The sequence below is a fragment of the Adiantum capillus-veneris genome, chromosome 27 (genome assembly GCF_014529385.1).
Source record: "Adiantum capillus-veneris isolate H3 chromosome 27, ASM1452938v2, whole genome shotgun sequence".
Lineage (NCBI taxonomy): Eukaryota > Viridiplantae > Streptophyta > Polypodiopsida > Polypodiales > Pteridaceae > Adiantum > Adiantum capillus-veneris.
The window spans coordinates 9,704,557-9,776,645 of NC_140957.1; the positions used below are offsets into that span (position 1 = coordinate 9,704,557).

The following is a 72,089-nucleotide window of genomic DNA, read 5'->3' on the forward strand; positions in this document are numbered from 1 at the left end:
GTGAAGTGGATACTTAGGTATCTAAAAGGGACAACAACAAATGCTTTGTATTTTGGAGGAACTGATATTTTTCTAGAAGGGTATGCTGATGCAGATATGGCAGGTGACAAAGATACTCGAAGGAGCACTACTGGCTATGTGTTCATGGTTGGAGGCACAACAGTAAGCTGGGCTTCAAAGCTGCAGAAAGTGGTTTCACTTTCTACCACGGAAGCAGAGTATGTAGCAATGACGGAGGCAAGCAAAGAAATTCTGTGGCTTCACAGATTCTTAGAAGAGCTTGGATTCAAACAAAACAATTGTGTCTTGTACAGTGATAGCCAAAGTGACAAATCATGGGCTACATCCACGGAAAAGCAGCCACTCAATGGACGTAGCCCATAAATCGTGGGTACTCTCTCTCTCTCTCTCTCTCTCTCTCTCTCTCTCTCTCTCTCTCTCTCTCTCTCTCTCTCTCTCTCTCTACTCTATGTGGGCTACGTCCACGGAAAAGTCATTGGACGTAGCCCACAAATCGTGTGTACTCTCTCTCTCTCTCTCTCTCTCTCTCTCTCTCTCTCTCTCTACTCTATAATCTCTTGTGTGTGAAATCTATCTCTCTCCATTAAGTAATCTACTCAAAAATCTATTTAGCTACGTCTTATTTCCTAACAGCTTGTTGAGCTCTAGTAGCAGACTAAATGACCTGTTTTCAACCCACCTACCGTTCATGGTCACGTCGGAACCTGCAGATTCTTGTTGTTGGCCATTTCTCCGTCAGTCCCGCTGAGAGAACCACAGAGAGCACTAAGTTTTTCAACTGCAAGTTACCTACTCTCTGGAAAAAAGGTAATCTCAACACATTGTTCTGAGATTACTTTTATGGCAGAGAGTTCTAAATTCCTAACTCTCTGAAAAAAAGTAATCTCAGCACAGTGTGTCAAGATTACTTTTTTTCCCGAGAGTTGCCTGAAAAAACTTTGGAGTTTTTTGACAAGTTGGATGCATTTTTATGCTCGATCTACTTTATTTCCATGGGAAATTCCACTCTTTCCAACTCTCTGAAAAATAGTAATCTCAGCACAGTGTGTCAAGATTACTTTTTTTCCTGAGAGTTGCCTGAAAAAACTCTGGAGTTTTTTGACAAGTTGGATGCATTTTTATGCTCGATCTACTTTATTTCCATGGGAAATTCCACTCTCTACATATACAAATTCATGGAGATGATGTCTAAACTTGACCGATTAAATTTGGAGATTACTTTTATGGCAGATAGTTCTAAATTTCTAACACTATGGAAAAAATGTAGGTTGTTTCCGAAGTTAAGCGACAAGTTGGATACATTTTTATGCTCGATATCTTTATACAAATTCATGGAGATGATGTCATTTAAAGACCAATTAATGAAACTTTCAAATGATTAATTTGTACATGATCTAGCCTTTGTCGATATCTTTTCAACCAACCAAAAGAAGCCCAAGCACAAAGAAACAAACTCTATTGTAATCGACCATAAATAAATCCTCTACTCAAGGGACGAGATCACTTTATGTACATAAAGAATATAGCCAATCAAACAAACTTTATTTCCATACCCGGTCTGCTTGTTACACATTCATTCAAAGGCTTCAAAATATAGAAGTATAGAAGATCTCTTGATAATAACATCAACATTGAGTGACAAACTAATCCAAAGCAAGGAGTTAGTAATGTACACACTCAACTTTACATTGTATGCAACAAGAAAGACTTCAAAATGTAGAGGTAGAAAGGTCTATGGATAGTAACATTGACATGGAGTGACAATTTCCTTCAAAGATAGCATTTGATACAAAAATGGTGATCACATTTTGATGAAGTCTCAAAATAATACAACACAAATAGGAGGTATGTATGTCATGTTGGGATTAAAGCCCAAGTGGCCTCTTATGCGGATATGGCCGGCCGCCCGCCTAACTCACTTACCTCTAACTCTTTGTATATACTAACTTATACTTTGTGAATACTAAGGAATTGGGAGATAACCCTTCTAACAGTTCTCTGCGTACTGTACTGTGTAAGCTCACTGTGTGTGTGTGTGTGTGTGTGTGTGAGAGAGTCGACCCACACTCCGCTCCGCGACTTCAATTGGTATCAGAGCCTTGGTTCAGTGCGGATTTGCACAATCGCGCGCGCGCGCACTTTTCCGGTAGATTCTGGATCCGGAGTTCGAAAATTCACACTCGGCGTTCCGGGAGCGTTTCCATCAGGCGACCTGGGGTCTTAACCCCCTTTCGAAGCCGTTTATGCCCTCAGAATTTCGTTCTGAGCACTACAACAGAAGATAGATTTCAGCCGCAAAGAAATCCGTCTTGTGTAGATTGGCAAGCAGGAGGTGGTCGACATCAATATCGGCATCGACATACATCACTTATTAGTCTTCAGAGCATCATCTATAGACCAGGTACACATATATATCATCAGATATATATATTGCAGTCTGCATTGCTACTTCTTGTGCTTGCCAGGTTCCAGGGGAGGTGTGGCCATACGACGGCTTGACACCACTGGCATGTATTGTAGATTGATGTACTGTGATTGTGGGTCTGCTAGTTGTGAGTCACGCTAGCAGACAGACCGCCGCAGCTGTCATAGGAAAGTGATTGGTCTATTATAGGATGTATGCTAGTTCTGGGTAGTTTGCTGAGCCATCTGAGAGGGTCGTGTGTGAGGTTTTTTGAAGCCAAGCACTGGGGGCTGGGTTACCCAGTGTGAGGTGGATTAGGTTGCTGGAGTTCCCCTCTACACGCATCCTCTTCGGCGACTTTTATCCCTTAGGATGTATGACTTTGTGTAGACACTGGATTGCATCTTATGCGTCAGGCCGTTGAGGCATTGTTCAGGGTTCAGTCTTGAGACAGATACAGGTTCTATCATCGCCCAGAGAGGAGACAGTGTATGCTTACAGGACAGCATATTACAGAGATTTTTTAGATTTGTCACTGGTCAGCTATTTATGATTGTTTTTTGAGCTATCTTTTGGTTCCCAGAGCTCAGTTTACAGGGGAGACTCTGTCAAAAATTTTCAAAATACTGACAGTTCCTGAGGAGAGGTGTTCAGCTTGTTGATTACAGCTTGTTTACTGTGTACAGAGGCCAGTTTACAGGGAAAACTCTGCCGGATTTTTCTCAGGAGTAAGCAGTTTGGCAGATATGGCATCTTCTCAAAGTGAGACTCTTTACAACATAAAGAAGCTGGATGGCACAAACTTTCCATTCTGGAAGAAGCAGATTTGGCAGGTTTTGGTGCAGAAAAAACAAGTGAAGCCACTGAAGCTCAAAGGGGAGAGACCAGAAGGTATGGCTGAAGATGAGTGGGAAGAGCTTGACGAGTTAACTTGTTCCACAATCATGCTGACACTGGCAGAAAATGTTTACTTCAACGTAGCAGAAGAGACTACAACGTATGGCGTATGGCAAAAGCTATGTGGTATGTACGAGAAACAAAGTGCTGCTTCTCAGATTTACTGGCTCAAGAAATTGGTGGATTTGAAGATGAAGGAAGGGACAGCCATGTCAAATCATCTGAATGAATTTCACACAATTTTCAGCCAGTTAACAGCACAGGAGATAGTCTTTCCAGATTCAGTGAAGGCTATGTTTCTCTTAATCACTTTGCCAGACAGTTGGGATACTTTTCGTACAGCGTTAAGTAATTCTGTCGCGCCAGAAGGTCTTACAAGTGCCAATGTAGAAGGCAGCTTGCTCACAGAGGAAGTGAACAGGAAGAACATTGACAAAGGCAAAGGCAATAGTGCTTTGGTCGTTCGAGGGAGACAACAGTTTAAAGAGAAGAAGGGTAAGAAGGCACAAAACCGAAGTAAGTCTCGTGATTCGAAGTCAAAGGATGACATAGAATGCTACCATTGTGGCAAGAAGGGTCACATGAAGCGAGACTGTACGAAGTGGAAACAAGAAAAAGGAAAAACAAAGAGTTCTGAGCAAGATGAAAAGAAGAGTTCAGTGAAGATTGAAGAGGTGAATGTCACAGGATCTGGTTCAGACAGTGATTCTGGTATAGCAGCTGGTGACATCTTCCTTACAAGCAATCTTGATTCTGTTTTCTTGACTGCAGAGGATGGACATGCTATGAGTGATTGGATTATCGACTCAGGGGCATCTTTACATGTTTCTCCGCACAAAGAGTGGTTTACATCATATGTGGCTACTAAAGATTATGTCAGACTTGGCAATGAGCAGGTTTGTGACATACTTGGAGTGGGAGATGTGCAATTGAAGTTTCAGAATGGCTCTTCTTTATGGCTCAAGAATGTCAGACATGTTCCAGCAATCCGAAAGAGCTTGATTAGTACAGGGAAGTTGGATGATGCGGGTTATGTGACAGTTTTTGGGAACAGCACTTGGAAGATCTCCAAAGGTTCGATGACTGTAGCACATGGCAGCAAGTTAGGAGCTCTGTACACTTTACATGTTTTAGAGGTTAAAAACCATGTAATTAATGTGATTGAGCAGCCAAGTGTGTCACTGTGGCATCGTAGGTTGGGACATATGTCAAAAAGAGGAATGGAAATACTTTCTCATTATGGTTATTTGCCTGGCTTTTCATTTCAAGATTTTGAGTTTTGTGAGCATTGTGTTTATGGTAAGCAAACACAGGAACCGCACAGATCAAAGAGGAATCGTAGGGACGAACGGTTAGCTCTTGTACACAGTGATCTATGCGGACCAATGCCTAGTTTGTCACTAGGGGGAGCAGCGTACTTTTGTACATTCATAGATGACTATTCTCGCAAAGTATGGGTTTACTTCTTGAAGCACAAGGATGAGGTGCTCAAGGTCTTTAAGACATTCTTGCAGCTGGTGGAGAATCAGAGTGGTCAGAAGCTGAAGTGCTTGAGAACTGACAATGGTGGAGAGTACGTTTCCAAAGCTTTTCAAGACTTTTGTGAAGCAAAAGGGATTAAGCGGGAACTTATTGCACCATATAATCCTTCACAGAATGGGGTTGCAGAACGTATGAATAGGACCATAAAAGAGAAGGTCAGAAGCATGTTGTCAAATGCTGAGTTGCCTGATGGATTTTGGGTGGAAGCAGTGGCTACAGCAGTCCATTTGATCAACAGGTCTCCTAGTAGGGTTCTGGATAAGAGTGCAGTGGCCGAGATGCTATGGACAGGCAAGGCACCTTTGTATAAGCATCTCAGAGTCTTTGGTTGTGAAGTTTATAGCCATATTCCTAAGGAGTTCAGAAATAAGTTAGAACCAAAGAGCAAGAAGTGTATATTTCTTGGCTATGGAGAATCGGGCGAGATGGGTTACCGGCTTTGGGATCTTGAGTCCAGAAAGCTTATTCGTAGCAATGATGTGCATTTCAATGAAGCCAAGTTTCACGCTAAGCCAGAGAAGACAGAGGAGATCAGAAGAGTTGTCTTCAGGGAAGATGGACCTATTGCTAGCACATCAAGACAGCATGGTCAGGCTCAGGAACAGCCTATAGTGGCTAGAGAGGCAGAATCAATTGTGGTGAGACGTTCTGAGCGTGTCTCCAAACCACCTGATCGTTATGTGCCATCTCTAAATTATGTCATGCTCACAGATTGCGGAGAACCATCTTGTTACAAGGAAGCATTACAAGTGGTTGACTCGAAAAAATGGCAGTTGGCCATGCAGTCAGAGATGACAGCTCTGCATAAAAACCAGACATGGAAGTTGGTTAAATTACCACAGGGCAAAAAGGCTCTACCTTGTAAATGGGTTTACAGGTATAAGATCACCGCTCATGATAGACAGCCAAAGTACAAAGCAAGGCTTGTTGCCAAGGGCTTTAAGCAAGAACAAGGCATTGACTTTGATGAAGTCTTCTCTCCAGTGGTCAAGATGACTACATTGAGATGCTTTCTTGCATTGGTTGCTATATTGGATTTGGTGTTGCACCAAATGGATGTCAAGACAGCGTTCTTGCATGGTGATTTAGATGTGGAAATTTACATGCAGCAGCCAGAAGGGTTTGTTGAGAACGGCATGGAACATTTGGTATGCCAGTTGTTAAAGAGTCTTTATGGCTTAAAACAATCACCGAGGGCATGGTACCATAAGTTCCACCAGTTTATGCTTTCTCAAGGCTACAAACGTAGTGAGTTCAATCACTGTCTATATACAAAGAAGGCTAAGGATGGCAGTTGGCTGATCCTTATTTTGTATGTGGATGACATGTTGATTGCTGGCAAACACTTGGAAGAAATTTCAGCTTTGAAGTCAAAGATGACAAAATCGTTTGACATGAAAGACATGGGTGAGGCAAGTCATATACTTGGTATGCGCATTGAGAGAGACAGATCAAAGAAGTTGATTTGGTTATCTCAAACAGAGTATATTGACAAGGTTTTGCAACGTTTCAATATGGAGAAGGGAAAGGCATTGAGTGTTCCATTGCCACCATATGTGAAACTTAGCAAACAAGATTGTCCCGTGTCTGAGGAAGAAAAGGCTGAAATGGATAAGATTCCATATGCGTCTGCAGTGGGTAGTTTGATGTATGCAATGATTGCTACACGTCCGGATATTGCATTTGCAGCGGGAGTGGTTAGCAGATATATGTCAAATCCCGGCAAGAAACATTGGGAGGCAGTGAAAGGTATCATGAGATACTTAAAACATACAAAGAGTATGCGCATATGCTATGGTAGTCAGGATTTGAGTGTCAGAGGATACACTGACTCAGATTATGCAGGAGACTTGGATAAGAGGAGATCTACATCAGGCTATGTCTTTACATTGGCTGGAGGTGCCATATCATGGCGATCTCGATTACAAGATTGTGTTACGCAATCTACTACAGAAGCTGAGTATGTTGCAGCAAATGAGGCATGCAAAGAAGCTATTTGGCTTGGTAGATTGGTAGCAGACTTGGGAATCAATGCAGATATGCCAGAGTTATATTGTGATAGTCAAAGTGCTATACAATTGGCAAAGAATCCAGTGTTCCATTCGAAGACTAAGCATATTGATGTCAAATATCACTTCATTAGGGAAGTACTTGAAGACAAGCAGATACAACTGCTGAAGATCCACACCAAGGACAATCCTGCTGATCTACTCACAAAGGGACTTCCAGGAGAGGGCTTTGTGCATTGTCGTGAGTTATTGGGCATTGGATAGATGGCAGCCATGTAAATCTTTGTACATTTATGTTCATAGATTTACAGTTACTTAAAGTGCCACATTGGACTTTAAGTGGGAGGTTGTTGGGATTAAAGCCCAAGTGGCCTCTTATGCAGATATGGCCGGCCGCCCGCCTAACTCACTTACCTCTAACTCTTTGTATATACTAACTTATACTTTGTGAATACTAAGGAATTGGGAGATAACCCTTCTAACAGTTCTCTGCGTACTGTATTGTGTAAGCTCACTGTGTGTGTGTGTGTGAGAGAGTCGACCCACGCTCCGCTCCGCGACTTCATGTCAAGTACGTCCAAAGCTAGCTCCCAATACAAAAAATGGTGGATCATATTTTCATGTAATCTCAAAATAGTTCAAGACTAAAATTGTGGCCTAGCCAATCGTGACTCACCCAACTACTTGTGCAACCACTCATTGAGCTTCTTTCTTGTAAAATCAACCTCTTCATGTTGGAACCAATTCTGTTTTAACTCCCAAAAAATATATGCATCAAAAAACGATATAGGTCTCAAGCACACTAGATAATAAATGCTTCATGCAAGACATGCAATTACCAGATTGAGTTGAGGTTTCTTGTCTTTAAACGTGGTCTTGATCAACAATCTCATTGTAGTCATGGCATAATATCCACAATCAATTGCATTTGGTTGTTAGGGACACTGCAAACAACAACATGTCAATAAATTATCAATGAAAATGTCAGTCTCAATCAAAGAAAACTACACTAAAGCTATCAACCTTTGCAGTAATGATTTTGCATGATTCTCGAGGATCTTCTAGCTCCTCTTTGACTTGTAGATTTGAACAATGTGTACTTAAATGACTTAGTACCCTTCAACTAAATGCATGCATTTAATTGAAATTTAACAAACAACTCAATCATTTTAAAGAAGTAAAAGCAATGCATACCTATACACACTCGGAAACAGTGTCTCCATGGTGACAATTGAGAGTGAGTCAAAGATCACTATCGATGAATGCCATCGAGAAAAAGTAGGTATCCGTACCACATGGGCATTGTAAAATGACACAAGAACCCAGTGAGATCTATACAAATAGGTCAAATTTAGACTTTGTATTTTTTTAATGTATTATGTAATACGTAACAATGAAATAATTATACCCATCGAAGATGGGGAAGAATGTAAAGATATGACTTCCTAAATCGAGTCCCAAAGAAATTTTCAAGAGTATGGTCTCCTATAGTATGCTCCGAGACAAAAGGACCACATGTTGTCGACCCACCACACCGCTAAGAGAACATCTAGTGGTAATATATTTTTCATCCATCTATCAAATAGATGTTTAGTAAATTATAAGAGCATAAAAATCTACGTTACTTAAACATAGTTTTATTTTCCTCACAATGCAAAGAGATTGATAACGTGTGTCGAAGCCTCAAGATCTAAAACATCGTCGATAAATTGGGCATCTAGACCTGACTCAAGCCCAACCCGACTTGATTGCAAGAGAAATGTAACTCCTTTATGGTACCTACACTAAAAGGAATACACTTACATTGTTTACCTTTGTTTAATACACTTGAAATATAACATAGTTATACAAATATATATTAGCAACAAACCTATCCAGAAGTTGCTTCATATTCAAGTCGTGGCTCTCACACACAAGGTGGTCATGGCTCACCATGAAATTAATCCTTTCGGCATGCGTATAGCTAGATGTGGATGACAAAACAGGCTATAATAACAAACAAAAAGTAAATCGATTAAATATCAAAAAGTACCATTCTAAAGAAAAAAAGAGTTGCACAAAAATTACAATGGAAGACCCATCCTCACAATCATTGATTTCTTCTTCACTGGCACTAGAATTTTCCTCATGAGAGGCATTAGCGGCATGTGGGACCCCATTCGTGCGAGCTTCGTACCCGATCCAAACGTGTTCCCATTCTATTTGTGATTTCCCTTTTGGGTCATAGACTCTTTCCCACTCTTTAGTTGCTCGATGCTCTAAATCTTTGTGAAACTTTCTTTGTGCCATTGTAACTCTATGTGCAACATTCCCAAATCTTGTCATGCATTGGTGCTTAGATCTAGGAGACACTGTTCGTTGTGGTCTCTCACCAGTTTTAGGTCGCCCTGATTTATGCTATGGAATATGGATATTAGTGATTTTGTGGAAATTTTTTAGATTTCTAATGAGAAAACATTGCCTTTCGTATGAGACCTTTCTATCAATACACATTTGTGACGCATGACACTCACGAACCACTTTTCCATTTTCCCCCACAACCTCAATAAATGGAGACACATACTGACCAAAATACAGAAAAAAGATTGAAATTTATTGATCATACAAATCATATGACCTCTACGCATACACAAGAACAACCCGTGACATGTCTCATTAACGACTTTCAAGTTTAAACAAGGTGCACCATCAAACATTGCACACCATAATTGAGATACTTTCATAAATTGAATTACCCTTTCATTTAGTTGAATATCAATGAAGCCAATACGGGGTCAACACATCAAGAGTATTCAATGGGGACATACCTCAGTCTCCCTCATGTTGATATCATTGTCCACATCACCTTCGCTTTCCATTCTCTCTCAAAAACACCCACAATGCCCTCACAAAAAGATGAGCACCCAATTCTCGACCTAACACAACAATTCGCTGGAGATTGTGTTAGATAATGTAATCTCGGCAATATGCACATTACAAAAATGCACCCCGTGTTACTCAGTCCATATGTGCAGTAAACTCAGCACATCAGAGACCACAAAGCTGCTCAAACACCTGCATGGGATGCATTATACCTGTTATAACACCCTTGCAATGCTAAAATTGGACCTGTCTGCGCAGTAAACTCAGCACATCAGAGAACGCAGAACTGCTTGAACACCTCCCCATGGTGCAATGAACCTGCTGGAGCATCCCTGCAATGCTGAAAACGGACCTGCCTGCACAGTAAACTCAACATATTTGTGATCATAGAACTGCTCGAACACCTCTTAGGATGCTCTATACCTGCTATAGAATCCCTGTCTTGCTGATCTACTGACCTATCTGCACAGTAATCTCGACATAGCTAACCAAAGAAAAGCTTAAACACCTGCATGACTGTGTGTACCTGGTAGTGCAGAGCAAGGGTCAGTTGGAGTCAAGGCAAGCTCTCTGCCTTGTTGAAAATTGACCTACCTGCGCAGTAATCTCGACACGGCTAACCATAGAAAATCTCAAACACATGTATGACAATTGTGTGTACCTGCTAGTGCAGAGCAAGGGAAAGTTGGAGTCGAGGCAAGCTCTAGCACACGCAGGTTTGGCATAGTGTTATTGCTCTGGCGCATGCATCTCTTTCTCTCGCTGCACAAGTTAGTCCCTGCTTGACATCACTTTCTCTGGTTAGCGCCACTTTCGGTGTCAGTAATTACCTACGTAGAGACGCCCCCTTTTTTCCTGCACCCAGAATTTGGTAGGCCTTAAAAAAATCAACAGTCGATTTCACTACAACGTTGATCCCTTCAATTGGACCCATGTTACATATAGAGGAGGACAACCCACCCCACTCAATGGCCCAAACTGTTGTGGCAAACATGTTTGTGTTGTGTTGTTTGATTGATTATTTCCATAGTGGGTCACTGTGTTGTGTATCATTTTTCAAATCTTTCAGCCATTTCTAGTGTTATTTCCCATGGGGTGGGTCTTATCCAATGTCTGGCACCAATTAGGAAACCATGCTACCTTGCTCCTTTGTGCATATGTGGTAGTTAGAGCACGAGCCATCAATAATTCACTATGTTATCTGATATTCATTCCTCTTGCTTGAGAAAACATCATTTATCTCACACCTTGTCTATCTCATTCTCAGATACAAAGTAGCCAACCACGGCTATCTTTAATGCATTCATTGTCTCCGATTTTACCATTTTGTCGTGCCCATCAACAAATCAGAGGGGGACTATGTTTTGATCCTCTAGGTATGCTTTGGAGATGTAGAAAAGAAAACCAAGGGGGAACAAAATTGGAGCGTTCACACAGTGAACCATCGACTCAACAAAGGGAGCACCAATCAGCATGTACTAGATGAAAGCTTAGGATCATGTTAGATGCAAGCAGAGAGAGAAAAGTAAAAAAGGATGAGAGAGAGAGAGAGAGACACAGCAATTTAATGGCATCAAGGTCCAATTTGCAAACTACTACTTATTCAAGGGAAGTATTCCATGAAACAAGTGAAAATCTCACAGACAAGGTGGTAGAAATCAATATGAAAGCAAGCTTAATCACAAGGTGACAGCTTTCATAAAAAACTTTCATTCATGGGATTATTACACAAAAACTAGCAAGTGTCCATTGAGCTTAACTACAACACCAAAGTTAATAAAGCCACCACTATAAAAAAATGTTTGTGAAATAGACATCAAACAGTTAGGGTAAGGTTTATGAGTACATGTAGTTGCCAAGATGAGTAGTCATCATGTGTTAGCAAGCTAAAGCAACTACTAGCACAAGTAAAATGACACAAGAGTGTGTGTTTCTTTAAAGAAATCATGCAATAGTTGTTGGAAGATTGTAGCTGGATGAAGCAATTATAGCCAATTATATGAGAGAGAGAGAGAGAGAGAGAGAGAGAGAGAGAGAGAGAGAGAGAGAGAGAGAGAGAGAGAGAGAGAGAATACATTTGGAGAAAGGCATACACATTGAATGACCTTTAGTGATAGAGTTAGAGGTATAGATTGAGATTACTTGAATCATTTGTTGTGCGTCACCATGGCCCACCCCACTCAATGGCCCAAACCATTGTGGCAAACCTATTTCTGTTGTGTTGTTTGATTGATTATTGCCATAGTGGGTGTCAATGTGTTGTGTAGCATTGTTCAAATCTTTCAGCCATTTCTAGTGCTATTTCTCCCCCTCACGTCTTACCCAATGTTTGGCACCAAATAGGAAACCATGCTACCTTTCTCCTTTGTGCATACGTGGTAGTCACAACATGAGTTAGGAATAGTTCACTATGTAATCTCATATTCACCCATCTTGCTTGAGAAAACATCACTTATCTGACACCTTGTCTGTCTCATTCTCAGGTACAAAGTATTTAACCACAACTATATTTAATGCATTTCATTGTCTCCAAATTTTCCATTGATTTTCAGACTAATGTTGGGGAACAATAACGCGTGAGAGTGTTTATCCAAGTTGAAACAAATTAACAAGTATATCGGGAATTGAAAAGGTTGGACCTTAAACATTTATTGCACCCCATCTATACTATATATAATGCAACTTAAAAATTTCAAGCTCAAAGAGACCTCCACGTGTCAATCTCTCTTTTCTTCTCCAAGCAGCACTGCACAATAGAAATCATGTTCTGCTCCCATTTAACGAGTCTCAAGACCTCGATGATTTGCATGGGAAGAGACTGCACCTATAGTCCATGTCCGTGTATGCGATATGGATATGTGTGCATGCTGCATGATTGGGCTGGAAGAGACTTGATGTCCATCATGTTTATGGAGTGTGCATGTGTGCAAAATTGGGGAGAGAGAGAGAGAGAGAGAGAGAGAGAGAGAGAGAGAGAGAGAGAGAGAGAGAGAGAGAGAGAGAGAGAGAGAGAGAGAGAGAGAGAGAGAGAGAGAGAGAGAGAGAGAGAGAGATGATACAATGAGTGTGTGTGTGTGTGTGTGTGTGTGTGTCGGTGAGTGCAAAGACCTGTTGTCCATCATTTTGTGCAGTCTGCGTGTGTGTGAAACTGTAGAGAGAGACAAGTTGAAGCTGGCCAGTCTACATCGCACAACAAATATAGTGTCACTGTGTGTGCGCGTTCATGCATGTAGTGTCCATGAGACGGTGGGAGCCTGTGGACGTCTACATTAGCTTGTGAGAGGCAGCAACTACCTTACAATGATTAGCTTGCAAGAGTACTTGTTTGTTCACAATTGCATGTGTGTGTGTGTGTGTGTGTGTGTGTGTGAGAGAGAGAGAGAGAGAGAGAGAGAGAGAGAGAGAGAGAGAGTAGAGAGATAATGTTGCACCCACAGTGACCCACCTAAGCTCGGTAAACTCGGCGCTCAACCCCTTCATACTCTACAAAAATTGATTTTCTACTCATGGAAACATGCATCGACTTGTTCTCCTTTGCATGCTACAGATGGGAGCCTGCATTTGCTACGTCTCGATTCACCTCGGCCACCTCCGCCATCACTCTTTCCTATGCAAGTGTGTGTGTGTGTGTGTAGATATTTTAATTATAATAAATACACACCAATGAACAAGATGTTGAAAAAGACGTCTGGCTAAAGATGTCTAGGCAAAGATAACAGAAACAACTGTTGGTGGATACGCCGCGACGGACGTCAGCACAGCGAGAACTCACCTAACAAGATTTGTCAGCTAAGGACGAAGCTCGACCTGTAGGCGCGTGGAATCAAGCATAGGGTGTCACCCTACACTCGACTGACTCTTGACTTCTTCCTACAGAGGTCTCTACCCAATGTCTAAGCTACAGCCTTCAGGAGTACATAAGAGGAGATTTCCTATAACGCTTTCAAGATCCAAATACCCATCAAACGTTCTCGAAATGCTACGGAACTTGAAGGAAACCCTATTAACACCAATAGGTCGCTCTCCCTAAGGTCCATGAACCAAAACCCCAACCCTAAACACCAGGTGCAAAATCATGTAGGATGTCTGGTCAAAATTTTCAAGTCGTCGTTTCCCAAAACTAAAGTGCCTAATGTGTAGCTCTACTCAATGCGAACGTGTGGATATGCTGAAATGCAGAAACAGACAATGTATGCTCATCGAATCACCAGATATAGCTCGTGGATTGAGCTCGCAAAGCCAGATCGTACACACACAATGTAGGTATTGGCACGTAGCTCTCTTCGGGGGCAACACACTGCACTTCTCCGCACTCGATTCCAACCACCGGTGCGCGCGTAGCGTCAAGATAAAACTCTCACTCTCTCTCGTACACAGAGTACGCTCACTCACACATACAAAACTTATAAAGTGACAAAGGGTTTTTTTCATTAAGGTCAAAAGTGGTATAAATACCTTACAATCTCAAACCCCAATGTTCCAATTTAACCATTCACTCAGTCTAAATGTCAAAAATGAGATACAATCTAGAAGCTTCTGCAAGCCCCACTATTTACAAAGGTGAAATGACGGTTTTTCTCAATTAAAGAATAATTACAAAAAATAATATCCTGCTAGGCAATTATCCTCTGTTGGGTGTGTCCAGCCGCTAACACTCCCCCCCTCCTAGTTCATGTCATCCCCGACATCGCAGTAGAGTTGCTTCTTTAGTGGAGGCTTTTGCGCATATTCATAAGAGACTCATACCGCGCATGTTGGGCCACTAAGGTCGGGCCGAATATTTCTGTACTGATGGTGAAGAAACAGGTGTAGAAGGCTTCTTCAAAGGCCTGGAGGTGATATGAGGGAAAAAACATGATTCTCTGATATAGGGCATGTATCACCTCATGAGAAGGCTGAGCAGACAGATCATATGCACATCTATATGTGTCTTGGAAGAAGAAGATGTTGTTTGTTGCCTGTCCAGGTTTAAAGGTTTCAAAGACTGCCAGAAGGGTTTTACAGATTTTTTTGAGCATGATGCAAGAGAGGTCACACGAGCCAGTGAACAATTTAATGGCGCCCGTTAGGGTTTTCACCATGTATTGCTCACTCATTCTCTCGCCTACCTTTAAGCCTAACAACTTTGGGTAGTTGAGCCATGTGAATTCGCTTTTCTGCAGCAGCTCTTGTGCTTTCCAGGTCCGCATCCTTGGTAGAGGGCAAAAGCTAAGGTTGTATCTGACTCTTTTAGGTGCCTCTACCAGATGAACTAAATACTGTGGGTATTTGGTTAGCCATGCCTTTCTCCACTTGGGCTGAGAGTCCACAATCAGCTTAACTCCTTCTGGTTTGGAGATATCTGCTTTGTATAGTGGCACTATTGGCTCCTCTTTAATCTGTTTGTTTATTGTAGCAGCTTCATACTTTAGAAGAGGATATGGGAGAGAAGGTTGTAGCCATTCATGCCGAATGATATTGGCATCTAACTTCTGAATGGTCATAGACTTAAATACTCTCTGCTCCCACTCCATTGCTTCTTTGGCCGTGTCTTTTATTGCCGCTTCTATTGCCTTCTATAGATTTTCTTCTTCTTCTTGTGTCAGATCCTGGGGTTCTTGTGATGGTCCTACAAGGATGTCCTCTTGCATAGTAGTGTCCACTGGATCTGACACATTTTCTATGTCAATGCCTTCCATTGTTGTTGTCCTTGTGCTCAAGTGTTGCTCTTCAGTCTGCTATTGGCCTTTCAGCTCATCTATCTACTTCTAATATGCCTTCTTTTCCTGTTCCGCTTGATCTCCCATGTTCACTAAGAGGTCGTTCAGATCTGCATTTTTCAGCCTCTTCTAGCTTCCTCTTGGTGTCTTCATTTTCTATTTGCAATCTCTTTAATTCCTCGTCCATCTTCTTTTTCAAGGCTTCTAGCTCATCTTTCATGGCCTTGTTCTCATCTTCCATATGGTTTTGCATTACTAGGGAGCCCTCGGCCAGCGTCAGTCTTTGTCTCTTCTCTAGTGTCAACTCCTTTTGGAGTTCCTTCATTTGTTCTTCATATAGATCATTCTCTGAAGCAGTGCCAGTCGAGGTAGCAGCTCTGACTCTGGCCGAAGATGCCCTTAGCCTTTGGATGGTCTGATCTTTCACTTTCATTTGATCTTTTAGCTCTATCACTTCATCCTGGCTTGCCTCATGTTCTAGCTCAGCCTTTTCCTTAGCATTCCTCAAGGTTTCAACCTCTTTGGACTCTTCAGCAAGCTGTAGTGTCAAATTGTCCCTCTCTTTCTCCACATTTGTCAGTGATTTGCTGATTTTCTTGTATTCCTCCTCTGCTCTTTGAAGCTTTTGTTCTGTTGCCTGACTCTGTCTTTCCATCTCTTGGCATCTTTGTAGTGCCGCGTCCAGATCGGCTTGCATCTTGGTTTATTTCTCTATGTTCTCTTGGTCCTTTTCTTGCAGTGAGTCCACTCCAGCTTTGATATGAACTTCATTTGTTTTGAGATTATCAATTTCTATCTCAGTGGCCATCAACTTTGCTCTGAGCCCGGTGAGTTTTTGCATCACTATATCCCAATCATCAGTTGGTGGCTGTAGATCCACTGTATCTGTGGCCATCTCTTTCAACTCCACTAACCGAACGCTTTGCATATATTCCTTGGGTCTTGTGCTCGACAACTCAAAAGCTGCATTAGCTGCCTCTTCTCGAGAGTACCCAGCAGCTAGGAGATCAAGAAATATTCTATAGTTTCTTTCTTCTAGATCTAGCTTCTCGTCTTCTAGCTCAACTTCTGCCTTCTGCTCTTCCTCTTTGTTCTTCTCTTGCTTGGAGTCCTGTTGCCCATCAGGTTTGTTCAACTCCTGTTTTTGTTGGGTTTGTGGAGGACTAAGAGGAGGTGGTGATGGTGGTGGGTTGGATTCTCGGCTTGATGGTGGAGTTGGTTGCTTCTTCTTGAAATCCCGATCCGCCTTTGTTTTCCTCTCTCTTTCTTGGCCTTCCTGCTCTTCTAGCAGCTGCCGTCTCACTTCGTCCATCTCTTTTTCTGTAAATGGTATATTTGGGATATTCTCCGCTGTAGCATCTAAGATCTCGAAGTTTTTGATATAATCTTCAAACCGATCCCTTTGAATACTTCGGGATGATCCAGACATAGCCTCAAGGGATGGCTTCCATAACTCGCTCAGATCCCCTTTTAGCGCTCTTTCGGCTCTGAAACTTTCCATTAGTCTTTCTAGCCTTGCCGCTTTTTGTGACTTTGTTTCCTTGATCGGTACCTGTAGAGTTTCTTTCTTTCCCTTCTTTGGCTTTGGTGGCTCTTCTAGCATTGTCTCTAAACGGCGCTTCAACCTTGTGGCTACCCTAGGCCCCTTAGGAGGTTCTTCTTCTTTGTCTTCCTTTAGCTTTAGCCAATCATTTTGTGAGGGAGTAGAGGCTAGTTTCCCTTGGCATGCAATGCTCCATAGACAACTTTTGTTATCAGCTCACCAGGTACAATATAGGTGGGATTTTTGGTCCCCATCTTCACAAGATTGTCGTGGATGTAAGCAGCATAGTTTATCTCCTTTGGTTTGCCCTTCTGCATTGCCCAGGTGAAAGTGGTGGCAATAGCTCCAGGTGGCATCCTGTATTTTTGTGGCTGCTTGGTACACATGTGGAAGTATTGATTGTATAGTTCGCTCATGATAGCCACCTTTGGGTTTGGAATATCTTCAAATGTGTAGTTATTCTTCTTTTTCGAGTAGACCTTAATGTAATCTCGCCTCTTTGTCACACTGTCTCCTTTGTTAGAGATGTCAAGTGCTGCTGCCACCACCTTCTCTGTGATGACAATCATTGTATTAGGCTTGCCTTGCAAATCTGTAACTCGGGCTATGCCGTCCTCTTTGATTGTGGTGACAAATTCCCACACTCTTTTAACATCAATCCCTGCTGGTAAGGCTTCAAAGTAATTATGGAGATCCAGTTTCTCCAAGTAATCCCCCATCTTGCTCTTGACAAATTCATTGAGATCTCGAGGTATCATGGGTAGCTCCACTGCATTTCCCTCCGGATCTTTAAATACTCCTTGGTAGATTCTCAAATCATTGGTCTCTAGCAGGTCATCTTGAATCCACGTGCTTGTGGGCTTCAGGGTTCCCTCTGGGATAACAAAAGGCTCCACTTCTTCTAAGTAGTCCTTGATAGTCATCCTCTTCTTCTTTGCAGGTGATTTTGTGGCTGCCATGGATCCTGTTGCACTCAGTAGTCCAAATTAGCGTTTTTTACATATTAGCTGATAAACTGAGTTCTGACTATCCAAATGACTTGAAAATTGAAATAAGAACTCAAAAGGAACTAGGGAAACCCTGCATGTATCCACATTAGATTTTTGGCTAAAAAATAATCATGTAGACATCCTACGCGTAGGATGTCTACCTTCTCTATTTTTTGTGAAACTTGACAGGCTTGTGGCCCTTGACCTTTGCAACATGGCTATGTACTTGGAATTTGGTTTGGACATCAAAAAGTGAAATTTTGAGCAAATTTAGGCTTTTGGCTCACAAACTGGGTAGGTTGTCCTAAACAAGTGGCAAATGGTATTCAATTGGGTTGAAATTTGATATATAGGCTTCTTATACCATGTAAGAGGCTCCCATGAAGTCAATTCCTGCACAGAAGGTCAATATGACACTAGAGACATCCTACGCGTAGGATGTCTATTTTCTCAGAATGACTTGGAGTTGCTTCTGTGGGTAGCCCTTAGCATGCAAAACATGGCCCTGCTCTTAGATTTTGATTTGGATAAGCATTGGTGTTGTTAAGAGAATGTGTAGTGTTTTTAGGCTCACAGAGTGCATCTTGGAGGTTTTGGGGGCCAAATGTGATGGGAATGGCTTGAAATTTGATACATGAGCTTGTGAAGGTGCTATAAAGACATCTGGAACTCAAAAACACCAGCTGGAGGTCAAATAAGTCATTTAGACATCCTAGGCGTAAGATGTCTATTTCATTAATTTTCATATCTGACCCCACAGTTAGCTTGGCAATGTGCTAATGAGTATATTGTGCAAGTTTCATGTGATTTGGACTAGTTTTGGTAGGTCTATGACCCATTAATGCCTCTATGCTCTGACTTTCCATTTTTTGATGCATATGAGGTCAACTCTTGTCCAAATGTGATAAAACTTGATGGCTAGCATGTATAAGCTATGTAGAAGCTGTGTATAAGATGAGATGTTGATTTTGGTTCCCAAACATGGCCTTGAAACATCCTACGTGTAGGATGTCTCCTGGTGAAATTTATATGAGAAATGCTATTGGTACATGCCCTGAGCCCCCCTGAGTCCCCTTTAAGCCCTATTTCAATAAAAAAGTCAAATAGATAGATAGAAACTCCCTGTTTGGCTTTCAGAGCCTCTGAGCCATTTTCTGACTCTTGGAGTGCTTTTCGGCGATGAAATTTCTTGATGTTAGTCTCCATAGCTTCATGGTTCCTTGGGGATCTTTGCCATATGGTTTTTGTTGTCTTTGGCTTCATCGGAGCTTCGTTTGGCAATTTGTCGCTCTGGAAGCGCCCATGGTTGCATTTGCATGATGTTGATGATTTGTGGTGGTCTACCACCATAGGACTTGGTTGTTGATGGTCTAGGAATGTCGCTCGTGAAGTTTGGTGGAAAACGGACATTCGGTTTGACCGTGAGAGCTAGTTGACGCTTTGTGTGTCTGATGTCGTTTCTGAAGCTTAGTCCCGCTTCGGGTCGCCTTATGGCCATGTGGGCTATATAGCCTTGTAGAGCATGTCGAGATGCTCCTACCCATGAGTTTTGGTAGCATTTGGGCGACTTTCCACCGATTACCCTTTGGTGGCCTCTAGGGCTCTAGAAGTTAGGGTTTTTCCCAATGGTTTTTTGCCGCCTTTTTGCATTCAATAGTGGTCTCCTATGCTAGGGTAAACTTCCGATGAAGCCTTATCGCTTTTGGGCTAGCCGTTAGGTGGCCACTTCTACCTGTATGTCTCTACTGCTCGTTTCCCGTGTGAACCCTACACTAGTTTTCGCGACAAAAAATCAAACATACGCGAAAAGCTCAAGGTGGTGAGACTACCTCTCATAACTGGAGCCTGTCGGGTGGTCGTGCGCGTCGTAGAAGCAGCTGGAAGTCCGGTTCGCTCTAGGTGGCAAGATCTCTTTCTCAAGAAGGTAATAGTAGAAATGAGCTCTAAGTGAAGTGAAAAAATCTTATAATGGGGTCCCCGAACCACTTTCTATGAATTTGACATGTGTTCCCAACTTCTTGCGAGATGCGGTTTAGGCGCGAAAAATTCTTGATTTGGACTCCATTTGCCCAGTTTCCGAGAAATTTGACGTTTCGGTCAAAATCTGGCCAAGACACGCCTTCCGCTCCATTCACATAATTGCACCCCCATTGTACCATAGGTTGTCCTATAGTCACTGATTATCCCCATATTTTTTGTTTTTCATTACGATCGTATTTCACATGCTTTTTGTATTTTTGAAGTTTTTCTGCCAATAGTTAGTAAAATTAAAAAGAAAATAGCAAATTAAACCCAAAAAATCCCCAAAAATCATAATAACTCAAAAACATCACGGCAAAACACTATATACACTCACATGCAATTTTTATGGCCGAATTTCTCCGTCTTACCAATATTTTGCCCGAAAAATGGCTATTTTTACATATATACACACACCTAGGGGCCTGATTTGGCGTTTAGTCCCATATACTTGTAGATGCTGTATAAGGGCATATGTACTTAGTTTAGTCCAAAAAATTTCGCAATCAAACAAAAACCCTTCAAAATAGTAAAAAAACATGCCCTTTTTTGCTCTTTTTACCTTCATTGGGTCCGCATTGAGAATGCCTCCCCCCTCCTAGTCGGAGTCTTCCCGGACGACAAGGTATCGCCTCAGTGTATGTGCACTACATGGGTTAAAAATTGTGCTAATGATCGGCTGTGTAATGTGGCCCTATTTGATGCATACTTAGTCAATGCATGGAAAAATCAATGCTGTGCGAGAGGAGGGAATAAGCAAGATGCTTATTGGCATTTGACGTCGAGGTTTCCTGTTTGTTGTTGATTTGGTTGGCGGATTTTCTTTGTAAATAAAAGTTTTAACTTTACAGCTCTCTGTTTGATCGTCTTTCTTGCAAATGTCGCTTGGTTTGCCGCTATTGTCGATATGGCCATGGTTGTCTCCGTGGAGAGAATTGTCGTGGCAGAATTGGCCGTAGTCTTTTTCTCTTTTGCTTTCCATTTGTAGCTTTGTTTTGGAGGTTTTTGTAGGTTTATTTCCACGTCCGTGGTTGTCATTGTTGTGCTGTTGATCGGCACCCACATAGATTGGTTTGCCTATTTCATATGTAGTATGTTTCTACATGCTGGTGTTGCTTGTACTGAAGGGAGTTCTTGTTGCTTTGGTTTCGGGATCCAAATGCGAGTCGCATTTAAGTTGTTACTGAGGATTCTCTTTGGGTTCCATATCTTTGTTATTCTCGTGGTTGTTGGTTGGACTGTGTTCTTCTGTTGACTTCTTCTGTTGTATTGTGGTTTGTATGCCATGGCACCTATATCCTTCTGCACCCATACTTGTTTTTTGCATGTCGTTAACCTTGATCTTTTCACTGCGGTTTGTGTTGTTTTATGATTGTAGTGAACATGGTTGGAAGTTCCCTGGTTGTTCTCCATGGGTATTGTGTTGTTCTTTAATGGCACCCATCCTTTTGGTTCTTTATCCAGTGATTGTGGTGCTTCCATCTGGTTCTTCTGGGTTTGCTGAGCAAAGGCTACCACCTATTGTTCTTGTGCATGCTGAATTTTGACTGTATCCAAATTCCAATCTATCTACACATTATACTCTTTCTGCCACGGTTGTCCCAACAACATGGGGTGTAGTGTGCTCGCATCCTCAACCACGTAAAACTTGTGTGGGTAAATATATTGATGTATTTGTACATGCAATATAGTCCAGCCCACTGTTCTTAGCAAATGTGATGTACTACTTTCCAGCACTTGTGAAGTAGGATGTAGGTGATCTTTGGGCTTGAGCTGTTTATATAATTTGTAAGAGATCAGATTTGCTTGAGCTCCAGAATCAAGCAATGCCATCGATTCAACTTGATTGCTACCCACTTTGATTTCAATTATTGGTTCCATTGTGTCTTCACCAAAATTCGTTGGTCAAATATCATTTATTCGCAATGGTGATTCACTTTGTTGTTGTTGTCATAGAAGTCTTCTTTTTGCAATGTGTTCTTTTGCTTCTGTTGGGCTTCTTCTTGTACCCTCTGTTTCTCCTTCATCCGTTGTTTTTCTTGATGGATTTATTGAAGCATATCCTGTGTTAGTGGTAAATGATACTTTTTTAACTGACACCCACTAATCCAATTTGGCATTTCTTCTCCTGCCAATGTAGCAAGTTTGACAGCTCCACTTTGTGATAAGTCACTAATCACAAAGGGTCCCATCCCTCGCTTTTTAAGTTTCTTGGCATGTTGTTTCAAGGTATAAACAAGTACATAATCATTTATTTTGAACTCTTTCGTGTGCACATGCTTGTCAAAAAACTCTTTTTGTCTTCTACTTTTAGCATAGATCGAAGCTACAGCTCTCAGTCAAAGTTCATCTAGCTTTTCAAGATTATCTATTATTGAAGAGAGCTCATGCCGTGTCCATTCTAAGCATTTCGCTACTCGTAGAGTTGGAACTAAAAACTCTATGGGTAATATAGCGTTTAGACCAAACACCATGTTGTACGGTGTTGTTCCAATTGATGTTTTATAAGCTACCATGCATGCCCATAGTGTTGAGTGTAACTGCTGATCCCAGTCTGTCCTTGACTCTCAGAAAATTTTAGTCAGAACAGTGCATAGTGTTTTATTTGTGGCCTCAGCTTGTCCATTTGCCTATGGATGATATGGAGCAGATTTTCTATGTATGACCATGAATTCCTCTAGCAGATATTCAATGACTTCATTAAGAAAATGTGTTCCTCGATCACTGACAATTTCTATTGGTAATCCGTATCGTACAAATACATTCTCATACAAAAATTATGCAATGGTTCTTGCGTCTGCTTTTTGTGTTGCCTTGGCTTCCACCCATTTTGTGAGATAGTCCGTAGCCACAATGATATATTGGGTATGGATGCGATATGCAGGGGGTGAAATAGGCCCCACAAAATCAATGCCCCATTTTGCAAATTCCGGTGCTCCCATCATTGGCCGTAGTGGCATCTCATCTCTCTTTATCGGCACCTTAGTGCGCTGACATGTGTCACAATGCTTTACAAACTCCTCAGCATCCATATGCAATGTAGACCACCATATTCCTGCGGTTAAGATAATTTTTGCCATCTTATCGCCTGAAAAATGGCCTCCACTTATTCCTCCATGTGCGTGTTCTAGAATCAACAGGTATTCGCTTTCACTTGCACAGATTCTAAGTTGATTGTCCTTTCCTCGCTTGTAGAGTTGATTTCCAATTAAATTAAAGTCGCGAGCCTCCAGCTCTATAACCCTTTTTCGTGCTTTTGTTATGTTTTCAGGAAATGTCCTTGTTGTTAAGAAATCAATGATATATTGACTCCATACATGTGCAATGTTTACCTGAAACAATGTCGCGTGATCCACCGATCATTCGGCACTACATATAGTACAATTGTTAACATAAGCATGTGTGTCAGCATACATAGTTGGCCAATAAACCCCTAATTTTTTTAGTCTTTGGTGTGTTTTCATTGTTGAACAATGAAATGCACAATCCTGGATGTGTGCTTATTCAAGATAACACTCGAATTCCTCTGGATTTATACATAATCGTAGAATTTGGTCCAAGCCTAGATGGTACAGTCGTCCTGCAATCAACTGGAGATAGTTCAGACTAAGTAAGAGACTTCAAATCAGACTAAGCATACACTGGAAAGACAAGACTAGAATTGGAAATGATATAAGTACTGAAAGTGGAAATGACAATGAAGCTCGAAGTGAAGACTGGAACTGGAATTATATATTCACGGCAGTGAACTAGTACAATGAAGGAACTCAGTATGAGCTAGATTACATGAGCACCACAGCTTGAAGTTACAAGGTTTGGCTTGACATAATAAGCTACAGTTGCATTTTAAAGGTCATTCCCGCCATCTACATTCCTCCTCCCCTTTCTTGAATTTTGGTATGTACCAAATTTCTCTTAGTCTTTTGATTTCATCCATGTCCATCCATCCTGACTTTCTTTTTGTCTGGCACCTTCTTCTTAGGAGATTTGTGAAGTACCTAGACCAACATTGTCTTTCTGGATTATCCTGTATAGAGCTTCTTGCTCTAGCTGGTCTTTTCTAGCTATTTTTCATTTCCACTTGATATGGTGTCAGTGAGTTCCAGTTTTTTGTATGTCGAAATGTTTGTTGTTTGGATCTGTCTTCCTTGTTATCAAATCTACCTCCAAAGGAAAGAATGCTAACAATTTCCTGAGACCATTTGAGTATCATTTCAATATTGAAAAGATACATCAGGTATGCCATCGTCTACTCCTTCAGGAGCTTCCCCGTTTTTCAGCCTTGAAAGATGATCCACCCGTGGATGAGTTTACCCTTTTTTACTACCACTGTGAAGTCAAACTTTAGCAATATAATAAACCACCGTACAGTTCTTCCAGTATTGCATGGTTTATTTACTAGATACAAAAGAGCTTGACGATTTGTGAAGAACACAAATTTGTTTGCGAGCAAGTAATGCCGAAATTTCTTTATAGCATAAATCATTCCTAATCCCTCTCTTTCGGTGGTTGTGTAGTTCTTTTCTGCACTATTTAGCTGTCGGCTTGCATAACAAACTGGGAAATTAACTGTTCTGTCTCCAGGTTGAGCCAGAATACTCCCAATTGCGTATGCAGATGCATCAATGTGAACATGGAATATCTTTTCTCAATCTGGTGCTTTAAGTACAGGTGCTGATACAAGGTTTTCCTTAAGTTTTTGGAATGAAGTTTCACACTCCTCAGTCCAGTCGAAACTAACTAATAAATGATACAGAGGTTGTGCAATGACTGCATACATATATATGAATCTTCGATAATATCTGCAGTGTCCCATGAAGGATTGTACTTGTTTGGCATTAGTAGGCCTGGCAAGTCTACTATGACTCTTATTTTGTCTAGGTCAGTGGTTATGCCATTTCTTGACACAATATGTCCTAAGCTGCGGCCTTGCCTAACCATAAAAATGCACTTTTCCGGGTTGAGACAGATTCGATATATTCTGCACTTCTCAAATACCTTTTGTAAATGGTCAATATGTTCTTCTCGTAGAAGAGAGTGCACACAGAGATCATCCATATATATTTTAAGAATATTCTCAGGTATTCTTTGAACGCATGAGTCATTAACCTTTGGAAGGTAGATGGGGCATTGGTTAAGCCAAAAGGCATAACTCTATATGCATATATTCCCCATTCTGTGGCAAATGCTGTTTTGTGTTGATCCTCTATTGCAATTGCCAGTTGGTGATACCCTGAAAACCCATCTAGAAAGGAATAAGCCCGTTTCCTAGCCACCCTCTCAAGTACATGTTCTGTGATTGGAAAGGGATAATTATCCCTTATTGTGGCTGCGTTTACTTTTTTGAGGTTCACACACACACGCAGCTTTTCGTTCTTTTTGGGGACAACCACAATGGGTGACACCCAATCTGTATGCTCGATTTCATAGATGAATTCAGCATCCATTAGCTTGTCAATCTCCTCTTTGATTCGTTTAGCAAATTTATCATTATATGTGTAAGGACGCTGTTTGCTAGGTTTGGCATCTGATTTCAACGGAATTGTATGTTGGCATATCGATGGATCAACTCCTTTGAAGTCTTTGTAGGACCATGCAAACACATCTTTATGCTTCTTGAGAAGTTGTGTTAGCAGTTCTTCTTCTTGAGGCTCTAAATCAGTTGCTATATAGATAGGCTGAGGCTTTTCACTTGGCGCAGCGAGGTCTATCCGTTTTGCATTTTCCGGCCCATCATAAGATTCCTGGTTTATTCTTTCCCTGATTGGTGGTGTCATTATGATTTTTCTGTCCTGGATGGTGAATTTTCGATAGTGGGATGGTACATTCATGTTTTCTTTTTCTGACTCTTCCTTACTACGACTTCCTCCCTCAGTAGTCCATACCTCTCGTAGCGACCGTTTTAGTTCTTGGTATTTCTTTTTACGCTCCATTTTGGTCCACTTTGGGTCTTTTGTTTTTTCTTGTTTTGGTTGTTGAGATTTTTTTAATTTTGTTTCTGTTTTAGTCTTTCGTACTTGTTTTATTTCTTCAGGCATCCTTTCCCTTCGAACTCTTGAGAATCTTCATGATATTTGGTCTTTTACACAATCCTCTGCCTTGACAAGCATTAGATAGTGCGTTTTATCTTTTATCTTGGGCATCAGGTTCTCTCTAATTTTGTTTTTTGCTCTTTTTTTTCTATAACATTCCTGGCGTCTAGGGTGTTGATTTGCAAAATCATAAAACTTGATATTCGTTGTTTTCTCCCCACGCTCGCTTGAGCTGTCTGAATAGTCGTTATCTGCATCGATATTCAACTCCAGATGCTCAGAGGAGTCATAAAAACTCTTCTTGTTCTGGTGGGTCTACATTCTCATCTCCTGCTGGTATAAGGCTTACCATGTAATAGGGTAGCACATCATAGCCATCCTTATCGCAAAATTTTGTTGTTGGGCTATCTGTAATGGTACAGACATCCAATGTTGCTAGTATGTGTTCCCATTCCAGAGGTTCTAAGGCATCTTCGGAAAAAGGTTTCGAAATGTAATCCTTGTCCTCAATAGCTCCTTCTAAGACGCATTTTAAGCTCCCACAATGTGAAGCTCTGCACATCCATAGCTCTTTTTTCTGCCCTAACTATGCTGGGAGTTCGGACCTTGCCAATGTAGCTGAATCAAACTCTTCCACTGGTTTCTGGTTCACATCTTTGTAACTATGGTCTTTTAGGTATATTTTGGTTGTAGTCTCGCCATGTCTGAGGTATATGTGGTCGTAACCCCAATCCTGGACCATCTTTAATTGTCTCATGAATGGTCTTTCCAAGATGACCTTGTAATTGTTCTTTTTGTCGAAATCAACTATTGCGAATGTATGCTTATACTCGATTCTACACGAGGTGACAATTACTTTTTCTAAGAGTCCTACAGGCTTTTCCATGAACCCATCTTCCAGTTGCAATTTCATTATGGTAGCTCTCAAAGCCGGTTTTCCCCATTTTTTCCAGATTTCCTTGGTGACGATAGCGACTCCTACTCCATTTTCAAGAATAGCTTTGGAAACTACTCCTTGAAATTCTACTGGTAGTGTGGTATTTCCATCTTCTCCCTCGCAATATTCTCCAACTTTGTTTAAAGGTACTTGCCTAGTGGTTAGTTGAGGCTTGTCCAATTCTCTGATCCTTTTTTGAAGCTTCGAGGTGGGGTCTTTTACTCCAAATTTTTCTAAGCATTTGCCTACAGTGGTCCACATGTTTGGTCATAACCTCAGGAGTTCGGCTAATGTGATTTTGCATGCCACAGGGGTGGACAATAACTCAATCAATCCTTGTGAATCCATCACTCTGTTGGAATAAAGTCTTTGAGATGGGATTTCTCTCACCTCAGACTTAGCTTCATTCTCCCCTAGGTAAGAGGGTAGAGTTTTTAGCGAGTCTGGTTGACTGTGCCCCAAACTAATTGATCCCTGGTCTCCCCCTTGTGAATGCATATCAAAGTTCATTTGTGATCTTGCCTCAAATTCTTCAATGGGAGGTAAGATCTCATTTTTCTCTTTTCTCGTGCTATTTATTTGGCGGCTCACCCTGCTAGCTTCGTTGGCCTCATGGATTTGCTTCCACAGATCATCTGGACCGTTACAATCCTTACCCATTTCTACCAATGTTAGGTTGGAAACCATCAATTGTCTCATCTATTGTATTTGGCACTATGATAGGTTCTCTCCTAGACTCAGAGGCAGCCGTGAGTCTCTCCTTCGTGTCTACTTGTTTCTCTAAAGTTGGTTTGATAGGGGTTGGAGCTGGTACCTCGTGCCAATTTGCAGGTTTACCAAGCGAGTTTTCTATCAAGGATTGGGTTGTTTCAATCATCTTTCTACACATTTCCAACCTCTGTTTTTCTATTTTTGCATATGGATAAGTCATCCATCTTTGCTCTTGGGTTTGGTTGTTTTTGAGTATGGCTTCGTATGCTTTTAAAAGCGCGTCTAACTGCTCATTTACATTTTCTGCCAACATTGATCCTCATGATCTTGCACTTTTGGGTTCTACTATTTCCTTGGGCCCTATGGTTGCCGTAGTGTGTGAGCTTAGACTCGTTAGATCCTCTAACCACTCTAATCTATCCTTTGTGTGTTTTAACTCCTCAGATAGAGCCGTCTGTTCTCGTTCTCTCTTGGTTTTCATATGCGCCTTTCTAGCTTTCCAAGTGCTTCTCTGATTTTTCATTTCTGCACTTGGGGCATCGGTCTTTGGCTCTTCAATTATGGGTTCATTTGTCATTCTTTAAGCTTGGGCTCGTGTCACTGCCTGAATAGGTATTACTGTCTCGTTTTCTGACCCTCCACTCGAAGGCACTGCTTCCAGCATGTTCAAGGTAGTTTTTGCTCCTTTGCTCAGGTTCTTAGGGCAATCAGGAATCAAATGAGTAATTCCACACTCGGTGCAATATGTGTTGACCCTAATGATTTCATCATGAGGACAGTCTCTTAGCCAATGGTCTGCACCACAATTGTAGCAGGGTCCCTTAGGTTGTTGAGGTGCTCCTTGAGATCCTCTTTGTTGGTATGCATGTCTCTGCCCACCCATGCCTCCATTGGCTATGAGGAACAGTGTTCATTCATCCAAGCTATATCTTCCTTCTCCTGCTGCCTGTGTAGCTGTTGATGGTCCTGCACTTCCCATCATGCTCCAAGGTTCTGGCGTTGGGGGTTCTTCTGATGGATAATAGACAGGATTTGCAACATATCCATTGGAATCTTTGTAATATTCATGCATAGGTACCAAAGCCTTCTCTTCTGGTTTGTTTACTGTTGGTGTGTATCTTATGCCGAGTGGTCGTAATCTTGGTAGGGGTGGTTGCTTCCCCAATACTGGTTGTGGTCTTTCTACACCTACATGTCCTGGTAGGTTGCCTGCTTGATATCTAGGCATCGGTGGAAGTTGAGGAGATGCTACCTGAGCCTAGGGAGCATAAGGTCGCTCTCTCACATATCCCTTGTTATAATAACATTCCTCCGTCACATGGTTTGTCCATTTTTGTTCAATAGCACACCACTTTGGCTGTTTAGCCTGAGGCTTGGCATACATATTAATCTTTTTTAGCACTTCCTCTACAAGCTGCTCCTGGCTTACAGCTACTTCTCCTTTCGGTGCTGTCTTAGCGAACTTGCTTCCACTTTGTTGTGATGATGAATCGTCATCAAGATCCTTGAATTCACCCTCCTTGTAGAACGCACAATTGTCTACAAGGTAAAGAGCATCCTTAGTTAACTCATTTAACATCGTGCTCCTCTTCATATGTAAGTCCTTCTGGAGATCTGTGTTCCTTAGTCCTTGAATAAATATAAGCATAAGTCTGGACTAAGTTTGTAGTTCTTCCACACGGCAGAACTTCACATATCTTTTTAGTTGTAGGGCTGCCTTTCGCACAGATTTCCCTCCTTTCTGTTTGAATTTATGGATTTGTGAGACTGTATAATGAGCTATCCCCCTTTGTGACAATTCCTCAATAAACTTGTCAAACACCTCCTCCATAGACTCAAAGTCTCGACGCTCCACAAAGTCAAACCAAGTAGCAGCATCCTCCTCTAGGGTAAGTCCGAACCCTGAAAATTGGGTAGGGAAGTCTAACACCTCTTCAGCTCTAATTACACGCACAAAGGCTGCTACATGATCCCTTGGATCTCTGTTTCCCGTGTATTTCTTGTTTACCCATTTTTGCACCTGAGAAGATCTAATTCTACGATGGTCTACAAATCTCATCATTGGTTCTCCTCATCCTACTCGATATACCTCCTCTGGCCTTCGGTAGCGGGATGGTTCCTCTCCCAGAGGTGCCCCTAAGCCATAATTTCTGATGGTTTTTTCAAGAGGTGGTTCATCTCTTCGAACTCATTCTATGGGTTGTCTTCCAGGCTCTGTCGACTCTTGAGTTTTTGGCTTATTCTCGCCTTGATACCGTGAATAGAGTGATGGTTCTTGTAAATCTCTTAGCCCTCGTGTGGCTGGATAACCATCTCAGTTTTGGTCTTGTTCTAATGTTTCACTTTGTCGAAGCCATGCCTGCAATGATGGTTGGGTTGCTTGTTGGTTCTAGTAGTTGAACGTCTGTTGTCGGTTAGAATGTGAGGTCGCGTCGTACTCTTCTGAAAATGGATTTATCGACTTGCTAGGGGTATAGGTGAACCTTGGCCCTTCTTCAGGGGCATATGTTGATGTTTCTAGAACTGTTTCCTTTTCTACCTCCTCTGGGAGAATACGTTTTTACTCTCGTCCGTACCTATAAAAAAAAATGATATCCTTCCCCATAGCAATTTCATAAGAGAATAAGTAAAGAACCTTGTCTTTGCTTAATTCGTTTGGGTAGGGTTCTTTGCATTGAAAATAAGAGACTACTCCCTCACTCTCATGCTTGTAAATTCCCACAATCTCATTATAGGTAGAAACCCTGGTTGTTTTTTTATCATACATAAAAAGAGCTCTAGGTCGATCAATTTTTGGAGGCGGTTCTTGAGTTTCTGAAACCATTTTTCCTTTTGCCACGTTATCTCCATATCTATTGTAATCCTGAGGGTTACTAACTATCAGATAATGGTTCCCCTTTTGTCTCGGAATCTATCTCCATCATCATAGACTTGAATTATCTCCAGCCTCTGAGTAGATCTTTCTTCTATACAAATACACGTGCGTCTTCGATAGTCAGAATAAACTAAGGCTCCCCTAGAGTTTGTTCCTTCTAAGAAGATTATAGTGAATTTGGCATGGTTCAAAGGGTTTTGGGAGGTACTTCCTTCTAGCATTGGTCCTTCATCAGGGAAACCTCTTGGCTGTTGACTACCCATCATGAAGAAGGACTTATCTGATGAAGTGTCAGTATCACTACCCTCCTCAATGATCGGTGCTAATGGCTCTAGCCTTGCCTGAGTTACACTCTCCTCGGTGGACACTAAGCTACCCTGATCACCTGCCACTTTTTGATCTCTAGGAATGTGTCTTCTTGATCTTAAATTCATCAAACTTAGCAATGCAATTTATCACAAATCCAACCACTCACCTGACAAAGGATCAGTTTTCGCACAACTTCTTGCCTTGCCGCTGAATATACCTACCTGTACACAAGTGTTTAATTTTGGCAATCGAATCAAATCATTTAACTGCTAGAGGTGGTCTTAGTAATGATTGGTATAACTGGAGGGTTAACCTCAACCATTATTGTATTTTATACACTTTGGATGTTCTTGATTAGATTATTTAATCTGGAACTGTACTTCACTCGAATGTGGTTCAGTTTACAGGGAAAGTCTTAATCCCGTCTTTGCTCCGTCAAAAGATCAAACAGGGTCCAATTTCACTTTTGAAAGAAGTTCTGGAACTCTTAAGTCAATTGGAACATCACTCTATGTCCACAATCAGCTTTTCACTTCACTAAGCCCCTGTAGACATCCTACTCATAGGCTGTCTACCTGCTCTGTTTTGGCTGGATTTTGCACTATAGATTCCCCTTGATGTGATGAGTCCACAACTGTTTTTACTTTTTGATTTGGACACCTATAAGGTGGTCAATTGATCAGAAATTTATTCCAGCAGCCTGATGTTGGTTTGACCAGTCAAATCAACTCCAATTTGGACCAAAATTGACTAGGAGGCTTGCCTCAGGCTATACAACACCCTGCTATGTCTACAGTCAGTTTTTTACTTCAATATCATGCAGTAGACATCCTACACGTAGCATGCCTAACTGCTCAAAATTGCTTCAAATGCAAACCACAGAATCCTCTTTAGGTGTTGATCACTTTGGTATGCTCAAAGTTGGATTTGGAGTGCTAAATCACACAGAACACATCCTACGCGTAAGATGTCTAAATGATCTGTTTGACCCCAAACTTGAGCCACAGCTTCCCCTTGATGTCAGCAACCCAGTGCTATGCTTAGATTTTAGTTTGCATTTCAAAAGACCCCAATTTTAGCTATCCTAGCCCTTTTCAGTCAAAAATGCTAAAGTCTGCTTAAAACCCAATTTTCTCACCCAATTGAGATGAGATCTTTCTCATGCACTCAATAAATCATGTAGATCCTGCTCATGCAGCTATCCTATGGTTTTGGTCTTAAAATAATGCCTTGGCACAATTTGGATAGGATGTCTGGCAATTTTCTTTCTTTTGGCCTTATCCTGTCAAGATATGGTTAAACTTCCACTTTCCAAGTGAAACTAGGGTAAAACCTACCTTCTGAACACACTGGTCAACTCAGATTTTCAAAATTCACACCACAACACCCTGTAGACATCCTACGCGTAGGATGTCTATTGGCTTAAAATTTAATTTTTTCTGACAGAAGTACTCTCTATGCTCTGCAGCTCTCTCAAAATTACTCACAGAAACTTTTGAACTTCACTTCAGCTTCTAAACACTCTTTTCTGTCTTTTACAACCTTTTGATAAGCCTAACAGCAAATATAACATGCATGAAGTGCTCCAGGTCATAAATCATGATGTCCTACTTACCCTACTCCTACTCATCATGTGAGATGGTGATATTGGTGTCTCGGTTGCTTCCTGGCCTCTCCGGACTCTCAAGCTACCACTCCAACTCCTACTCTCTACACCACAACTTAACTAACCTAAAACTATCTAAGTCTACCTAAGTCGAAGGATCTAGGCCAGACACTCGCTCCCTAGACTCCTCCTAAGACCTAGAGAGTCCTCCACCCTCTGATCCTATATAAATGTAAAACAAGACTCTAGAAAGCCAGAGAATCTCTATCCTCAAGGACTAGTCTCGGTAACCTACCTAGGGTTTTCGTCCCCGGCAGCCACGCCAATGTTGGCGGATACACCGCGACGGACGTCAGCACAGCGAGAACTCACCTAACAAGATTTGTCAGCTAAGGATGAAGCTCGAACAGCAGACGCGTGAAAGCAAGCATAGGGTGTCAACCTACACTCGACCAACTCTCGACTACTTCCTACAGAGGTCTCTACCCAATGTCTAAGCTACAGCCTTCAAGAGTACATAAGAGGAGATTTCCTACAATGCTTTCAAGAGCCAAATACCCATCAAACGTTCTCGAAACGCTACGGAACTTGAAGGAAACCCTATTAACACCAATAGGTCGCTCTCCCTAAGGTCCATGAACCAAAACGCCAACCCTAAACACCAGGTGCAAAATCACGTAGGATATCTGGTCGAAATTTGCAAGTCGTCGTTTTTGAAAACTAAAGTGCCTATGTGTAGTTCTACTCAATGCGAACACATGGATATGCTGAAATGCAAAAACAGACAACGTATGCTCATCGAATCACCAGATATAGCTCGTGGATCGAGCTCGCAAAGCCAGATCGTACACACACAATGTAGGTATTGACGCGTAGCTCTCTTCGAGGGCAACATGCTGCACTTCTCCGCACTCGTTCCGGCCACCGGTGCGCATGTAGCGTCAAGATAAATTTCTCACTCTCTCTCGTACACAGAGTATGCTCACTCACACAGACAAAAACTTATAAAGTGACAAAGGGTTTTTTTCATTAAGGTCAAAAGTGGTATAAATACCTTACAATCTCAAACCCTAATGTTCCAATTTAACCATTCACTCAGTCTAAATGTCAAAAATGGTATACAATCTGGAAGCTTCTGCAAGTCCCACTATTTACAAAGGTGAAATGACGGTTTTTCTCAATTAAAGAATAATTACAAAAAATAATATCCTGCCGGGCAATCATCCTCCGTTGGGTGTGTCCAGCCGCTAACAAAAACTCAGTCTTTGATTCATAACTTTACAACATAATAAGAATGAAACATCATTCCAAATGAGTTTGTACAAAGGTAGCATAACTATCCCAAGTGAATCATCAAGTGTTTTCAAAGTCGAACTGCAGCAAGCTAAACCTTTTTAAGCCAAGATAGAATTATCACCTTCATCCATATAGTCAAGACAACAAATATGTTAGACTTGTCTACGTATGGCAGGCTTTAAACAATCTATCAGTTGTTATCCATGTCAAACTTAAAGATTATTAGACTAGCTATTGTCCTACATATTAAAAATCTCAAGGATTTTTTTATTTAACAAATCATATTTCTGCCAGAGTATCACTATTGGGTTTTTAAAACCATTTACTATAATAAATGTTGACTAACCTATGTATTGCTTTAGCTAAAAATTTATGGAAAAAACTTGTATACAATGCAAACTTCTGTAATTTTATCTTTTAAAATATGCTCCGAGGTCGAGCCATCTACATAGAACAAGCCAACTACCCATAGTAAAACTGGCTAGAAAATTCTTTGTACCCAACTTCTTTTAATACAAAAGCAAGCTCTCAAATTATTGTAACCATCATCTCTAAGAAAAAGATCCTGTTGAGTAAGCAAAAAAGTCAACAAGGAGTATCTCGAGACGAGGTAAAGGCCAGTACTTTGCCATAGGTAAGCATATTTACCATAAGGGATTGGATTTCAACATATTAGCAGATTTATTAGCCCAAAGAAGTAATTGCTAGGGTAAGAGAAGTATCAGGTAGAGCCAAAAATCCAGAGCTAGCCATAAAGCAGTCTAACTCAAAACCAATCCTTTTTCTGTTTAAAGAGGTATCACTTAGCTTAGCATGTGTTTTACTTATGTCAAGAGTGAGGAATGTGTGTTTTCTTCACCTCTATTGTACCACAAGGGATTTTTCTTTCTAAGAGTTAATTCCACAAGGGACTACTCCCACCAAGTTAGGTTTTTAGAGGCACCATGCTAACGAAATAGCATAGTGGATAGCTTCACTTAGACATTGTGTTCTCCATAGCAAAAGCTAACAGTAATCATTAAGTATAGTAAAGCACAAGGTAAACCTCCCATAAGGCACCAACTTAAATTAAGATTGAGTGTAGATGGTTGGATGTCACATGTTTTAAGCCAGATATAGTGATTTGGAACACAATCAGAACCCCTCCAGATACTGTTATGGTTAGATGCTATGACCAAGTGTGTGTGTGTGTGTGTGTGTGTGTGTGTGTGTGTGTGTGTGTGTGTGTGTGTGTGTGTGTGTGTGTGTGTGTGTGTGTGTGTGTGTGTGTGTGTGTGTGTGTGTGTACCCACCCTATCCCAAGTGCCATACACAATGGGTTTTGGCAATAGGCCCATTGTGTATGGGCATACTGCCTCATTAGAAAGACGAGTTTAACAAAAAGTATTTAGCATAGAAGTGTCAATTTGGAGTGTCCCTGAAGAGGGTAGAATTGTTTGTACTAATATAATATCAGATATCATCTTCAAGGAAGACATTACTCCTATAGGAGTTTTAAGGTTTTGTCATCCAATTTTGAAGAAAAGTATGGTTGTCATCGAGTAGTCTTTAGACGATATACGCCAAAATTTTCCTCTTGTTCCCAAAAGTCTTTGTATGTGTAATAGGTAGCATGTTCCTGTAATTGTCAAAATATAATTTACTTAAGCACGGGTGAGTAGACTTGGATTACCCTACTACTTAAAATCAACTGAGCCAAAAGACTACAATAGTCGTGAGTAGGAATCTGATCTATACTCAAGGAGAGACCACCTAACACCTGTCAACCAGTCAAGGAGTTATAGACAGTGTGTCACTCAAAGCCTAAAGACAAGAAATATCCAAAGCCAGCGTCCTGGTCCTCCAAGTTGTCTAGGAGGGCCTGGTATTTAGAGGTGTGTGTAGTTGTTTTAATTATTATAAATACACACCAATGAACAAGATGTTCAAAAAGACAACTGGCTAAAGATGTCTAGGTAAAGATAAGTACAGAAATAACTCAGTCTTTGATTCATAAATGTACAACATAATAAGAATGAAGCATCATTCCAAATGAGTTTTTTTAAAGGTATCAGAATCATCCCAATTGAATCATCAAGTGTTTTCAAAGTCGGACTGCATGCAACAAGCTAAACCTTTTTAAGCCAAGATAGAATTCTCACCTGCATCCATATAGTCCAGACAACAGATATGTTAGACTTGGCTACGTATGGTAGGCTTCAAAGAATCTATCAGTTGTTATCCATGTCAAACTTAAATATTATTAGCTAGCTATTGTCCTACATATTAAAAATCTCAAGGATTTTTTATTTAACAAATCATATTTCTTCCAAAGTATCACTATTGGGTTTTTTTAACCATTTACTATAACAAATGGCGACTAACATATGTATTGCTTTAGCTAAAAATGTATGGAAAAAACTTTGCATGCAATGCAAAGTTCTGTAACTTCATCTTTTAAAATATGCTCCGAGGTCGAGTAATTTACATATAACAAGCCAACTACCCATAGTAAAACTGGCTAGAAAATTCTTTGTACCCAACTGCTTTTAATACAAATGCAAGCTCTCAACTTATTGTAACCAAGGTATGTTAGTCCTATACCCAAAAAAATTGATCCATCATCTCTAAGAAAGAGATCTTGTTGGGTAAGCAAGAAAGTCAACCAGGAGTATCTTGAGACGAGATAAAGGCCAGTACGTTGTAGTAGGTAAGCATATTTACCATAAGGGATTGAATTTCAATATATTAACAGATTTATTAGCCCAAAGAAGTAATTGCTCGGGGCAGAGAAGTATTAGCCAAAGCCAAAAAGCCAGAGCTAGCCATAAAGTAGGCTAACTCAAAACCATTCCTTTTTCTATTTAAAGAGGTAAGGGCATATTCTTCCCCTCACTTAGCTTAGCATGTGTTTTACTTATGTCAAGAGTGAGGAGTGTGTGTTTTCTTCATCTCTATTGTACCAAATATAGAGCTTGACAGACCCAAGTCTATGTGAAGGGAAGAGCCCCTCACCTTAATATAGGGGTAGTGGTTGTGTATGTGTCAGAAGCATGTCCACAGTCGTCACCCAAACAGCATGCCATGTATGGCCGCACTCTGCAAGCCCTTCATTGTGCACAATCCCCATCAGGATCATGAGCGGGCCCTAGAGAGGAGGAGATATTATGAAAAGACTGAGCTACAAGCCTTGCCGAGCCTCCATCATCATTACAAAGGGAAGGGGATCGGTGGCGACAAATATTGCATAGAATTCCTTGTAGTGGTTTAAGCCAGGAGGCACCATATAGGGAAAGGTTTACTTTTTAAAGTTAGAACCACAAGGGATTTTTCTTTGTAAGGGTTAATTCCACAAGGGACTAGTCCCACAGAGTTAGGTTTTTAGAGGCACCATTCTACCAAAATAGCATAGTGGATAGGTTCACTTAGCCATTGTGTTCTCCATAGCAAAAGCTACCAGTAATCATTAAGTATAGTAAAGCATAAGGTAAACCTCCCATAAGGCACCAACTCAAATTAAGATTGAGTGTAGATGGTTGGATGTCACATGTTTTAAGCTAGGTACTGTGATTCGGAACACAATTAGAACCCCTCCAAATACTATCATGGTAGATGCTATGACCAAGTATGTGTGTGTATGTGTGTGTACCCGCCCTATCCCAGGTGCCATACACAATGGGTTTTAGCAGTAGGCCCATTGTGTATGGGCCTACTACCTCATCAGAAAGATGAGTTTAACAAAAAGACTCTAGCATAGAAGTGCCAATTTGGAGTGTCCCTGAAGAGGGTAGAATTGTTTTTACTAATATAATATCAGATATCGTCTTCAAGGAAGACATTATTCCTGTAGGAGTTTTAAGGCTTTGTCAGCCAATTTTGAAAAAAAGTATGGTTGTCATCGAGTAGTCTTTAGACGATATATGCCAAGCTTTTCCTCTTGTTCCCAAAAGTCTTCATATATGTAATAGGTAGCATGTTTGTGTAATTGTCAAAATATAATTTACTTAAGCATGGGTGAGTAGAATTGGAATAAATTGCTACTTAAAACTAACTGAGCCAAAAGACTACAATAGTCGTGAGTAGGAATCTAGTCTATAGTCAAGGAGAGACCACCTAGCACCTGTCAACCAGCCAAGGAATTATAGACAGTGGGTTACTAAAAGCCTAAAGACAAGAAATATCCAAAGCCAACGTCCTGGTCCTCCTAGTTGTCTGGGAGGGCTTGGCGTTTAGGGGTGTGTGAAGCTGTTTTAATTATAATAAATACAACCAATGAACAAGATGTTCAAAAAGACGACTGGCTAAAGATGTTTAGGCAAAGATAAGTACAGAAACAACTCAGTCCTTCATTCATAACTGTACAACATAATAAGAATGAAGCATCATTCCAAATGAGTTTGTACAAAGGTCTCAAAACTATCCCAATTAAATCATCAAGTGTTTTCAAAGTCGAACTGCAACAAGCTAAACCTTTTTAAGCCAAGATAGAATTCTCACTTGCATCCATATAGTCAAGACAACAGATATGTTAGACTTGGCTACGTATGGCAGGCTTCAAAGAATCCATCGGTTATTATCCATGTCAAACTTAGAGATTATTAGACTAGCTACTATCCTACATATTAAACATCTCAAGGATTTTTTATTTAACAAATCATATTTTTGCCAAAATATCACTATTGGGTTTTTTAAACCATTTACTAAAACAAATGTTGACTAACCTCTGTATTGCTTTAGCTAAAAATGTATGAAAAAAACTTGCATGCATTGCAAAGTTCTATAACTTTATCTTTTAAAATATGCTCCAAGGTCAAGCCATTTAAATAGAACAAGCCAAACTACTCATAGTAAAACTGGCTATAAAATTCTTTGTTTCCAACTTCTTTTAATACAAAAGCAAGCTCTCAAATTATTGTAACTAGGGTATGTTAGTTTTATACCCCAAAAAAATGATCCATCATCTCTAAGAAAAAGATCTTGTTGGGTAAACAATAAAGTCAACTAGGAGTATCTTGAGACCAGATGAAGGCCAGTACTTTGCAATAGGTAAGCAAATTTACCATAAGGGATTGAATTTCAAAATATTAGCAGATTTATTAGCCCAGAGAAGTAATTGCCAGGGTCAGAGAAGTATTAGCCAAAGCCAAAAAGCCAGAGCTAGCAATAAAGCAATCTAACTCAAAACGAATTCTTTTTCTATTTAAAGAGGTAAGGGTGTATTCTTCCCCTCACTTAGCTTAGCATGTGTTTTACCTATGTCAAGAGTGAGGAATGTGTTTTTTCTTCACCTCTATTGTACCAAGTATGGAGCTTACAACTCAGCCAACTCAGGTTGGTCACTAAGCTTAGCATCAATAATTTCGTTACTGTCATTTTTTTTATTAAATGGTAAAGTGTTGTTTCATAAAAATGCATGTACTTTAACAAATGGTGTACTTAAATAATCGGGATTACAATACTTAGCATGGCATGATATAAGTGATTCGACCACTGTTTGGTGGGCTCTATTCCCCATTCTACAGCATGGTAAGGACCACTACAATGGTCGGCTTTGAGTAACTTTACATGGTAAAGGTGGTTTCTCTTGGGAGCATTACTATGGTATTATACTAGGTTTTCCAACTGGTCATTACTTAACTGCAGGTACATAAAAAGGCTTCTTCATACCCGATATTCATTGTTTTTTAACTTGAGATGAACACTTAGGTGAGACTCTAAAAAAAAATATCGGGGGCATGATCAGCCATACAGCTTGATGAAATTAAAACCACCGTGTGGTGGGCCATGGCTAAATATGGCATATCTGAGGAGTAACTTTCCTTGCTGTTTAAAACAGGTATAATCCATTTATGGGTTGGCTAAGTCTATATAGTAGGGCCCCTACTGCTTACTGTGTTGCAACACTATATAAGAAAAATGTGTTGTAGACCATGTTTCCTCTCTTAGACACAATTAGCAGAAGACATCTGCATAATGAAGCACAGATACCAAAAATCCAGTTTAGCAAGTCAAGGCCACCAAGTTTCCCTGTGTTACAATACCAAACCCACCTCAGGTAATATGTAGTGTAAAAAACATTTTTTCATAAGCAACTATTATAGTGATTGCATAGATTAGTTTTAATAAATTTTCAAGGAAAGTGAGCAGGACTGGAGACCAGCAAAAACCATTCTCTTTCAATATACTAAAGTAAGAAAAACCTATCATAATCATCCAACAGAGTGAGAGATTATCTAAAACCTAAAATTTTGAGGGAAATATAGAACTTGTGAGCAGAAGTAATCATAAAATAATCTCCAAAGTGCTAGGGGAAAGCCAAGTAAAATTCCAATGACATCTTGTTCTCTCATTATCAGTACACCCAATGTTGCCCATATCAAGTTGTTTGCACAGGACACGATATGTCAAAAACCCATTGCCCAAAACCTAAAATAATTTTGTTTTTCATGTATGCTAACAGGAAAAAGATAGACCCAAGTCTAAGTGAAGGGAAGAGACCCTCACCTTAATATAGGGGTAGTGGTTGTGTATGTGTCAAAAGCATGTCAGCAGTTGTCACCCAAACAGCATGCCAGGTATGGCCGCACTCTGCAAGCCCTTTGCTGTGTGCAATCCCCTTTGAGATCATGAGTGGGACCTAGAGAGGAGGAGATATTATGAAAAGGTTGAGCTACAAGCCTCGCCGGGCCGCCATTATCATCAGAAAGGGACAGGGATTGGTGGCGACAGATATTGCATAGAATTCCTCGTAGGAGCCAAGAGGCGCCATATAGGGAAAGGTTTACCTTTTAAAGTTAGAACCACAAGGGATTTTTCTTTCTAAGAGTTAATTCCACAAGGGACTACTCCCACAAAGTTAAGTTTTTAGAGGCACCACGCTACTGAAACAACATAGTGGATAGCCTCACTTAGCCATTGTGTTCTCCATAGCAAAAGCTAGCAGTAATCATTAAGTATAGTAAGCCATAAGGTAAACCTCCCATAAGACACCAACCCAAATTAAGATTGAGTGTAGATGGTTGGATGTCACATTTTTAAAGCCAGATACAATGATTCAGAACACAATCAGAACCCCTCCAAATATTATCATGGTTAAATGTTGTGACCAAGTGTGTGTGTGTGTGTGTGTGTGTGTGTGTGTGTGTGTGTGTGTGTGTGTGTGTGTGTGTGTGTGTGTGTGTGTGTGTGTGTGTGTGTGTGTGTGTGTGTGTGTGTGTGTGTGCGAGAGAGAGAGAGAGAGAGAGAGAGGGAGAGAGAATGTTGCACCCACAGTGATCCACCTAAGCTTGGCAAGTTTGGCGCTCAAGCCCTTCATACCGTACACGATTAATTTTCTACTTATGGGAGCATGCACCAACTTGATTTGCTACTCATGGGAGCATGCACCAACTTCTTCTCCTTTGCTTGCTATAGATGGGAGCCTACATTTTCTACGTCTTGATTCACCTTGGCCACCACCGCCATCACTCTTTCCTATGCTATCTCACTTCACTCTCGACAATCTTCTCTCTCTCTCTCTCTCTCTCTCTCTCTCTCTCTCTCTCTCTCTCTCTCTCTCTCTCTCTCTCTCTCTCTCTCTCTCTCTCTCTCTCTCTCTCTCTCTAGTTGGGGCTACAGGTGCACTCCAGGATACCTGCCCTATTTCTTGGGACATGTCGAGAGGTAGCTCCTCTCTTTTCCTCCTTGCACCCAAGTTATGATTAGAGAATAGAAGAATTGTACTATGTGTGTGTGACAAAGCTCCAAGCTCTGAGGAATCTTGCTGATGACTTCAATCTCTTTGGGATCCTTGGAATACACCTCTTTCTATATAGTTGATAGTGCACCCTTGAGGTGGTTGATGAGATCCACCACATCATCTTTCCTCTCTTGTATATCATCGTCACTATCGTGCACTTCAAAATCATGATGCATGGCATCTTTGTAGATGTTGGATGCGTCTTCATATCCACCATGTAGAAATTATTTCAAACAAGGAAAGTGAGTCAGTACTATCATTTGAACACCATTAAGATTCTTACATTGGCTGCTCCAATCTGGACAATCACAATAATTGCTTTGCAAGCTGACATGATATCATATACTCTCATTTGTGGTACTTTGAATCTTGAAGAGAAGTGACCCTTCATTTATAACCTGAAAGGAAAATGTTGTGGTTTGAAACCTTTGCAAGATTCTCTCTCCTTCAAGCATTTTTGTTGTTTGCATGTTTGTCACCCCCTGAATGCCATATCGCCCAAAGTCAGCTACCATGCAAACCATGAATTAGACATGAATCCAAACCTTAAACATATAGTTTGTGTCAATCAAGAAAGAGAAAAATAACCTATTTCTTGCTTTTGTTGAAAGAACCTGAAAAGGGTACCACCGATGCGACTTCCAAACTTCCAATCACCCACAAGCGCATGCAAGAGCTCTAAGATAGATCAATTAATCTGAGCATCCAAAAAAAATATTTAATATATTGCCATAAGCGCTCCACCAATTTTGTGGTGTCAGCATTGCCATGTCTAAACATTCATCCAAACCTTGGCCATCAGGTTCTCCACATGCAATCCCCCCCACACCATCCATTAGTGACATAACAAACTATATTTGGGTATGGTGAATACCTCATCAAAAGCTCTTGAAATCTGCCTTCAAAATCCGATTCTATTGCACAATACATTAAGTTTGACAAATCAGTATAAACATCATCCCTTAACTCCTTTGGAACCTACATTTCAAAACAAATTGCATATGTTGAGGTCACTTTTTTCTGTTAGATCAAATAGTTATAATTAAGTAGCTTAGCAGTATAATACCTGAGATAAGAGATTCTCCACCATGCTATTTTGGTATGGAACCAAGAAAGTAAAACACGGCATGCAACCTAATATTTTTTTTCATTGGCGTCAGTCGGGTCTTCATCCACGACCTTCGATATAGCCTCTAGTTCTTGTTGTGACTTATCAATCACAATAGCTGGCCGACAAATGTGGCCCATCCTCTCAAAGACTACAATACCTGTCAACTTTAAAGCAATGATGACAGCCAAGATCTATCGTACACAACATGAACCAAATTGGTAGGCCAACACCTTGTTGGTTTGGCAACATTGCAACATACAATGCTAAACATTATATGTTTGTTTTAAATGTGTTGTCAATAGCCCATGAGTTATTTGTAGAGAATTGCTTGGCCATTTGCAACATCTAGTCATCTTGAATGATCAAGATAAAAGGCTTATCTTTGTCATTAACTGCTTTTGTATTGTATGGTTAGCAATAAACCACCTGTATAAAAATTTGAATGTAAGAAGAAAAGAAATTTGAATTAGTCTCTGTGACCATATGCATAGAACCCCAATCATCATTTGATATGAGAGATATATCAACTTGATCACTTAGAGGGCATCCTTTGTATGAAGCAATTTATTAAAGAAGCAAGTCAAAGTGCTACCTCGATAATGCATTTGATAAGACAAGATATTGATTTCATGCGGTATTATAAAGAACTTGTAGATAGTACAATCAAGAGGGGAGGCTCGCTCCATGTGAAATCTTTGTTTTGACAAAGACATGGAAGCAACATATCGAGCATTCCCAAGATCAAAGAGGACTTCCATGCAACACTCAATTATGGATGGATGGACGGGCAAGCGATATATATCACTTCTTGAACCTCAGACATGACCATTGTGACTAGTGTTTAGATAAATATGAAAACCATTTTTCCCATTGGTAGTTATCACTTGTATTTTAAATGGACAACCACATTTCTTTCATGTACTTGTTCTCTTTTTATCTCACCTTCATCAAGACACATCACCTCGATGACATATATAATCAATCACAGTTTTTGATGCGCCAGATTTTTTGGAAGAGCGGACCATCACTAGCCTTGTCTTGTGTTTGATCATGATGGTCTTTAGGTGCCTCTCTAGATCGGAGGAGTTTGTAGTGATTACATTTGGAGGCTCTTTATTCAGGTCCATTCTTTGATGCCATGATCTTGAAGTTGAAGCATTTGTTGCATTGCTACACCCACAAGCATTTATGTACTCTCTGATGTATATGGTAGATACACCATGCTTCCTAACTTCAATGCACCATTTGGACTTGATGGAAATTAGGGTTTTATTAAACCCTTGGTGTTTTGATCCTTCAACAATGTGGGCAACTTTTACAATATCCTCCCAATCTTCAACACATGGAACTCTCACCGTCTGTGAATCTCCCGAGTATAAACAAAGCCTACTGTCCTCATCATACCCAACAAGAATCTCATCCTTCATCTTGCACCACTTCTTCAAATCCAACATGTCTCTAGAGTCATAGGATTTAAGAGTCTCCAATGTTGTGGAGAGGCCACTTTGAAGCACTCTTATCATGTAATTATAAGCCTCTTTATCAAAGGAAAAATATGTTGTGGACACATAGAGATTTGGATCCGGAAACACCTTAACCATTTGATCATCAAGAGGCACGTTTTCTCCAAGAACGTCACCTTCTTCATGGAGTACCTCAAAATCGTCATCAATACTTTCACTACTTGCATTGCTTGAATCCTCATCAAAGAACTCTTCAAGCATATGATCACCTTCCACGTTTTCTTGATCCCAATCCATCACTTGGTTGTGATTGAGGGTGATTGGATGAGAAAGCACACTTCATTGTGTGTGTGGGTGTAAATGTGTTTGTGCTTGTGAGTATGTGTGTGTGTGTGCGAGAGAGAGGGGTAGAGAGAGAAAGTTTTCTCTTGCGTGTGTCGAGATTACACAAAGTGTGCCGAGATTACATACAGTGTGCATCTCTGCATTGCCTTGATGTGGACCGGGAGTTAGACTCTTTATAGTAGTAAGGGTGAATGTTGTGCATACTTGTGTGAACATAAATGAAAGAATCTACTTTAAGCTTGACTTTAATGCACAAATAAAAGGCATCATGGCCCCACCTTGAAAGTTATGACTGTGCAGAGATTACTTTTTCTGCCATTACAATTGCACGATGCCAAAAAAATCCACGATTCTGATTGAATCTTGATCCAACTTTTCACTACAACCTTGATCCTTCAGTTGGACCCCGTGTTACATATAGACGAGGGTGGGCCATGGTGACACACGACAAATGATTCAAGTAATCTCAATATACACCTCTAGAGATAGAGTTAGAGAAATCAATGTTCTCTCTCTCTCTCTCTCTCTCTCTCTCTCTCTCTCTCTCTCTCTCTCTCTCTCTCTCTATCTATCTATCTATCTATCTATCTATCTATATATATATATATATATATATATATACACACACACACACACACACATTGTCATTTTAATGGCTATGATTGCTTCATCCAGCTACAATGTTTCGATGGCCATTGCATGGTTCCTTTAAAGAAACACACACTCTTGTGTCATTTTACTTGTGCTAGTAGTTGCTTCAGCTTTCTAACACATGACGATTGCTCATCTTGGCACCTACATGTTCTCATAAACCTTACCCTAATTGTTTGATATCTATTTCACAAAAAACTCTCTTATAGTGGTGGCTTTACTACGTTTGGTGTTGTAGCTTAACTCAATGGACAATTGCTATTTTTTGTGTAATAATCCCCTGAATGAAACTTTTTATGAAATCCTGACTACCTTAAATTATTGGCACTTAGAAGGTTGGAATGCTCTCATTGCCCCTTCAAAATTGATACATCTTGATGAGCTGCCCCCCTACCAATTTAATAAATGGATAATTGGAAGCTAGGATGGCTTTTACTACCCTAATGATTCCAATCATCCTTAGGATTTGCAGTACTCCTTGAGCATAAGGGTGGGTGGGTACCTCTACCCATCCCTTTGTTCTATCTTGAGTGAGATTAACCCCTTTGACACCTTTTGAAACCCTCCTCCTAGGTTGCCCTAATCATTTTGACCCCTATCAAACTTCCTTGGATTGCCCCAAGAAATTGTCACCTTGTGGTTAAGATGGCTTTCATATTGATTTCTACCCACCCATCTATGAGATTCTCACTTGCTCTGTGGAATACTTCCCTTGAGTAAGTAGTGGTTTGCAAATTGGGCCTTGATGCCACTAAATTAGCTGTGATTGTCACTTGCTTCATAGAATGGTTTCCTTGAATAAGTAGTGGTTTGCAAATTGGGCCTTGTGCCATTAAATTGACGGTGACTCTCTCTCGTCCTTTTTTACTTTTCTCTCCCTGCTCTTGCATCTACTACATGCTGATTTGGGCTACCTTCGTTGAGTCAATGGTTCACTGTGTAAACCCTCTAGTTTTGTCCCCCCTTGGTTTGCTTTCTACATATCTAGAGGATCTAGACATAGTCCTCCCCCTGTGATTTGTTGATGGGTGCGACCATAAATGGTAAAATCATGCAGGTCTTATTTACTGCTCACATTGATTTCTACATCATGCATTTATGATGTTATGTTATTGAAAGCATGGGTACCTCTTATTTACTACTTGATTCTGCTTGTGAAAGAAATCAAAGCTACAACGTCTATGTTGCTATCCTATTTAGGAGACTCTTGTCCCTCAAGCTTCATACATGATACTTCATGCCTTATAACATCTTGCATGCCTTGCTAGGTTGCATCCAACTGAAAAATGGTGAGGTTTTGGGTTTGCCCCAAATCTCAGCTATGTTGATGCAAGAGGCTCTTGCAGATTTTGGTAGCTTGGAATGTGACAATCACGCAAAGTCCTTGCATGTTGATTATACAAATGCCAACTCACTATGAATTTGGTCAATAATTAAGGTGAGGGATTCTTTCCCTCACTTATCTGTTGGTTTTTTCTTTTTATTTGTCTTATCAATGAATGGGAAAATGAAAGGGTTCCTACACTTGAAGGGTTCTTGGTCTTCTGCCATGATGATGCATTTAACAAGCCTTTTTAATAGACATTCTAAATACAATTTTTGATTTGTGAACAATAGACTACCTTTTCACTTTCTACTCTTGCATAAGAGATTTTAACTTGTACCTTTTTCAGTTTAGATCTGGCAAATTGAAGAACTTGATAGTATTCTTGCTTATGGTCCAAGGGCATTCTAAAGTTTATAATACTTAAGCAACAAGCATTGGCCAGGCCTTGGTTGTGCAGTATGGGTTCCTCTAGCTACTATAAGACTTGATCGACCTTGATAATGGTTACTTGTGGTTTCAAGTTGGGTCTTGGAATGGTTTGGTGTATACATATGGAAATATTACACTCATACTACATTTAGAAGGTTTGAAGTTAGCTCTTGAAATGCTTGATTTGTATTGTTGAACACTTTTTTGTTTCATTCTTATTAAGGGGATGAAAAATGATTTTTTCAGTTTCCCTTCCTTTTATTAACATGGGTCTAACTTGAGCCCAGATTGACTTTTTATTTGTTGCAATGTACTTTGATCCTACTTAAAGTCCTTGATAGTGTGGGATTGTTTTGTTACAAAGGACCTTGGAATTTTACTTTATTGTTCTCTGACTGACTCTAATCTACTCTATTTGACTATGTATTGCTCTAAAAAACTCATGGTTGTGTGCCTTTTTATGTTTATTTGATGAAAGTAGCTCATAGACTTCTAGTTTATGCTTGTTTTGCTCTGACGTTACTTAGGCTTGAACTTGGAGTTGGTTAGGCTTTCATGACACATATGCTTGACTTGCTTCTTATTGGATAATATTGGTTTCAAGAAGGTTTCCACTACTTGGATGTATATATGTTCTTACTTTGGATTGAGAAAACTATCATTGGTATGTGTTCCACTACTCTAATGCCTAGGTGCCAGTCCCTAGCTATTTTTTATTGAGGATACTTTTGAATGTGAGATGGGCGCGACTGAATTTTCACGTGGGTTAGATTGAAGCTTTGGTCTTTTTGTGCTGACTTTTAGACTCTTCTTTTTGTTGAGGTTTCCACCTCCACTTGCTCTGGTTGCGTCTATTTATAACACTCTTATAGCAGGCTACTATACCTTAAGAGACCAAGGTTGGTGTCTTACCCTCTAACATGAATGTTATATGGTCACTCCTCCTAGTTTGCTTCACCTGGACTTTATTGAAGCTTGAGTTAGACCTTTAAAATTGTGGATACTTTGGTTGTACCATGGTATGGTAACCTACTTAGTTCTGTTGTATCAGATTTTGTTGAAAATTTTGATTTTGATGATGGGAAGCTAGTCTTAGAATTGTGGTTGACATAGGAGATTCCTCTTTCCTAGACTCGGCTGGTGGACTCTATTACCTAACCTTAAATGGGTTGTTGAACTGGTTATTCTTCATGCTCTAGTTTTTTCCTAGATTTTTTTCAACACTTGGATTGATCTATGTCTATGTTTTAGATAGAGGAAACCATAACTTTCATATGTTTTTCTACTTAAGTATACTATGATTTAATGGCGATATTATTTTTTTGGAAAAATTTGCAAAATGTGGGCTTTGTTAGAGTTCTTGGCTTGGAACCCAATTGATAAACTAAGAATTTTTTACCTTTTATGGATGACTAGTTGGGTGCTAGGCTATCGAATGAAAAGTGGTTTGTGTTGATATTACTTCACTGAGGTTACTTAATACCGGTTCTGTATCTGAGTTTGGTAAATTTTCCTTCTTGTAAGGGTTAAAAAAGAAAAATGAATTGAAAGATTTCTACTGAACTTTATCGAGACTTTCCTCATCAAGGCTCTATAAGACCAAGCTGGTCTATACCATATAAGAGTGCGATCATTGCTTAGAAAAGCAAGCAGAAGAATCTACAAAGTGACAAGCAATTATGTCCTTGTAAAGTGATTCCCATTACCCCACCAAGGCACTTCACCTCATTTGAATTTGTATAAAGAGTCTTGAATATGGATAATCTAAACTCTTTTGATTATGTAATTACTTCCAGAAAGCTAGTAGAATCCTCTTTTGTAAATAGAGTCTTAAATATAGATAGTCTAAACTGATGATTCCCATAATGAATGCCATCAAATACTATTTTAAATGAAAAAAATGAACCAATGGAAGAAACAACAACTAGCTATGTCAAAGCACCACAGGCTCCATAGCTCATGAAAGGAAGAAGAAAGGTCGTTGATATTACTTTCTATAATATAGATAATATGAATATGATAACATTATTTAGTTCCTGATTGCATGCACAACTAGGTCTATGAGCCGACGCTATTTGGACAAATGAGACAATAAATTACAATAGAAGCTTCAATCAATTAGGCCATGGGTATCCTAAAATCTTGGTGGAAAACACTTCATATCCAAATTAAAAATTCCTATTCCAAGGCCACTTGATGAAAAATCTTCACTTCTTGTTCAAATTGAAAGTATTTATAGAGGATTCATGGCAAATTTAGCACTACAAGCCTTCCATGAAGCAAAAATGTAAATTTTTCTCTATTTTGAGCTATTACAAAGAGGAATCATTGAACTCTTTGACTCAAATTGAGCCTATAGAGATTTTTACATCAACAATCATGGTGACTACAAAAGAGGAAACTTTGAAGAGGTTAGTGATTGATTATGAATCTCTCAGATAAAAAATAGTGGCAAAAGAGTTTCTAACTTGTCGCTAAGAAGACTTAATTAGAAGAATCATTGGTGCCAAAGTCTCAAAATTTGATCTCAAAAGCGAATTTTGGCAATTCAAAGTGCAGGACAAGTATGAAACAACATTTGTAGTACCACATGGCATGTTTCAATGGATATCAATGCCTATGGGATTGATGAATGCTCCCTCAAAACTCTAGTTAAGAGTAGATAGAATATTTGGTCCAATTAATAAATTATGTTTAGTGTATTTGGATGATATCTTGATATACTATACTAACATGGAACTTTATGCGCAATATCTGAATGAATTTCCTAAGTTGCTTATAAAACAAGATCAGTCTTGTCATATGACAAGTGACAAGTGCAGCTTTGCCCAAGAAGAAGTCAACTCTTTGGAAATAACCATCTATAACGGATTTTTTATATTTCAAGAACATGTGCTGACAAAGATTGCCAACACCCCCAACCAATTAAAAAATATTATCTGGCTTCACCAATTTCTACGATGCTTGAATTGGATTAATTGGAATATCCACTACCTTACCATTCTCACAAAGAAAATTAGAAAGCTAATGCAAAAAGTTAGTCCAAAGAGATGAAATTCTTCTAATAGCCAAACTATAGAGATAATCAAAATGGTTTGCAACCAACTCCCTCCACCAAAGTTGCCGATCGATAACTCATCCTCTACACAAATGCGTATCTTGAAGCATGGGGACAATTCTATGTGAACAAAATGATGACAAAAAAAATGATGGTGTGCAGATTTGCTAGCAGTTCGTTCCTAAAGATAGAGAAAAATTATCATTCTGCCCAAGAGAATTTTGGTAGAAAACTCAATAAAAAACTCAATATAAAGAAAGTTTGGTTATTTCTATTTGGAAGAGTTTTCATTCTTTGCATGGACTTGAACAATTTTCCAAGACATATTACCTCCCAAAAATGCTTATGAATATAAATTCCTTATACGGTGGGCCTCATGGTTTGCCCAATGGGACTTCAAAGTATAAAGATGTAAAAGGCTCCAAGAAGACCATGGCTAACAACTTTTGTTGACTCATGTGAGAGCCATGTGGAGTGAGATCATTGCTTAGAAAAGCAAACAAAAGAATCTACAAAGGGACATAAGCAATTACATCATAAGGCATCATGTTAGTGTCATTCATTGTATGATTGACAATACCTGCTGCAAATGCTCCTGTTGTAGCTACTAGGTTGGGACTCGACAACAGTAGGTTGTACATGAGATGCCCAAACATTGGCGAAATATTTGCAATATTGGTTGTACTACTCTCCTCATTGCTATTTGCATGCACTCCATCATCATGACTACTCATCACGTATGGATGTGTCATTGCCTACACTAGGATGGCTATATCCCTATCATCCATAGGTGAAACTATGTGTCTTGGCATCACTTCATCAATATCTAGCATGTGCATATCAAAGAACTCCATGTTATCCATATTTTTTTGTGTCTCTACGGAGTAGAACAGGTCTACCTTTGCCTCTATAGAGTCTACTAACATATCTTGGTGGACCATTAAAAACCATGTCTTCTAAGCATACTAGAGATCACTTGCAAATGAGACACATCTCATCTCTCGCATACCACATATCAATGACACAATCAAGACCCAACAGTGTTGAACCTCAAATACGTCCAATGAAAGTAGATTACAAATATAAAGAAAATATGGCAAAAACAAAATGCAACAAAGTTTTCCCTGTAATTTGTGCACAATCTCAGCCATAAAACCAGAAACACAAAACGTATAAAAGCAACAGTGAAGCCAACTCGGCTATGCGCATAAAAAATATCAAATCTCTCATCAACAATCTAGTATACATCAAGTCAAATTGACTAAAAGCTCTGCAAACATGATGGAGAGAAGACAAGACAAATTGTTGAGTTGAACAAAGTGCATAAACTTGTCAGAGACAAAACCGTCTTAAATCACAAATACAGAGGAATAGGGCAACAACCAAGAGCATGGCAATGGAGCTCACTTCAAAAATTTGTATCCGCATATGCATACATTATCAACAATAAGAATTAAACCAAGTGCTGCAACCTCTAAATCCCACACAATTTCAATGCGCACAAAACCGCATGTAGATGTGTATCCATCCAAAATCCACATCCCAAATCAACACTTGCATATATAACTGCAAGGTAAATTATCTCTCAAATAGCACCACAATGTGATATACGTATCTAGACACACAAACTACATAATGCTATGCAGTGTAAGAGTCCAACTATCAAAGCTTCTATGCCTTGAAATTGTTGCAGATTGTTGCAAAAAAATCAACATTCAAAATTTCAATATTTGATATCACCAATGCATTCAAAATGTCAAGAAACCCTAGGGTAGACTCTTAGATCATATAAATCACAATCTAAGTATGAGAGATACACCAAAAATAACATTTTTTGGCTTGAAAGTGCAAAAGAAACCTACTATTGTTGCACATGTAATAATTTTGATTATAATTTCAAAATTTGACATTACCATAGCATTTAAAACATGCCAAAACCCCAACCTAAACTCTTAGATCATATCTATCCAACTCCATATGATGGAGATATGCAAAAAATATTGTTTTGAAACCCAAAAATGGCAAAAACGAGCTGCAAAATGTCTTATTCCTATGCTTTCTCTACTCTCCATGATGCAATTTCAAGGTTACCATCACCACTCTCCCTGTTCTTTGATATTGGTTCAAGAGCATGCTAGTGTGGAGGTTGTTCGGTGCAGGTGCATGTGTGGTGAGTGTAGAGTGATACAATGTGTGTGGATGCAGTACTCACTACTAAATAAGTGGTCAGACATTGGACATTTGGCCCCCGGGCAAGGCACATGTTGCCTTTAGCTTAACACTTAGAGATTGTGGAACACAATATTTTCTCTCTTTGAGTAAGTTTGACCAAGACCCTAAGTGACACGTGTGCACTTATCAACCCATACATATACAACCGTGTCTTCAACTAGCTCATTATTATCACCTTCCTTCTTCGCCATTTCCCTACAAGCCTTTCCACCTTTGTCATGATCTATTTTGGCATTTTCTTATTACCCGTAATGCTTTGCCATAAGCCTTGCATCTCCATGGTTGACCGCTCCCTTTGCCACTACCTCGGGTGGTGCTTGGACATCTAACAAGTTTTGATTGCATTTGATGGCCTCAATCGCTCCAAGTATAGTAGCAAAATGCACTTTAGGGTCTCCTAAGTCCTACGTCAAGCCTGGCCTGTGACGAACCTTGCAAGCAAATGAGCAAATGATGCTCCACATGGTGGCTTCCTAATATTTCCTATTGGATAAAACTGCATTTTATTTTTCTTGTCTTTTGCTTCCTTAGTTTGTTGTTAGCCTAGTTTTTTCTCTTTCTACCTGCATTTCCTTGTTCTCGTGTGTGTGTGCGTGCGTGTGTGTGTGTGTGTGTGTGTGTGTGTGTGCATCAATGTGTTGAATGTGCGCATGGAACATGGTTTTGTATGTTTTGGTTTCGTGTTGTTTATAAGACTAGCTTCTAGGTGTGTTTGTATGGGTGGATGCATGTGTGTGGGTGAAGTTTGTCTTTTGTAGATGATGGAGCTTACAAGGTTTTGGTATATCCATTAAAACATAAATATGATGCACTTTGTATCACTTAAAATTTAATTTAATTTTTTTTTAAATCTATCCGATAAGATGCTTAAGTGCCTATGGATTGGTAATGGTGGAGAGCATGTCTCCAATGACCTCCATTCAGAGTTTTGGTGATACATGTTGCATTAGGAGAGTGTCTTTTTAGAAATTACTTTTGATTTTCTAAAATGAATTTTCTTTGAACCACACTCTGAGGTAACTTTCAAGCACATATTTTTTTTAACCTTAAAAAGGTCTCTTTCACCGACCCGTAAGATTTTTTGAATCTTCTCATGGCCATCTTTTACCTCCTATTACCACCCCTTTCTTCACCTCACCACCTCCTTCTCCCTCCTCTTTGGGTTGCCCTCTCTTCACCTTCATGTGCTTTCCATCCTATTTTCCTCAAGCAATGGAATTGAGGCGGTCTAAATGCCTTAGCACACCCATTGAAACCATCACCACTTATACCACATTAGATGAGCACAAGCAATGTATCCCAATATCCATAACCAAGGTAGTTGGATTATAATGCAAAAAGAGAAGAAAATCCTCATCCAAAAATCCATTCTTATTATGAAGGAAAGGAAGAGTGAGAGAGTTCTGACTTATTGGAGCCAAGAAGATAGTGAAGGAGGTTTTAGTGTAGCATGTTTACATGCACAAGGAGCTTCACCTTTTTCCCAAAATTTCAAACCTTCCTCTGCACAGAGCTAATTGTAAGTGGTTAATATGTACACACTAGATTAGATCTCTCTCTCTCTCTCTCTCTCTCTCTCTCTCTCTCTCTCTCTCTCTCTCTCTCTCTCTCTCTCTCTCTCTCTCTCTCTCTCTCTCTCTCTCTCTCTCACACACACACACACACACACACACAATGCTTGTATTTTTATGACATTAGAGCTTTCTTCAATCATTAGCTCTCCGTCTATACATTACTCTCCCAACCATGATGTGGCCTTTCACTCCTGATACTCCTTTCCATAATTCTTGAGCATTTAGAGTCACTAATCAGCTCCACCCCACATAATATGATTTGACAAATGATCATAAGGATTTACATTTCCATTGTACTTTTTTACCCATTTTGTCACATATACAATACACAACCGTTTCTTGCGTGGCTTAATTTTCTTAGTGCCTTCATACATATTTTTTTATCCTTTATGCAATGCAAACATATAAAAGAGTTCATTTCATACCATAAACACATAGACAATGCAAAACCACAATAATCATTAAGAAAAAATATATAGAAATCAAAAACCCTCAATTGGCTGATCAATTGAGTTACATCAATGCCGCAAGTTATGTCCCTGTGGAGGAGTACACCATCCTCACTATGAGGAGGGATCATGGATTTTGGTTCATCCTCTCACACCTATATACATTCTAAGAAGGAGCAAATATATCTTACGTTATGATGAGGATGCATTTGGTAAGCTACTACAGGGTGAGCATCATTGCTAGGGCATTCAAGAGGAGGAGATTTTGCCTTAGTCATATCTTCAATGTTGGGCTCCTAAATTGGTGGGTTTTTCCACACCATCCTTGGGCTTGTCAATGGCCTTGTCCTTGTGCCATTGCAAGGTTCTTGGTGGGAGAGAAAAGGGTTTGAGGAACTAGGCCTCTACTTGACCGAAAGGGAAGCAAAAATTCTTATGACATGAGAATAATAACATAATGTATAGAGAGCCCTAATTTGAGTGTGCTAATAATCTACCAATTAGGGTTTATGGATGAGAGGTGTTTGGGTAGAGAGAATAGCATAATGCTAGTCAATGGAGAGAACAAGGGAGTGGGGAAAGGAGAGTGGTGGAGTAGAAGTTTGGCCAAGCTTGGGAGCTCTCAGAGACATACCCTCAAGTGCAAGAAGGTAGTGCCTTTTATTGGAGGATAGGAGATTTGGAGCTCTTTCTCCACATATCTTTCTAAACTCAAAAAGTCGCTTACCACAAGTTGAGTAGCCAAGGTAGAATAACACAGTCGACAAGAGTGACGGCTGGGTGAAATGGCCACCGATAGATGAAGCCAAATCCGAGAGACTTAAAAATTTATGTGGCTGCTGCCATGGATTGATGGAAAATAGACATCAATATGAACCTTGATATTGGAATCTCTTACTTAAGAGCAACATGGAATAACCAATCTACCACTACTTGGTAATTTTCATCTTCTTTATTGTGTGTGTGGGGGGGTACACACACACACACACACACACACACACACACACACACACACACATATACATATACATATACATATACATATATGTAGAAGCATGTGAGAGAGTCAAGAAAATCTTAGTGATTGGCAAGAGATAGAGGAAAATTTTGAGGAAGAGAAAAATTGAGGAGAGAGAGAGAGAGAGAGAGAGAGACAGAGAGAGAGAGAGAGAGAGAGAGAGAGAGAGAGAGAGTTACGTGGCATTCCCTCTTAGATGCAAATAGAGAGGGAGAAGTAGAACCCGGGTCCACACCAAAAGAGGAAGGGGGGAAGGTGGTCGGGGTTGCACTAGCTACTACCTTCTTTTAAAAAATTGACTTTTTAAAAAAATATATGGGGAGAAACATTCTTCTCTTCCAAATGGGAGAGAAAAGAGTGGAATTGAACTGAGTCTAGGGAGAGGTAGAGAGAGACAGTAAAGATATGGAAAGAGTGAAGACGAATAATTTTAGCAAAAGGAGAATATATGAACATCTTTCTCAACTCAATTAGCCACCTACCACAAGTCGGGTAGCCGAGGTGGAATAACGTAGTCGACAAGAGTGATAGTTGGGTAAGATGACCACTGGAGAGAGAGAGAGAGAGAGAGAGAGAGAGAGAGAGAGAGAGAGAGAGAGAGAGAGAGAGAGAGAGAGAGAGAGAGAGAGAGAGAGAGAGAGAGAGAGAGAGAGAGAGACCTTGAGCTTGTGCATGCATGTGTGGCATGGCCTCTTGAACGTGGATAGAGAGGGAGAAGCGAACCTTGGGTCACCACCAAAAGAGGAAGGAATTGGTTGGGGCTGCATTGACTACCTCCTTTCTTTTAAAAAATGAACATAAAGATCATTTTTGATAGCCGGTGAGAACCATTCTCATCTCCCGAGAGAGAGAGAGAGAGAGAGAGAGAGAGAGAGAGAGAGAGAGAGAGAGAGAGAGAGAGAGAGAGAGAGAGAGAGAGAGAGAGAGAGAGAGAGAGAGAGAGAGAGAGAGAGAGAGAGAAGATGAATAATTCTAGAGAAGGAGAATATATGAATATCTTTCTCAACTCAAGTAGCCACTTACTATAGGTCAAGTAGCTGGGATGGAACATAGTCGAGAAGAGTGATGGTTGGATGAAATGGCCACCAATAGATGAATTTAAATCCAACAAATTTTTTCTAAATCTGTGTGGTTTTCGTGATTTGATTGAAAATAGAGATCAATATGAGTCTTGATCTTGGAACCTCTTACTTGAGGGGGACATGGGATAACCAGTCTACTTTCTCTTCTCTTCTCTTCTCTACTTTTCTCTTCTCTATTTTCACCCCTTTTTTTCATGACTTTTGCGTTCATGGATATATAAAATACGACTCTCCAAAAGCTATTTGTTGTAAGTTGGAAAAGTTAGTTCATTATTATAATCTAGCTAATTATTTATTGATGCTTTATCCAAATCTACGTCAAAAGCAAGGTTTTATGGTAGCATGGTAAGATGGTCGTCATCGATGCTTTGATATTATGGCCTCAGACACAAATACTCTTTAAATTCTTTCATAAATTTGTGCATAATTTCCTATGTAAAATCCTCTAGAAACTCCTACCTCTTGAAGGAGATTCATACGAGATTTCAATGGCATTCTTAAGTAGATCAATATCCAAAAATACTAAGTCTTTTGCACACTTCTCAGTAGCCATAGGCAAAGCCAAACCCTCTTCACAATGAGAAATTCCCCAATGAAAACCCGATCAAGTATATAGACATAAAAATTTCTTTAAGCTTAGAGCATCTATTGTCTATCTTGATAATCGATATGTTGCATCTATCCCTTTTGCTAATCATATGTGTTTCATTAAGCTTACTAAGATACGCCAATATGACAAAATAGAAACCCTTTAAAAATCCTATCTTTGTGTACATATTGGTTGTGTATAGATGGGAGTCAATCCTTTCTTTAGAGCTGGATTAAAAATTTCTTGTCTTATAAGGATTTTAGATATTTCAAACTCTTTTTCTTATATGATATCTTCTATTGTGAAGAAGTCTTTAGCTAAACCTAGAGCCTAGCGAATAAAAAACTATTAGCACTTAGAAATATTTGAGTCTGATGAAAAAACTATTTGTAGACATTGTTTTGATAGGCAACACTTCTACATCCTCCTCTACAGTCTATTCATTTTTATATGATTAAAGGCCACGATTTTATCAACTCTAAAGATACTAAAATTTTTATTGCTCCTTATGTTACAATGCCTGATCAGATAAAACCTAAATATGAAGTGCTTCAAAGTAATTATTAAATGGTAAAAATGCATTTTCTTGAAAGACAATTGATGGAATTGCACAAGTTAGTTATGAGTTTCCTTGTAAGATAATGAGTTTGCAAAAGAAAATTCAAAATCTGGATGAAATGCTTCTCTCTTCAATCCATATTGAATTTTTAGGCGGGGAGATATTTATATATAATTGCTTGTTGTCATTAAAACCGCAACAAACTTATCGACAACACACATAAAACCCCATCCAAACTCCATGAAGGTGTATCACTTGAATTAATTGATTATGCATCGAAAGATTACCCAATTGAATTAATTGATTATGCATCAAAAGATTACTCAATTGAACTATGTGATATGAAAAATGCTAAAATTAGAGTAGGAATAAAAGATTGATTTATATTCTTTCATGGAAATTGGCAACAATACGACTAAAAACATCCCATCCCATCTCTTGCATCAAGTTACAAAGCAATTGACGATAATGATCCAGATGAATCAAAAATATTTTGCACAAGGTATAAAGAAGGTAGGCGGAATCACCTTTTACAACATGAACAACATGGAGCAAGAAGATATTATCTTGGTGCTTGATATACATGCACAATTGGATCTAGGAACAAATGCTTTTTGGTAGAATGAGGCAACATATAACAATTGAAGTTGCTATTAATGGATTAAAGAAATTCTTACAAGATTTGGAAACTTCTTTCCGATCAAATAAAGAATTCAATCTTGAGACTTTCTCTAGTTTTGAAATATGGATATATCTATTTAGAGCTATCATCATATGAAATTGCTAACTTCAAATACAACGTCACTCACTTTAAAAGTGAAGCCTCTTCATCAACATAAGACTCTTTTGATTTGGATTCATGATTTAAAGATTGTCCCATAGCTTTTAATGTCACGAGGACAGAAGATTTTATGCCTACTCCCTTAAATCCTAAAAAATGGAAAGATTTTTATGAAGGTAAGAATTCTTCACAAAAGATAGGGTTGAAAAATCAGAAGCAAGTGATTCAAAGTCTACTTTAGGATCTGAAAAATCACGTAAGAAAGTCAAAGCTGAAGTATCTACTTATTAGAAGCAATTAAACATTGCTCTCAAAAAGAAAGTAAAGCTAAAGCATCTGCTTTAGAAAGAATAGTCATTCCTATCTTACCCAATAAAATGAAGATGAAACATATCAGAGATAGTCAACCTCTTTTGATACCAATTTTGCCCTAATTTTGTAAATGGAAAAATAAAGGCTAGATCAGTAAATGAACTACTACTAGGAAGAGAACCTTCTATCTCTTTCTCTAGTTTTGATAATGACAAACAAGAATATCCTACAGATCTTTCCTCTACTTTACAACAACAAGCCACTTTCTCCTACGACCAATTCCTTCAAACAGAGAAAGAGATTAAGCAACATGAAGAACTTTTTGTGAAAGAAGAAGTTCTTTTGCAATGGGAAATAGATGTCAAGGTTAAAGAGAAAACTCTTCACTCTCTTTAAGGGGGCAAAAATAGGTAAAATACTATCAACAAAAATTGGTAACTGCTCTTAATCTTAACATCAACATTTGCACCTACAACAAGTAACCATCTCTAATCAGAAGAGGCTCAAAGCCTCTAAGAATTAATCTTTGTTCAAGTACAAAAAGATTCATCCATCCAACGAAGAATCTATAGAGTTACAAATGGACAACAAATGTCAAATTGGCAAAAAATATTATCCTACCATCAAAGGTAGATGTTGCAATGATTGGAAGAACTCTTCTATTAGGAGAACCATATCCAAGTTCATCGAATAGCAAAAATAATGAGTCTCAAGTGAAAAATCATGTCTTGATAACACTGAGCAAAATAACTACAGCATAGAGATAAGAGATCTTAGAATCTCTAGCTACTGGTATTAATAATATTCCTATAAAATATATAGCTACAATTTCTCACTCCTAAAGAAAAGCTACACTCTTACAACCATGATTCTTATAGCAAGCATGAAACCATTTCAAATTTAGAATACCATTTCTCACTCCTAAAGAAAAGCTACACTCTTACAACCATCATTCTTATACAAAGCATGAAACCATTTCAAATTTAGAATACCCTCTTTGATGATGATAAATCTAAAAAGATTGACATTGCTATTGCAAAACAAAGGGCATCACATTGCAATGATAGGATAAGTTCTTGCATCAACAATGCAAACTTTGATGAAGATTCAGCTGTCTATGAGGAGGAAGTAAACCATCCTCAGTTACTGGATAGTAAACAACTTATGTCAATCAACTTTGAAGCTCTAAAATAAGCATGGATCAACCCTATCAGCATGTTAAACATTGGATTGATGACTCAACAGAGTAGAGGCTGAAACCTTTGCTCAAGCAATAGATGAATGGGAAAGCGAGGATCGAATATCCAAAAAAGATCATCTATACATACATAGCATAAGAAAAGGTAAGCACCTAGAAGAAGATAGGTTCTACCCAATGGTCACCCAATCAAGAATTCAAAAAAGATATAAGCTTGGTCCTCACCAAACTAGAAAGACTTTTAGAGGAATTGATGACATCAGAAATAAAGTATATCACAACAAGAACTCTTGATTATTGAAAATCAACAAAGCCTCAAAAAGATTGTTAGTCATCTAGAGGAATTCATCTTGACATAGTAAGAAACAATTCAAGAACGAATAAATGAAAACACCCATCTTTCACCATTAGAAGGACTCTCCATTTCTATAATCGTGAATGAAGTATTTCAAAATTTCCTAAATGCCATATAGGATACAACAGATGGCTTGCCAATACTTAATAAAAGGTTTATTCTCGAATGATTTTGGGAAAAGTTAGATGAACCTATGTTAATTGAGTCAAGAAGCTGCTAAAGACCAAAGACGTACGAATGCACATCGAAGATCAAAGTGAAGAAGCAATAAAGATTGGAGTTACACATTTTTCAAGTTTTCCCAAAATGGTCACTATTGTAAACTCTCGATTTATTTCAATCCACTGTAATATTTCTAATGTGTTACGGGCTCAATGGGAGTTCCAAGCTGTAAAGAATAGGTCAGTTAGTGTGCCTAGGTAGCAAATTCAGTAAGTGGTGGAGCCCTAAAGGCCTTGGGCACCTGCATATTGCACATTTTTACCTTAGGTACATAAGGCAGTGTGTAAAAGAAATTAGGGTGCTCAAGCTCATTTGTTGAGAGCACTCTTTGGTGAGAGCTCTTGAGGTGTGTGGCTATGGAGTCCTTGAGATTCTCCTTGCTCATGAGACTTGATTAACACTAATCAATGATTCGTTCTCTCTCACTATGCCTCTCTCATGCTTCTTATGATTGCCTATGATGCTTAGATTAGCTAGATCTTAACTAATTAGTGGTTAATCTCTCTCTAATCTTGTGTGATTGCCCTCTTTTGCTTGTGTGTGCATGTAGGTTTGATTGGAGTGTGGTGCTTGATAGATCTATGTGTATGTGCTTGCGATTAGTGTGTTGCATGATAGGAGTAGTGTTATGTGTGCCTTGCAATTGTAGTGTGTGTGATTGGATTGATTGGAGGTGAAGAGAAGTGGATATGAAGATTGCCCTTCATTGTGGCTTAGCTCCTCCATAGGCCAAGAAGCTCATCTCGTAGAGTTAACCATTTGTGTTGTCACGATTAGTTCACTAACCGTGTGAGTGTTTCCATGCCCTAGCCGGGTAGCTCATCCCTCCGTATTGACAATTTTGTTGGATATTGGAGCTATTGCAATGATGGGACCTCCAACATTTGGTGTCGTTGCCGGGGACGATGGCCTACGCTAGTGTAATTGTGACATAATCGAATGCGTTCCCTCACTAATTTCACTTGTGTGTTTATGTTTTTGTGGATTTTGGATGTGTGTGCATGAAGCAAGGTGTTCATAATTCCCTATTTGACACCATATCTTGCCAATTGTTTGTTTACACACTCTAATTTCACACTAACCCCTTGCTAATTTGTGATAACTTACTAATTTTCTATGAAAGATTGGAGCATTCCACCATTCAATTGATCTTCAATGGAAAGGTAATCGAGGTGGTATTCTCAACCTACCTAGAATTTAAGGATGTGAAGAATTGTGTAGAGATCCCACCATGATGCAATGTATTGCTATGCTATGTTGACGCAATGCAATGTTGATATTATGGATTGAAAATTTTGCGATTATTCATTTTCATGCCGTCGTAATGCCAAAATTTTTAAGATTTTGTGGCGTATGAATTAACAAGTTTCAATTGCTAATTGGTGAATGTACGTTGCTAATTGGGTGCCTAATTGAGTTAATTGCATGCTTGGATGGTCAATTTCAAGTGAGTGTGCATTCTAATTGAGTGTGTGTATGCCTAATTTTAGGTGCGTGTGCACTATTTTGCCCATGTTTGTGCACTAAAAAATCAATGGGTGCATTATGATTTTTCAATTGTGATGATTGATTTGTGTTTTGATCATGCCCAACTAATGATTTGTGAAGTCACATTACAGATTCGACAAGTTTAACCTTTTTGTGTGTGCACCTAAAGATTGGTAAAAACTGTCAATTTTTTAGTGTGTGCCTAAAAAGTGTTTAATTTGCATGATTGATTCATATTTTGATTGAATAATTGATGTGTGTAATGGTTAATTGCTGAGTTTTTTTGCTCAAAAGATGGATTTACGCACTCTAATTGCGTCAATTTTTGACGTAATTTTGTCGTTAATTTTGCCGGTTTAATTGCCTGCTCTTCATTTTATTGATAAGATTGTTTGGCCATTGAATTGTTGTGATTTTTGCAATTTTATCTAATTGTACTATTCCCCAATGTGTGGAGAATTCGTAGAAATTTTTTGGGTATTTTTCGGATAAGTTTTACAATTTTTGGTAATTTTTTGGTAATTTTTGCATTAATTTTCGGTTAATTTCATTAAAAATTTCATATTTTGCGATCTTTACAAGCTATTCTGTGTGTGCGTATTACCGGCATCATTTTTGGTAGGTATAATTGCTATAGCTTCATCATGCTCCACATGTGTCCTCAGATTGATAAGACCATAGAAATTAGCATCAATATCTAATTTGAAGTAAGCTTTTTAATATCTATCATAGGTATATATAGCAAAGGGCTATCTACCATAATTATTTTGTAATTGATTAAATTATCTTTATAAATTTCTATTCAATTCAATTGTAAAAAAGATAATTTTTTGCTAATAATAGGTTAAAATTTTAGGAATTCAAGCTTCTCATAAATTTTCTAGCTATTTTAACATAGAATTAGTATATATATAGTTTATTGGTAAATTTTTAAGCTGATTTTATAATTTTTAAGAATAATTTTGGCATTATTTTGACTAAAGATAGCCAAATTAAATAGTAAACAAAATTCTTAAAAAATTCAAGCATTACAAAAAAACTTAAAGTCAAAATAAACTATTTAGTTACAAGGGCTGACTTAAATGATCATATTAATACATACATTTTTATTCCTTAAGAATTCTAAAATTAATTTAAAAACTTATATAAAGAGTATAATCAGACATCATAACTTTAACAATGACCTTCTCAGCATCCAAATGGCTTGGAAAAATTAAGTTTAAACTCAGATTATCACAAAGTAATCTATCACTATTTTAGTAGCCCAAGAAATAGTTGTGTGGCTAAAAATTGATGGTGCATGTCTCTTAATCATGCAATAGAGAATACAATTTTAATTATACTTTTTTCAATTAAGCTATAGTTTTGTGAATCTTTAATAATCAAAATTAAGTTTATTAATATTTTTTTGAATGCAATTACATATGTTGCTTAATTGTTGAATTAATAATGCATTATACATAATGAGGCCATAATTATCAAATCGAACTTAATCATGTATAATCAACTAAAGATAATTAGCATAGTCACTTTTGTTTAAGCAATAAGATGTGTGATTAATAGAGATTATAACATAAAGAGAGACTTAGCAAAGTTGCATAGAGCACCCAAGGAAACTTTTGCATAATAACATGATGACTCATAAATCCACTTGAAGTATTGTTCCCAAAGTGGTTTGTGGATCCCTTTTTCTTAAAAAAAGTGTATGCCCAAAGTGTGGTAGAGTATGGCCAACACCATGTGTGTGCAAGTGAGGTCTCTAGGCTTTTTTTAAAGGTTTTTTCAAGCAAGGGCCTTGTTAAAAGTTGCCTCCCTAATGTAGGAGGAGCTAGCCCTTAGCTTGAGAACTCACCCTAGCTTGCTATTCCAATCAGGTGACGTCCTCTAGGCCATCTACTGCTTTTACATTACCCATTTGGTCAGGTTCTAGGACTTCCAAGCCTTACAGCTGATTCCGTGCTTGATTTGAGTGCAACACTATCCCCACCTCACTCTATACTCATTCCACGTGATATATTATCCATTCTCGCTGATAGGATTGCATTCTTTTCAACCCTTAGAGATCACAAAAGATCCACAAATGTGTAAGGTTCCATTAAAGCTTCAATCTAGGTTTCAAGGGTTTAGATTTTTTTAATTTCAGAACAAAAACCTTCTATGTGGAGTAATGCTTAACTCAAGATTCATAAAAGATCATACTTCAAATTATTTGGAATTTTCAAAATGCCAAACTTTTAGTGGGTAAGAAGGTATCTTAAAACCTTTCTAAATTAGAATATGAAATATCTTTATTTCAACTCTAGAGTGCTACTTACTTTTTGAAAGTATCATTTGAGAGGTTTGCTGCACTTTTCTTTTGCACTTGGAAGTAAGAACGAAGGTTCAAAACAACTAAAAGAACTTCCTACACCAATCCAATTGAATGAAGTTGAAGCTAAAGTACATCTTGGGCTAGTAAGATGATTTGTTCATCATCAAGGATATGGTTTGGGCTAGGTCCATATTGCTTAACACTAGGTTTTTGTTTGAGCCACTTATGTGGCTCAAGACACAATAGTGGCTTGACACCTCATTCTATGAAATTGTCTCTAAGATTGACTATTTATAAAAAAAAGCCTTGAGAAATATGATATCATTGATGTCCTATCACATAGAGGAACAAATGGTATACCATTTATCTCAAAAAAAATTGCAAAATTTTAAAAATATAATTTCCTATAAATAGTAAGAAACCACAAAATTGGCTTTTAAATTTGACAACATACACATTTTTTAGGCCTACGTATAGATTTTTATTGTATATGTATCCGTGTAATTTTCAAAAAAGTTTCAATGTGCTTTGAAGATTCATTGGATATAAATTTTGAACAATTTTTGCTTGATTGTACTTAAAAGATGGCTCTTGAAAAATATTGATTTTATATGAAATTAGACATTTCTATTTTTTTCAACTCTCTACATGCCTTGAGAATAGATCCTTGAAAAATTTTGATGAGATTTTATGTGGTTTATGAGAACAATAATTTACATAAAAGCTACTTATAGCCACAAAAGTGTCTTGTGTACACATGACCCTAGTTTAAGCAAGCCCCAAGCAAGCTAACGTGAAAAACATCATAACTTTGAGATGAGATGGAAGCTTTAGCTTGTAGGCTTGATCACTTATGATCTTACTAATTTTATATGACCTCCACAATAGTGGCATGTAAGCTTCTCGTATTTCTCAAGGCTTTTCTTATTAGGTTTCATTCTCAAGAAAACTATTTTACTTTCCATGAAAATCTCGTTAGATATGTTTAGGTTTGCATACTTTTTTTAACGTATCCTACAGCTTAGGAATGTTGATATCTACCTAAAACAACTGATGGTTGCCAAATAGATGACTAAATCATAAGATACGATACCAAGTAGCTCAGATGGAGTGATAAACCAACAAGAGAAACCAAACAATTCAAAGGGAGTCACAAACCAAGACAAGAAACAATGTGAGAGACTTACATTACTTTCAAAAGTCTTCTCCAAGCAACACATAACAATGCTTTAGTGATTGTCAGAATATTATTTGCAAGTCTAAATTAACTTTAGCAATTTCCTCTTCCTGCTGATTGCATATATCTATCATTACTTCTAACCACTCAGCCATTGCTTTGGTTTCTTTCTCTTCATTGTCTAGTAATTCCTAGAGGCCTTGGCTACTGGCATTGTATACATGTACTTCTTTTGCAACCTGTGAATTCTTACTTTTTAGATTCTTGTTATATATTTCTGAGTAGTCATCAAGTATCTTTAAGCTAACCCTTCATATGTAGCACTTGATTGTTCAATTGCTTTATTGTGTTCTCTTGTCCATAGAAAGAACATTCTATAGAATTTCATTTATGCTTGGTTGTGTAATGATTGGCAATTCTAACTCTTGTCCTTTTTTTTGTGCTTTACTTGTTGTTCATCTTCAGGACTTGCCAATTCTAAATTGTGTATATGACTTGGCATAGTATCAGACACTTAGTCCTATTGAGCAGTTTGTTGTGTGGTAGGCTCTTCAACTTTCTCAATGAGCACGACTTCAAAATAGGTTGTGCTTGAGGATTTTTTGGCTTCATCTTCTCGGCTTGACCTTTACTATATATTTTTATTCTCTTTGCCTCTTCGTCAAGGTAGGCCTTTTCGATCTCCACTTGCATATTTACTAACTATACCATAGAGGGATTCTTGGTGCAAGGTTTTTTTAGCTTCCACAAGTCTCCTTGGAGAGTTCTTTCCACATCATAAGCGGCCTTGTCCTTTCCAATTTTGCAACCCTTTGTAATGGATCTTCTTGTAAAGATAGAGCCTTCTTTTTCTCATGCTTATAGGTGGCTACCTCTCCCTCTTCTTCTCCTCATGAATGTGTTTGAATCAGTGGAGTGGTAGACACTTCCTCTGTAGGTGGTGGAGAGGTTTGTCAAGGCAGTGTGGAGAGGTCCGTTCTTGATCTTCTTTTTTTATGCTTCAATTTCTTTTTACTCAACAATGTTTCTAAAACCTCTTCCTTGTCTCTATGGATCTGTTTCATGGTCCTTCTTTCTAATGTAGCTTTAGCTGCATCTACTTGCTCTTGATCTAATCAAGATTCTTTTGTGCAACTATCTTGGACTCTTCTACCTTTCTTTTGCTAGAGCTATCTACAAAACTTGTTGTATTCTTGAACTAGCCTACCATCTTGGATCTAAGGGAAACCGTCTTCTCATCATCTTTGCTTGAACTCTCTTGCTTCTTGTACTTAGAAGTCTCCTCCTCCAAAGATGTACAAACCATGTGCAGCTTCTTGAAAAAAAAACTAGGCCTTAGCCTAGGTGCTTTCTTAAACTTTCTTTTCCACAATGGTTTTGGTATGGGGCCACTACTAGATTGTTGGCCATTTCAACCGCATAATAGGCCAACCTATTGGGTGTTTTTGTTTCACCAGTATGGTTCACTTTATCCTTCTTTTTTGCAACAACTTCACAATTGTTTCATGCACATATTTAGCAAGATTCACCTGCCTCTTGGTCCCTACTTCAGATGGTGAGCAATAAGGTTGGCAATAGGATGATTGGACTTCATGTATCTAGTTGGTAAAATTTTGGAGAAGTTTAAGTATTGTTGGTAGATTAGCAAACGCATGGATTGATAAGATCTAAGAAATTGGTGATGGTCTAGCCTTTGTGAAGGGTTTAGTAGTTTTCCTCTCTTTTGCCTTTAGGGACTCTCCAAAATGAGGCAACTTGTAGGCTTCAATAGACATTTCTTCTCTGATTCTAACTTCAATCATCTTGGAGTTTGAGTCTATCAGCGTGGATGTGCCATCTTCTTTGATGGTAGTTACTAGCTCATAAGCTCTCTAAGAGTTAGATCACTCCACATGATGGTAGCTCAAAGCATCCTTGCAATCCGGCTTTCTTGAAGATTTTTTAAACCTCTTTCTACTACGGCAAGGCTTCCAATTCCTTTGGCATGATTGGCAGTTCAATGTAGAAGGGTCCTTGGGCATCTTTGAACTTTTCTAAATGTGGCAGTGTGCTCTTAAAGATATTCTTTATCTCAATAGCACTTTGTTTCTTGCTTAATGATGTCTTGATCTAGCTAGAAAGGAGCTAAGATTTCTAGCATGCCCTTTGTATCTTTTGGGGAGTTGTTTCCTAGCTATACATGTTTCTTAAAATGCACCGAGTGTCAAGATAAAAAAATCAAAGAAAGACTTTTTCATAGCCAGTATACTTTGGCAAATTTGGGAAAAAGAATTAACTTAAATTTTTTACTTCACTGATGTAATACATGTCTAAAGGCATAGCATAATGCACATCACTTAGCAAAAGTAAAAAATGACATAGTAGACTAGTATCACAAAGTTTCCTATTATTCATGCCATATATTTTTCCTTCATAAGTTGGGTGTCCTCATGCCCTTGGCGATTTTCTTGAAGCCTTTGATGATTTGGAGTAATTAGAAAGGCTAGAATAATTAGAAAAGCTAAATTAGCAAAGGCTGGGTGCCATTGTTCTTATTCATGCCTTAAATGGAAACAAGTTTTTGACTCTCGCTTGATTACAAAAGAGTTCAAGAAGGGGGGCCTAGTATTGGCGTACTCCCTAAAGAAGCACATGTTGGAATTAGGGTAGCAAGGATGCACACACAACTTTGAGAAGATGAAGAAGCTCAAGCCACATAACAAAGAGTGTGTTTCTTAGTGCACAAATAGAAAGATAAGTTAGCACTAGAGTGATGGGTATGTGCATATACAATGTATGGGGGAAAAACATCCTAGTGAGGAAAAGAGCTGTAGTCCTAAGTGTATTCACACACTGATATCACTACCCAATATATGGTAACAAATTTCCCTAGGATTGATACGAGAGCTAACACATGGTGTATATGAAAGTGCTACTCCCTAAGGACATCGTCAATCCACAAAAGAAAGCAAGCCCAAAGCTTTGTGGACATCTTTGAACTTCTCATGAGGCAATGTCTTTGTGAATAGATCTACAAGGTTGTCCTATGTTGGTACATAACTGAAGTTGATTGCTCCTGTTGAGAGTCTCTCCTTGACATAGCGATAATGCACCTCAATGTTCTCTGACTATCAATGTAAATGATGTTGGTAGTGTCTTTCTCAACACCCAAGTCATCCATAAGGCATCTGAGCCATACACAATCAATCGTAGCTATGAAGACTTCCATGTACTCAACTGCACAACTCAAAGTGTCCACATTAAGTTTCTTCTGGCTGAACCATGAGATGCATGAACTACCAAGCATGAAACAAAAACCATTTTTGGACATTTATGTGTCAATAGTCAGCCCAATTTGATTTCAAAAAGGCATGTAAATCTGGTAGTAATGGTCCCTCCCTTGAAATAAAACAATCCAAGATGTAAAGTACCATGCAACTAGTGAAAGATTCTTTTTACATCCTACCAATGCATCAACAAGATCTTTAGATGCATGAGAACTCAATTTCAAACCTATTTCAAGTGGAGTAGCAATAGGTTTGTAGTCCTCAACTCCAAAGTTACATAGTAATGTCTCTATGTATCTTGCTTGACACAAAGCAATACCGCCATCACACTGCTTAAATTGTAGTAATGATGCAAAAACCCCAAGTCTTTCATCTTGAAACTAGCATTCAATTTAACCTTGAATTTGGCAATGTGTATCTCATTTGAACTAGTAATCAAAAAATCATATAAACACAGAAGGATGATGAGACATACATCACCCTCATGATTGACATACAAAGTGCTTTCAGTTGGATTGTCAAGAAAGCCATGTTTAACCAAATGAGTGTCATATTTCTCATACTAAGCATGAGATTACTACTTCTATCCATACAAACCTTTCCTTGCATTTGCACACTTTTGTTTCTTGTGCTTTCTTAACAAATCACGAGGCTCTCTTACATATGCTTCCTCAATTATATCACCATTCAAGAAAGTAGTACAACAATGCTTGATGTACATTCCATCCGAAATGAGCTATCAATGCACATAGAAAATAAATTATAGTCACACGACAAGTTGGAGCAAAAAGTTCTTCATTGTCAATGTCTTTATGTTCTGCATATCCTTTTGCAACAAGTCTAACCTTATAGCGATCAATCTCACTATGAGGCGTATGCGTAGAATTGTAAACCAACTTTGCATCAATGGTCTTTTTTCCAAGAGGCAAGTCACAAAAATTCCATGTTTCATTCTCTATAAGTGCATCAGATTTTTATTGCACTGCAACCATCCAGTTTTCTAAATTTTTTCCTTCATCAAAATTAAGAAGTTCTCATGCTTATATAATCCTAGCTTGGCCATTCACACATGGACAAACACAACTTGCATATATGGTGTTTTGGGCCAAACACCTTTGTGGCCGTTCATGCCTCCTCATATCCTACGTGGATTTCACCCCATAGCTCTCCATACTCAGTATGCTCTACACACCTATCCATGCATACCATAAATGTTCCATTGTCCTAATGCTATAGATGATGTGGCAATTTGGATACCCAAAAACTAACAAAAAAACAACACCACAACAACCTCAAAGAGCATGCATGTGGAATCCAACAAAAACCGAAATGATGTGGAAGAAGAAGGAGAAGCAATCACCATTCCAACAATCAACAAGTACACTTAACATAAAAAATGGTAGCTTCAAGGGTGGGAAGCAAGGAATCACTGCTTGAACCCAACCATCAAAAACATATTTTTAAATAGGTTTGGAAGCCTGAAGCCACTATATCAACACTACCAACAGCTAGGATTACCTTCAAGGAGAGAGAATTTCAACTGTAAAATCTAATTTCTACAAAACCAATCAAGGAATGAGAAGCCTCAACTTTGAGCACCCTTGAGAAATCTACTCAAGACACTCTTCGTGCACAACATAGTGCAATTAGTTTCTTGACTTCAGTTGTGTGGTAGAGCAAATAAGGATTATACATGGAAGTAAAATTTCAACCCATCACTACCCTGACTCCTCATTGTCATCAAGAGGACTTTGATTAGGACCGGGCAAGGCATTCCAAATGTAGAACGACACAAAAATTATGGGCATTTTTTAGTGCACCAAATTGCAAAACTTTTGGGGTTTGGGCTTGAATTTTCCCAGGTTTTTGCACTTGTGTCCATTAGACTACAATCAAAGATATGGGGACAAAAGGCCAAAAATGAGCCCCAAGATGTGTAAACATATACATTTCTAGTTTTTAGTTGAAACATTGGGAAAATGAAGCAATCCACCAAAAATATAGTAATGCTATGTCTTCACGTAACTATTTGATATTTTGGGTGTATTTGATAATGTTTTGTTAAGCTTTGCTAATTTTTTATCAAAAATGTTCAAAGATAATAATGCATAGAATGAGTTTCTAGCAAAGAAGAAAACTGCAAATGATTGATCTTGATATCAAGATTGACATGAAATTAAAATTTGGAAGAATTTGAATCATGTCAATAGAAAGTCTAATCAGTTGCACAAGCAACACTAGCAAAGCAAAGGAAGGCTAGGTTACATAGGTCCAAATAATACTTTCTAACCCAATAATATGTGACATGGTTTGATAGGGCTAATGGGTAGGTTTGGGCAATTTGAGGTCAATAAATTCCTAGCTCATATAGTCAAAATAACCATTTGCCTTTGTGTGTAGGGGAGTGTGTGTGTGTGTGTGTGTGTGTGTGTGTGTGTGTGTGTGTGTGTGTGTGTGTGTGTGTGTGTGTGCGCGTGTGAGAGAGAGAGAGAGAGAGAGAGAGAGAGAGAGAGCTACTTTGTAGCTACCATTTGCCACCAATGCATCCTCCGAATGTAGATAGACATAAGCGATGCATACCTAGTACAATAAAGAACATTTCCATGCATGATTTGGTATTATAGAGTTGTGGGTTGGTAGAGAATAGAGCAGGTAGAAAACATCAAATCTTGAAATAAAAAAACACCATAGGGAAAACTTTTGTGAGCCAAATCACACCAAAATTGAGCCATAGGTTCAGGGCCTATTATAAAAACAACTTGTGAGACCAAAAGTCACTTTTGTCAAGGTGAAATATGTGCTTAGAATTTGACATGGCTTACCAACATCTTTGAGACACTTGGTACAATACTTATATACGTTTGGATCACAAATGTGGGACCAAAATTGCCACTATATCATCAGATTTGGTGGAAGACGTACAAAGCACCATTTTGCACTGAGGTGGCAAAATGAGAAGTTGACCAAACATGACTAAACCTTATACGTAGGCTCTATAGCCCATGGGAAAGTAATGTATCAAGTCATATTTGGGATTAGGGGACCAAAGAATCTTTAGACCATTAGATTGACAAAAAGATGCACTACAAAATAAAAGTGTGAAATTGTGCAAAAATAAAGTGCAAACTCGATAATTCTTGGCTTAAAAGCTACATCAAGTTATTGAAAATTCATATAAATGGTCGTGGTACAATTTGGAGCCACAAGTCAACTCTCATGCCAAGAGTTGTAAGTTAGAGACATTCAAGGTATGCAAATATACTCATACACACAAGATTAACGATGATTTTCTTGCACTATTTTTTCTATAGGCCTTTGCTTCTATCCACTTTGTTAGATAGTCTATGGATACAATGATATATCAAGCCTGTCTCTTGTATGTCAGCTGAATGGGCTCCACAAAATTATTGCTTTGTTCGACAAAAGCTCTTTCCCCAATATAGACCTTAATGACACACTATCTTGTCTTTATGGAATCTTTGTCCTTTGACAAAAGCACCACATCATTTACTATACTCCTTTGCATCAATAAATAGGGTAGGCCACAAATTTCAACCATCATTTTATATCTAGCTATGATATTGGTTGGTTGAAAATTGTCCTCTTGCTAATCCAACATGCACT

The 72,089-nt window shown here is 39.0% G+C and overlaps 1 protein-coding gene and 1 pseudogene across 1 annotated transcript; both read right to left on the bottom strand.

Moving 5' to 3' along the window:
* Positions 1–7,553: 7,553 nt before the first annotated feature.
* Positions 7,554–9,032, bottom strand: LOC147421488 (uncharacterized; annotated as a pseudogene).
* Positions 9,033–10,006: 974 nt separating this feature from the next.
* On the bottom strand, positions 10,007–44,339 carry LOC147421489 (uncharacterized). Its single transcript, XM_086502941.1, has 4 exons — positions 43,680–44,339; positions 42,648–42,770; positions 42,343–42,446; positions 10,007–10,091 (listed from the first exon to the last, which is right to left on the bottom strand). The coding sequence occupies exons 1-4, from the start codon at positions 44,337–44,339 to the stop codon at positions 10,007–10,009; spliced, it is 972 nt and encodes a 323-aa protein (XP_086359067.1).
* Between the last annotated feature and the right edge of the window lie 27,750 nt (positions 44,340–72,089).

Bases quoted from the DNA above. Each gene is read 5' to 3' on its own strand.
- LOC147421489 (XM_086502941.1), bottom strand. From the start codon at position 44,339: ATGGATTGGGATCAAGAAAACGTGGAAGGTGATCATATGCTTGAAGAG. The intron at 42,771-43,679 runs GTAATCACTACA...TGTGTACGATAG, and splicing joins TGAATAAAGAGCCTCCAAAT to ATCTTGGCTGTCATCATTGC. The intron at 10,092-42,342 runs GTATTCACCATA...TTTACTGTGCAG, and splicing joins TTTCAAGAGCTTTTGATGAG to GCAGGTCCGTTTTCAGCATT.